General features: G+C 43.8%; 1 protein-coding gene across 1 annotated transcript; it reads right to left on the bottom strand.

Annotated features, from left to right (window-relative positions):
* Nucleotides 1-9,750: 9,750 nt before the first annotated feature.
* HLF (HLF transcription factor, PAR bZIP family member) lies at nucleotides 9,751-42,249 on the bottom strand. Its single transcript, XM_034067680.1, has 4 exons — nucleotides 42,006-42,249; nucleotides 40,430-40,765; nucleotides 15,380-15,600; nucleotides 9,751-12,349 (listed from the first exon to the last, which is right to left on the bottom strand). Exons 1-4 carry the CDS (start codon nucleotides 42,109-42,111, stop codon nucleotides 12,134-12,136), a joined length of 879 nt encoding a protein of 292 aa, XP_033923571.1. The 5' UTR covers nucleotides 42,112-42,249; the 3' UTR covers nucleotides 9,751-12,133.
* Nucleotides 42,250-57,735: the final 15,486 nt, after the last annotated feature.

Raw genomic sequence — 57,735 nt, 5'->3', positions numbered from 1 at the left:
TGGAGTAATGTGCTCCTGAGGCTCAGGGTGCTCGCTGTGGCAGATCAGGAATTGCAGTATGGGACTTTACGTGGCTTTCACAGCTGGTAACAACTCTTCCATGCTGATATGTGCCTTGCATAAATCATACAGGTGTAGCATTTGTAGAGCTGCTGCTTGGTGCGATATGTGTGTCAGGGGTTGGAATGAGCAAGTTAAACTTTTTCATAGACCTTTTCCTATAAAACCTCTTGCTTAAATGCCCCTCATGCTCAGGACCCCTACACAATTCTTTATTTAGGTGTGTGGTGTATTCAGCCCCGTGATTCCTCTGGAGGATAAGGCTGTCATGTTCGCATCATGTGCTTGACTAAGTCTTTTCTCCATGCTTTGCTATTTTTAGCTAGTCTCTGCTAATTGCTTTCACCATCAATAGGTGTCACAGGATTACAGCTAAAAATAGATAACAAAGGACTGATGGGGATGGCAAGGCTCCCTGCAGGCGCTTCCAGCCTTTTGCCTTCCCTGTAGCAGGTTGGTGGCCTGTGGCATGGACTGTTGATCATCAACAGCCAGAGGCTGCTCCCTGTCATTCTATTTGAAAGGGTTTCATTCATCATTTGTCTGCATAAATTCACTGTCACAGGCTGGAAAGGGAATGCACAGGAGACACCCAAAGTGTGCACGGGCTGTTCGGAAATGTTTGGATGCTTTGGTGTTAGAGTGGTGCTGGGGGAAGCGGTGCTGGCCAACCATGGCACAAGCAGTGGTGTAGAAGTAACACTGTGCCTTGGGCTGAATGCTCCCAGGCTGCTCACTGTCAGGTTTTGGACCTTCTTTGCAGCCTGTCTTGAAAATGCAGCACAAGGGAGTTTGATGTGAAGCACTTTCAGAGTATCCATACAAACACAGTCTGAACTAATGGAGCTGTGCCTTCTTACAGGTCCAGCCTCTGGGGAAAGTGCTGGCTTCTGTAAAAAGGAGCTGTCAGATTCCTGTTTGGGTGTGCTGATGTTCTGTTACTGAGCTGGGTGTCTGCTTTCACACTAGGCACCCTCCTCCTGTCTGTGGTGAGCCTGACCACAAGCAGTAAGGATGGCAATGCTTGTTTCCTTCAAGGAACCAGGGCACTTGCTGCTAAGGATAAGCTGGGGAACCAAAATCCTCTTGCAGAGGTCTAGCAGAGAAGGCAGCACCAGTTTTGTAACAGAAGTTACATCATTGGCTCTAATGAGGCTAGTGTGCTCTCAGAAGGATAGAGTCAGATGTCTTTGTTGCTTAGCAGCATGAGCCCTGCTGGCAGTGGATTTGGATGTCCAGATCCTTCAGGTGTCTTTGAAAGTCTCCCTTAAATTTTCATGTGGGTGGAAAGCCATTGGTAGAGACCTATTGAATCAGTGGTGTCAGCTCCAGCAGCCATCTCCTCGCTTCCTGGTGTGTTTGCTTCCAGGAGTGACACAGAGATGTGGTGAGCAGTGACCAGCCACAGAGTGTGGTTCTGTGGCATGGGCAGCTGCTGAGCGAGCCTTGTCTCCAACAGGACCTTCAGAGGGACCACAGGATGCTTGGATGCAGAGCTGTTCATTACGCAGGAGGTCAGAACACTGGAACCCAACCCATAGCACTCCTGAACTCGGGGAACCCACAGTATATCTGCATTCAAACAGCGATGGTGTAGGAGCATCATAAAGGTTTGAACATCGTTGTTGTGGAGTCTCTGCCATCTTCTCAAATTTAAACCCATGCACTCGGGAAGCTGAGGATTAGTTTAGGAAGGGAATATGGGCTTTATGTTTTTAAATACCTCTTCCTATGTGAGCATGTTCGAGTGAATGGAAATGGCTTTTTTCTTGAAGCAGATGATGGCACTGGGGGTTTAATCAACCTTCAGCTAAACCACTGAATATAAAGCTCGAGGGGCTCTGAGGTATTTTTAGCCCATCCTCTGCTTGCAGGCAGGCCCAGCTCTGTCATTCCTGACGTGCTTGTCCAACGCGCTGTGTAAAGCCTCTAACAATGGGGATTTCTCAATCCTCCCAGGCAGTTTATTTCAGTGTTCCACCCTCTGCCCCTGAGATGGTTTTCTGCTGTCCAAGCAGTGTTTTCTTCACTGTATTTCAAGCCCATTATTCCTTGTCCTGTTTGCAGCAGGCACAGAGAAGGGCCCTTACAGGCAGCTTTTATGCAGCTGGAGACTCACTTCTTGCCTTGCTCTTTTTTCTCCCCTGGATTCAGACTCAATCCCCTCAATCTTTCCTTGCAGCTACCTCATTTAACAGCACCAGCCGGCATTCCAGAGAGGCTTCAGGCACTGTTCTCCTGCTGATAATGTGACACAGGGAAGTGTGACAGTGCAAAAGGGGGGAGAGTTGGCAGCAGGAGCTGTATTCCTGGGTCCAGGAGAGGGGAACAGGGAACGTGGGGCAGGTAATCCCCCTGGAACCAGAGAGCCAAGAGGGAAAACTTCAAGGAGGAGAAATCAGCCTCTCCTGGGAGGGGAGTTCCTGAAGGACTGTGCAAGAAAGGAAATGGGAGCCAGGCCTCGGTAATGGGGACCAGCTCATCTGCACTGTGGGTGCAGGTTCCAGGGCTGAGGCAAAGCATTGGGGCTGAGCAGGTGAAGGTGTCTTCTGACTGAAAGCTGCAGAGATGGAGAAGTTAATCAGAGCCTGAAATACAGGTGAGAGGAATTAGGTCCCTGCCTCAAAGCCTTTATTAGAAACCCCCTCTGGCTGGTTTCATCAGTCCCAGGTGAAACTTGGCTGTTATTGCTGCCTAAAGGTGGGGCTGGTTCCATATCTTCCCATTAAAATTGGGGCTGCTGATGCGGTGGTGCTGTGTTTGTACCCTGATCCCGGGTCTTTGTACCCCCAGCCCTCACCATGGGCTGCAGTTCTGAGCGGTCCCTTACCCGTTGTGGTGTCATGGAGGAAGAAATGCACAAGGGAGGAGGAAAAGGAGAACTTACCAGACATCAGGAGGAAAACCCGATGGTTTTGAGCAGAGCCCAGCGCACGGCTCTTGTGTGACCCCTTGTGTCGGAGCTGCCGCAGGGAGCTGGTAAATGCTGGCATGAAACACAGCCTTGCATTCACACCCGTGGGTATCTCCCGTTTCCATCGCGCACAGTTATAGTTGAGGGATGATTACACGTTAAAAGGTGTAGCAGAAACGCACCGGTCTTAGGCATGGTGACAAGTCCTGTTTGTTACCTCTAAGAACCACTTTAAGGCTTCTTTTTGCCCTGGTCAGATTTACTGAGGACATTGCTGCTGCCTGACATGCAGTGGATACAGCTGCCTGTTAATTTCACTCCTGAATAACTGCTTTAAGGAGAGGGGAGAGTTCAACACAGACCTAAAGTAGGGGTCTTGGGCTGTGTCTCCCTATGGGAAGCTCCAGAGGGCACCAGGCACCGACTGATTAAAAACACAATTAAAAATCACTTTGATTGAACCTGTTTTGGGTTATAAGGTGGCTCAGGGACCTGCAGGTTTGTTTCAAAACAAGTGTGTACATGTGCATATATGGGCATACATGTGGATATATAAAGCTAAATATAAATATCTCTAAATATGTATCAATATACATAGGGCTACAGCTACCTACACACATTGAAAAGTTTTATCTATCACCATAATTCCTGTTAAAGACCTGAAATAGTTTATTTTATATATTTATGTATTGTATTAAAATGCTACTAACGATGTTGTATTAACAATAGCTCTGAAGTTTTATAGTAAACCATTACAATGACTGTCTCATTGTATGCATAAATATTTCCTTGTATGTGTTAATGTATATAAAAAATACAAACATCTCCAAAACCATGTTTTATATTCCTGCTGTTTTAAATTATATAAGAATATGCTAATAAAAAGCTGGTGAATACACACCCTATGTAAGCCACATGGCACAGGGCATGATCGCAGTGTGGTTGTAGTGACTTAGACTGGGCTCGGGGCTTGGCCAAGGGCACAGCCCCAGGAATTTGTACCTGTGTATTAAAGCCCATTTCATAGCACTAAAATCTAGTTCCTATATAGAAATATCAAGTAAATATATTTAAAATATGCTGTTAAATTGGCTTTCTGAAAATGTGATTATTAAAAGTACTGCTATAAATACACATATGCATGTGCACAGAGACATTGTGTTAAAACAGATACATTTTGTGCACAATAGCTAATGTATATGAAACACAGACCTTTTATAGCAATACATTTTATAATTATAGATCCATATAGACCTAGATTGTTAAATTATATGTTTTATATATAGATATAATAATATAGATGAAAAGATAATTGTATTTCTACCTGTATATACAATGTATATGTTGTATATACAAGAAGTATATGAATATATGGTGATAGAGCTATAGATATATGGACACACAGGTATGAAAGTGAGATTGCACATACATGTATTACAACAAATCTATTTTGTGCCTGATCTAGCACATATATCCTAAAACCAGGTCTTAATAGCAGTAATATCTATCTACCAACCTACCTACCTATCTATCTATCTACCTACTTATCTATCATAAAGCTATACTAATCAGAAGATTACTATAAATATATTAAGGATCATTATTAAATTCATATATATGGATACAGGGAGAGAGGGCACGTGCTACAAGCACATGTGCACAGGCACACACAGAGGCAAAGTCAAGGTGCTTGTATATTACACTAAGTGTATTTTGTGCATAATATAGAACATATATAGCAAAATAAGTGCTTTATATCAATAATATTTATGTGTGTATCTATAAAAAGCTATGAAGCCATCGGAACCAAGGAACTGCTGTTAAATGTGCTATGTGGAAGTATAATTATTGAGTTTATAGTTATCATTAGCTATGTGCCTTTACAGGTAAATGTGTACTGACACAGAAGCGAGTATATGAGTGTTTGTTAGAACAAATGCCCTTTGTGTTTCACTTAACATTTATTAAAACTCAAATCTTCATACCAGTAAAATCCAGTTTAAATCTTTTTAAATGTATACAACAAACTGAACCTAGCTTTTAAAAACTGCAGCCAATGGGGCATAAAATACAGGGGGTTCACCTTTATCAAATGCACAATTTATATGTGTGTCTGGGAGTGTGTGTGTAAAAATAGATCACTTACCTCAATACAGCTTTTTCTCATGGGTGTGTACACACAAACACATACACATGTGTGCATAGGGGAGGAGCAACTGAGCATGACTGTTACTCAAACAGGTGTTTGGGTCATAATATATACACTTCATATTCAAACTGAGCCCTCTGTCAGTGATGACTCTTTGTATGCACCTTCGTATTCAAAGAATTAAAAGCTTATTAAAATTAATTCTGTTACATACACTACATGAAGTTAAATTACTAAATTGCTATATGGATAGACAGACATAGTGTCTATATACGTGTATGGGTGCACACGTGTGTGTGTGTGTGAGCGCTTGCATGTGCATCTGTATGGTGTAACAAATATACTTTGTGCATGATGCGTAATGGCTATTAAACACAGACCTTTATAGCAGTAAAACATGCAATTATAGATACATGAATATAAACCTAGTTTATTAAAGTCTGTTAAGTATGCTGTATGACCATATATTTGTATTATTTAGAAATACATATTTATCCTAAAAACAATAAAAGCTTTTAAAATATATATTATAAAGCCATATTCAATTAGTAAATTCTGATGGTGCAAGGTGTGGTGTGTATTATAGCAAATATAGTGTATGTATAAGAAAACAGTCATAGTAATAAAGTAAATGCTGATAAATACATACTATGAAAGTGCAATTACCCAATTTAAACCAATACTCTCGACAGCTACATGGAGAGCTCAGTGTGCACCTGTGTGTCTGTGAGTTGGAACAAATACACTTGTGTCTCACTAAAGCCAGTCTTCATAGTAATAAAATCTACTATATTTATTGGTAAATATAAAGCTAACTTTTAACAATAAATGCTGCTAAATATGGTTTATGAAAATAGAACTTTATATGCTTTTCAATAGGCACATTTTATTATTTTTAATGTTGGTGCTTAAGTATGCTAAAATATATCATTTTTATATATTATATAGATGCAACTAATGAGCAGGTGCATGCACACAGGGGGGCTGAGCAAGAGAGGGACTATGTTATTTAAATGTTTTTTGTGCATAAAGATACTAGCCATTAAAACTTGGCCCTTTATATATATATTACATATATATATAAAAAACAGAGGTATGTGTCTATCACTTGTGTATATATCTATGTATATGTAGATATATACGTTTTATATATATGTTATATATGTATATGTATATATATTTTTTTATATATATGTTACAGGTTGGGCAAAAAGGAAATTCAGTGCAGCCCTGTGGAGAAGGACTTGGGGGTGTTGGTCAATGAGAAAATGAACATGAGCCAGCTGCAGTGTGCGCTTACAGCCCAGAAAGCAACTGTATCCTGGGCTGCATCAAGAGGAGCGTGACCAGCAGGTCAAAGGAGGTGATTCTGCCCCTCTACTCTGCTCTTCTGAGACCCCACTTGGAGCATTGTGTGCAGTTCTGGTGTCCTCAACATGAAAAGAACACGGAACTGTTGGAACAAGTCCAGAGGAGGCCACGAGGATGATCAGGGGACTGGAGCACCTCCTGTATGAAGACAGGCTGAGAAAGTTGGGGCTGTTCAGCCTGGAGAAGGCTGAACGGAGACCTCAGAGCAGCCTTCCAGTATCTGAAGGGGGCCTACAGGGATGCTGGGGAGAGACTCTTCATTAGGGACTGTAGTGACAGGACAAGGGGTAACGGGTTGAAACTTAAACAGCAGAGGTTTAGACTGGATCTAAGGAAGAAATTCTTTACTGTTAGGGTGGTGAGGTACTGGAATGGGTTGCCCAGGGAGGTTGTGAATGCTCCATCCCTGGCAGTGTTCAAGGCCAGGTTGGATAAAGCCTGGGGTGATATGGTTTAGTGTGAGGTGTCCCTGGCCATGGCAGGGGGATTGGAACTGGATGATCTTGAGGTCCTTTTTGACCCTAACCTATGATTCTATATATATACATACATATGCCTATCAGTTATCTATATATGTTCATATATACACATACATATATGTATCTATCACGTATATCTATATATATGTGCATATATATGTGCATATACATACATACATATGTGTCTATCATGTATGTCTATATATATGTGCATATACATACATACATATATGTGTTTATCACATATATATGTTTATATATGTATATATATACACACATATATATGTGTCTATCATGCTCTGTATCTATGCAGGTGGACGGACAGCGAGAAGAGCACACACACGTGCACAGGTACATGTGTGTATAGATGTGCGTGGTTTTTGTATGTGTCTACACACACGCCTCTGTATATATGTGTGTGCATGTACCTGTGTGTTAACAACTACATATTGAACAAAACACATAATAAATACATATATATTAAACCCAGCCTTTGTATCAGTGCCCTCTGTAACTACAGATGTGTACAGATGCATGTATAAAATTACCCATACACCTGTTTAATGACTTACAATTAATAAAGAGTGGCAGTTACACATTTTTTTCTCTCACTCACTATCTGTATTATATATAAACTCTGTACCTAAAAGCATGTAGTATATATTATCTATGTGGGCTATACAACATATTAAATATAATGGAGATGAAAATTAACGCATTATTTTGAATGCTAGAATAAAAAAATACTCATTAAGCAGCATTTTAATGAATGTATTACTGGCTGTGCGCTGTGCAGTAATACATGATCACATCCCATGATACATGAAGTGTCTAGTGTCTATCTATGTAAATGGTGTAATATAGCCTACAGTGTATCAGTTTAATAGTTATATAGTGTGATATAAGTACAACATTTTAGCACTAAATATACCACAATTAGCAATCTGTTCTCTAATCCAAGTGCACGGTTGCAGTGGTACTGGATGATGAGCCTCCATCATCAGCAGGGCTGGGTTTGGGGAACACTGCACCACATTACCTGGGGTCCAGCCCCCACAATGTGACACAGCCAGGACTGGAGGGCACAGGCATTCCCAGACCATCATTTTGGGGGAGAAAGGTTCAAAGTCAGCCTCCCAAAGCCCCGGGGGAAGCGCTGACAGAGCAGAGCACACACTGAGAGACCAAAGCACACGGTGAGAGAAGAAAAAGTTCAAAGTTTATTAAACATTAAGAATAACAGACAAAAAATAAAATAAAAACAAAGAGGATTTGGGCTGAGCAGCGCAGGCTGCATCCAGCTCATGTCACACAGCTCCGCTGAGCTCGCTGCTAAACCTGGATTGGAACAGATGCTGCCTTGTGGTGTTGCCAGAAATACGATGGTTGATCACTTGTGAGTTTTAATACATTTCGTTTTTCTCTTCACATAGAAAAAGAAGTCGAAGAACTCAAACTGAACTGCACATCTCTAGTGTGTCACATGCACAAACAGCTGTAAAGCATCAATGGGGGCATTACAAACCCACAGAGGCAAGAGAGTCAAATGCCGGGGTCCCTTGGCTCTGCTGAACCCACCTCATGTGCAGTTACAGAGCACAGCCAAGTACGGAGCCTCTGGCACCAGCCTTCCATTGGGAATTTCTTGCTTTTATGGATTCAAGTCCGAATGTTGTTCCCATGGTGCGAGGGTCAGTGCCTTGAGCACCATGTGAAAATGAAAAGGAATAATAACCCCCAGCCTCGTCTGCCATGGGCTTTCCCATAGAGAGCCCCATGGCGCTCACAAACACATCCCCAACGCCATTTGATTCTAGAGGGCATTCCTTTGTAAAAAGAAATCAATCACTTCTAAGTTCCAGCAAAAAAACAACAAAAAAGCAGCATTTTATCAATGCTTCTTTAGGGTTTAATACAAGTCAGTGAATTATTCAGACAAGCTAGTCATTAATCTGCAAATATATATATTTCTATTTTCATAAAATTACAATTTCATTTACCTACAAGCTCCTTCATGAGCAACAAAGCCACCAGAGGTGTGATGAGCCCAGCTGAGCTGTCCTTAGGAGCTGGAAATGAGCTGAACTGGCCTGGATTTACTTTGTACCAGTTACAGAGCCAATTCTGAATTTCAGCCCCCATCTTTTGCCTTGGCTTTTCCTCTCTTGTTTTAAGGGTGAACACTTTGGAGGCATTTAGCCCATCCTGCTCCCCCTCAGCCCGTTTCCAGCCCCAGCCACACATGCAGCCTCCTGTCCACCCGCACAGCAGGATGGAGCCGGGAGGCATGGCAGCAGCTTTGGGACCGCTGGACGAGGTAGCTGCTGGAAACCTCTGTGCTCCTCTGTGGCTGTGACTTAATAAATCAGTGCTCTCCATCCCATGAAAACTATCGTCATCTCCCACCCCTTCCCTGCCCAAAGGAAACACAAGAATCGGCTGTAACTGTTTTTCTAAGCTGCCTTTTACACGTTAAAGGAAGTTCTGTGCTCACACCACAGCCCACCGATGGCTCGGGCTCGGTACAGCTGATCTCATATGCACCATCGGCTGTTCTAGCGTCACCCCAACAACCATCGCTGTGAGGGTGACTCTAAGCTGTTGCCACTTGCTGTGCTGCTGCTGAAAGTGTACCCACAGCAGCAGTCGCTGAGCCCTGCCATGGTCACGCTGCTTCTAAGAAGAGACATGAAGTTTATCTCATAGAGGCTGTAGCAGACACTGGGTTGTGCCCAACACCACCAGTCTCATTTCTCTACCCCTGCATCCAGTGGCTTATAGAAAATAACTTACTGCACTTTAAACTCTGCTGCAGCACACGGAAACTCAATGTTCCATAGGCAAGTCCTGCACGTTAAGGGCTGCTGACAACTCGGGTACGTTTGAGGAAAAATACTGGAGAGATGCCATTCCTGCGAGGGTATTTTTAATGCTGAACAAAATGGGGAGTCCTTTGTATCAACCTCCTGAAGCATGAACAATGATTTAATGGAATGAACAACCTCTTTATTTGAAAATAAGGTCAAAACACTGCGAGAACTGTGAGCAAGACGTAGCACCATGTTTTCCTCACCTGTTAATAACCAGATGCAGCACATACAACTGTATACCCCAAACAGAGCTAGCTGTAAGAAACATTTCAGCTGGAAACAGATTCTAGCAGCAGCAGCAGATTAGAAACGACTGAGATTTCTTGTCTTATACATTATTTTTCTGCCTTTACAAAACATTGTCCTGTCCCATCAACAGTTGACTAAAATCCAGGTTGTGCTTTGTCCCTATTAAACCGTTCCTTTATGTGTTTTGGATGGGAAATAGTAAAGAAGTCTCTCTTCTCCAGTAATATGGAACATCCTGGAAAGCCGTATTACTGCCATCAAAATTTAATGTAAAGCACAGACCATGCCGGTGTGCCAGTGGTAGGCTTAAAATATTAAAGAATTAGTTAAGAAAAGAAAACCAACCAACAAACCCCATAGCATTTCCTTTCTGTACAATATGGAGAATATATATCTATCTTTGCTATATAGTTTTAAACATGGAATAGCTTTTTCTTCCTTTTTGCTATATATATGTCTGTCTTTCAAAATACATTGTCAGTATTTGTACTTGAAAAATACTGTACAAAACGAACATACTATAATTATTCTGTATAAACTTTATACATTTTATAATCTCTATCCTTTTGGTCTATAGTAAACACTTCGATTGATTGGATTAACCACAGTATATGACAACACCATCCCCTTCTGAAATACACCAGTGTCTCTTACATTCATTTTTCAGAAGTCCACTTTATATTAGAACAAACATGTTCAGAAGCAAATAGAGTTTAAAACAATAAAGTTCAGAACCATCAGTTCATGTCACACTCAGAACAACAATCACTAGGAAAAATGGCCTTTGCAAACCAGTGACTTCTTCTAACTGAATAAAAGTGATCCTTAAAACAGCAAGAGATAATCCACAGAAAATATATTACAAAACATGGGAAAAAAACAAATTAATCAGAGTATTTAGTTAATTTTCAGTCACAAAATGGAACTTGAAGAGATGCAAAACTAACTGAGAACAGAAAAGCCCCTCTGATTTCAACATCGGCTCTGGGTTGATACTACCGATTTTGTTCTCATTTCAACTCGTTATCCTGCTTCTCACACATGCGCTCCCTAGAGCAGGGACACAATTAGCATGCTCATGTGAAGGTGGCTTTTACCTTTAGCTTTTTGTTAAAGACATTAAAAACTCCTGTTGGGGAGGGAAACCATCCTACATCCACTGGGAACACCCGGGCAGCATGCGCGCTAGCGTACAACAGGATTATTGCTTCAGGTACAGACAGTGCAAATACACACTCTGTGGTCCATCGACAGGACTCCTACCTACCTGGGGTCTGTGGAAAGAAAAGGAACCTTAATAGCTACAGAGAAGCCATTATGGGCTCTATAATGAGTACAGCTAACTCAGTCTAACAGCACTTTAAATCTGAAGACAATTACCACCAAAACTTAAAATACAACAAAAGCAATCTATAAATTAATATTTCTGCAGTGTAGTACTAAATTATGTGTGCACTTTATTAGCATGTTAACGTTTCTGATCAGACAGACTCAAACACGAGCTCGTTACTCGCCAAAAAACTGAGATCTACTTTTTTTTTTACTTTTTTTACTTTTTTTTCCTTTTTTTTCCTCTTTTTTCTTTTTATAATTTATATTGGGATCTCTCCGAGTCCCTCGGGATGGAGCTGGTTACAATAACATAAAACCCCTACTCTGAAGCAGCACTGAAAGAAAACCCAACGTATGTAATAAAAAGCTTACTATGGCGGTCCTCAACAGTCCAGGTAAAAATGTGGCACCCTTTGAAGAGGGCTTCATACAAATGGGAAGTGCTGAGATGCACACACACACCCACATGCACACACACGCACACACACACACGGGTACAGACGTGGGAACACACGTACGCAGGTACACACATACGCGAACGAAAGAAGTAACGTTTAAGTCAGTTTTGTTTCTGCTTCTGGTAAAGTGCTGAAGACAGAAAGGTTGGTTTGGGTGTGGTGCTATCAAACAGGAAACACATCGTCCATCTAGTCAAATGCCAACCCGCAATGAAACAAGAAAGACCCCCCCCCCTTGGCCCCCTTTCAATTTACAGGGGCCCGTGTCGAGCTTCATACTTGGCAAGGACGTTCTTGCACTTGCCCAGCTCTTTCCGTAGGTCGGCCACCTCCTGGCGCAGAGCTGAGTTCTCCTTCTCCAGGAAGGAGGCGCGGATGGCGATCTGGTTCTCCTTGAGGCGGCGCGCGTCCCGCGATCGCTTCGCGGCCATGTTGTTCTTTCTGCGCCTTGCCCAGTATTTGTCATCCTGCTCATGAAGCACAGAGAGAGGCAAAGGGGGTATTAGGATTCAGTAAACCCAGCAGCCACCAGGATGTGCTCTCAGCCACAGCCTCGGCTCCGGGATGGCCTCACTTATCCTGCTCGCCCGGCTCGGATGCAGGGGACAACGGTTAGAGATGTACATGGCATAACCCATCCCGGGAGCACAGATGCTCATGCCTCATTCTGTCAAAATGCTTACACCAACCCCCCCATCCTCCTGACTGAATTCCTCCAAGGGAAAAGGAAGAGATATTCCAGCAGCACAATGCATCTCGGCTGACCTAGTTAGCGCATCCACCTTTGCGTGCCATGACTCACTGCCTACCGTTGCTGGAGCAGTGCTAATTACCTCTTGTATGTCCCTGCTCATCTCTGCCAGCCAACACCTGGTTCACTCTGTTCACTGGTATCATCCATTTCATCTTCTGTGCAGCTCTTTTTACTGTTCAAAGCTCTTTCTCTGCAAAGCCCTAGAGCATTCCTGTTTCCACCCTAGTCACGGGGAGGGGAGTCCTTGGCATTACAATGACGGCTGCTTTGGTACCATCCGCAAAGAACACAATCAGCTTTGAGCATGGAGAAATAAACTTTTGCCAGGAATAAGTCCATTAACACTGAAGTTTCATAAGCTAACACATTCCCAAAGTTTCATCCCTGAAGGCTTGCCTCTAGGAGATCACCTGACTGCAGTGGAGCATCAAAGGCTCTAGGCAACTACTGCATTTGACCGGATTTTCCACACTCTTCCAAGGAAGCAGCCTTCAGTGAAATGGCAGCTTCAGTGCTGCTTTGGAACTGAATTGAGTTCTAGAGATTTGGAACAACTCACTAAATACAGAATCTCCCATGAGAAGTGAATTCAGTCCCCTGCAGAGTAAGGGGACACATCACAAAGTGATGCAGCCATTCATGCCTCAAACTGCCTGGTCAGTAGAGCTCACACTTCTCCTCCCAGAGTTATCCCTTCATTTTCACAAGCTTCCATGTGCCTGTGTGGCTCTTGTCTCACCACACATGGAAGCACAGCACCATGTCCATGGCAAGGCACAGGAGCCAGGTCCTACATTGCACTGAACACATCCCATCACTCCTGTGTCTTTCGGCATAAACCAGGCCAAGCCTAATACTGCTGCTCTGCATCTTCTCCAGCTGCTTACGTAAAGCAAAGCAAGAGCAACACAACTGCTAGAAGTCCCCTAGAAGTTCTCTGTATCAGTTTAGCTTAACAAGGTGTGCAGCAATGGTGGAGCCAGCCTATCTCTAAATTGCTCTTCACCTGTACTTAGATAGGACCCCCAAAAATCCTCTTAAAAACAGCATGCAGCAAAAAGCTATGACCCAAATCTTACTTATAATTTCCCATCTCATTCCACTCCATAAAAATCAGCTTTAAGCAATTTATTAGTGTGCCACCTAGGCTTCATCCCTCTTTATTTTAACAAATTGCTATGGCAAATCCCTTAATCCAGGCCTGAAAGAGGTAAGGCTGGCATTTCAAAATCACATGCAACCCAGAGACGATTGACTGATCTAATCTGCTTACCCTCCCCCAGAACTCAGCAGCCGCTCCACATGCCAGGGCAGAAGCAGCACTTGGGTCAAGCACTCTGAAATGAGTCAAGGGCAACGGATGGGATTATCTCAGGGAAATGCAAGACCCTGAACTTGTAGCTCAGTTTTAGGCTAAAAACTTCTGTGTGCCACTGCAGCATGCAAGACACTGGCACTTTCCACCTCTGGCATGGGGTAGTCCAACAGCATCTTTGGTTAAGTTTTGCTTTGATGAGTAAGGATACTTAGGAGATACCACAAGATGATAAATGGCATTTACCATTACCAGCAAACCCCTGTCTCCTTAGAGCCATTTCTGTACCACACACCTCTCTTTGCCTCTTTATTCTCTGCAGTAAAATTTGCCTAGGTAAGTAATTGGCATGGTGCAGACAGACCTGTGTAAAGGAAAGCTGAAGATACCACAGACAAAGTGACAGCCACAAACCACCTGAACACTACTGGCATCGTGATTTCTGTGCTTTTAACTTGCACAACAGTATCCTTGGGGATAAAAATAGCAAACAGCATCAGCTTCTTTCCCTAATGCTATCAATCTGGTCGAGCACGTGGCATCCCAGTCTCCTCACACGCGCAGCCAGGGATTCCCACCAACTCCAACAGGCTTCAGTTGGGGGGCAGTGGCATCCAGCACTGAGTACCTCTGACAGACAAGATCCTCTTGGAAAGCGTGTGCTGGGGATAGAATTTTGCAAATATCAGCAATTTTCCCAGTTGTTGGATAAGCTGAATCTGCTGATCGATTTGTTCTGCTCTCCTCGTGCTCTCTGCTCTTCATACCTTGGAAGCAGTGAGAGGCATAGACAACGGTGCTCTTTCTTTTAAAATACTGTAGTATTATTCTTACAAATATTGTATTAAAATATACAGATCAGCAAAAGAGTTTTGATCTGTTTTCCTACAACCAAATTAGTTTCTTTCACCTAGGCTTCTGGTATATTGTTCCCACTCATTACTGGGATACAACACTATTGGTACAGAGCTAAAGCACCTCCCAGACAAGACACAATATACTTCATCCTGTTACTGTCAGGGACCTCCATGAACCCTGAAAGACACAGATTCTTCCTTGCAGAATTCACCATTTACACTGATGAGACACACTGAGGCTGGAGGAAAAGGAAACATGGTCAGGCTGTTTCATTAGTGGGAAAACGTAAGCTTGTCCAACGTAAGCGGGACAAAGTAAGCTTGTCCAAGGTCACGCAGGAAGTTTCTGGCATACAAAGGATATGAATATTGATCTCATGAATTTCTACTGTTGCATAACTAATAAGGGACATCCTCCCCTCAGCCTTATTCAGAACCGCTGGCAGTTTCATTCTACAACACAGTTTGGCAGATCTACCTTACAGGAGAAACCAGACTGATACCCCAAACCTGTACCTCAGAGAGGAACTGTTACAGAGTACAACCAACCTCGGCACCAGTTCCAATTTACCTTCAGGTCATCTGGAATGAAGACTTTACGAGCTTTCTTAATCATCGGCTGTGGTTTCAGCTCCTCTTCAGAGAACTTGCGCTTACGAGGGTCAAACATCTCCTGGCCAGGAATACTGGAAAGAGCAAGATCTGCAGGATCAGGTTCGTAGCCAACAGGAACTTGGATAGTCTCAGGATCAATGGGACTTGGTGTGTTTCGGTTTGCTGGCAAGATCTGACCTATAGAAAGAAAGGATAAAGCCAGATATGTTAGCAGAAAATAGGTAAATAACATCACCGGACATGGATTTTAGAAGATCTCACAATACTTTACACAGATTAATTCTTCAAGCTTTCCTGTGGATTTGGTATCTACTCTTGCTAAATATCAGACTGCCCATTCTGCATATTCAGATTCAGACATGCTCATGCCGTTATGTTCAGAATTGGTTCCCATTTCCGGCTGCTAATCATCCTGGATGCCCACATAAGATCAGTGAATCCAACACTGATTGCACTAGACACTGCTTCAGCTCATGCCTCTTCACTAAGATCACATCCTCGGGAACAAATCCTAAGTACTGCCACTTAGCTCCGATTTATTCACCACACGGTAATGCCTCCCAGTTTTCTCATACACAGATTTATTCATAGATACCTTTGGGGGTACATTCAGTTTACAATGATGTACAGTACTTGCAACAGGACAATACCTCATGAAAATGTACTGTCAAGCTGTGCTGAAGCACTCCTCTAAGGAGATTTGAAATCCTACCTGTGATATTCTAAATGACAATGAAGAAAACTTGAACATGAAAGGCCACAATGACTTCTTAAAGATGCTCTGCCACAATGAATACTGATTCATGCCATACTGCTCTTTTATGGTGTATAAAATCTAATAAAAAGGAGCCTATCCCCAGAAAAGAATGATATCCCCCTCTCAGTTTTCCTTTTCTAAACCTACATATTGCCTTCAGGATCCTCCAGCACCAATTCAGGCACCATTCCCACTAAAAACCCAATTTAAAATCCCAGCCAAGTGTTCCCAAAATAGGACCCTGAAGGCAGCTGCCTAAACAGGACTATCCCTGGGGGCAGAATCTTCAGAAGTTCTCACATGCCTCAGAAGCACAAGCCCCACAGGCTTCAGAGGGCTGACCTGTGACTGAAGCCCATTATTCTTTATCATTTTGGCTATTAGCTAATTCACTTTGCCTTTAGGATACAGGGGCTGTCAGAACAAGGACACAAACATCCTGTGACTGTGTAATATTTCCTTATTTGAGCCCATACCTGTGCTATTTAGGGTGTAAAATGCTCAACGTTGCTAATTCCGAGCCAAGGCCAGCGTTAACAATGCATGATTTAAATCTAGGTGATCGCAGCACTGCACAGAAAATGCACTGCGCAAAACAGGGCTTGCTAAGGGACAGCTCAGCCTTTGTAACTCCTGCTCTAAGGCAGCGCTGATAACATCAGCTGCCAGGAAAGGCTAGCGAGGGCCTGGGAGGAGAGGAAAGGAGGATCAGAGTCATTAATGCACCTCCATGGCTGTAGCAAAGGGGTTTCACTAGCGGGCGCTCCGTGTTTAAATCACCGCAGCAGAGCCGGGGGAAGCCCTGGCCAGGAGCTGCCCTAACGCCGGCCCGACCGGCTCGGAGCACCGCGGCACGGCCGCAGCCCTGCTCCAAAGGGATGGCTGATCCCATTGCGGATACACGGGCTGGCAGAAACAGGCTTATTTAAAGGCTTAAACGCAGGAAAGCTTCCTTTGATGTGAGTATGCTGGTACCAGAACAGCCTGATGTATTTTTTTATGCAAAGGTATAGACACATACACCACAAACCTTGCAAGTTCTGTCAAAGATGTAAGACAAAAGCAAGACATTGGCTCTAAATACTTCTGTATTATTTCTGGTGAGCATACAGGGTGTTTCTAAAAGTCAAGTGGATTGTGAAATCTGTCTCAGCTTTCTAATTGCCCTAAACAATAGAACCTGTATTTAAATATTGCCGAAGCTCTAGGTACACAGTATCAGTTTACATATTGTCATTAATCTATAATGTGCTGTTATTACACAACCACATGAGCTTTGTAATCATTGGCCTCAAGAAATTTTACAGTATCTGTCTGAAAACAGGCAAAAATGCTCTTTTTAATCATGGGAAATCAAGGGTTTGCCCCAATGCAGTAACAAAGTAAAAGGAAGAGGGACACATCTCCCAAGGTGATCTAGGAGAAGAACCTATAGCAATCAACATCCTGTCTCATTCCCTGTGTGCACACATTTCACTTCCCTGGGTCTTAGAAGCTCTCACTACTAAAGACCTGATTGCTTCAGCAAACATAAGACATCCCAGGTGCCGGTGTGAAGCTCAGTCAAGGTGAATGCTATTCACCACTGCAAAGCCTGAACACATCATGCACGCAGCTAAACGTTATCACCTGGAGCCCAAAAGATACTGCCCTGTCAGGCATCCCTCACTTTCAGGGTACCCTCGCCTCCATCAGCCAATGCAGGCTGACTGCGTCCTGTCACACTCCTGCAGATGAGCAGGAGCTCCACTGAGAGCAGTTACTCAGGGTGTCTAAAACCCCAGGCAGAAAAACCAGAATTGCCTTGTCCAGTGTTCTACATGAGGCAACTCCTGGCACTTGCTATCCTTTTATTTATTCTACCAAGTTTTGCCAATAACACACGCCAGGAACCTGTCTTCATTAGTTTACTGGCTAATGGCCATTACATCTATGTGGTGCTGGAACTCGCTGTAACCCAAGACAGCGTGGGCTGCGCTGGATTTGGCACCGCTGTTACTGCAGGAGAACAGGACATGGCCTCATGTTACATTGCTCCCCAAGCTCCTTTCCCTCTGTGTGCATGGCACTTCAGCCGTGCATCCTTCTGCCAAATTTGTTCTGGGTGTTATTTTTATGCACTAAATTCCTTGCAATCAGAGGTAGGTCAAATAAGCACAAGCAATCTGAACGTCATGTGCCCAGCAGCCGACTAATCCTCACATCAGCAAGCTCCACAGCTGTCACAACATCCAGAGACAGAGCTGGTCAGAGGCTGCGACACGCAAGGAATCAGCCAAGGAGGAAGCCCCCAGCACCAGGCACCAAGGCCAGTGAAGGTAAAGCACCTCACTGCTCAGCATGGGGAGCCAGATGCCTTTCCTCCCAGTCTCTGTATTATTTAACCACTCTGCCAAATCTTCACAGTGAAGTGGCTGGACTGTTTCATGTGCTGAGCTTTGTTCTCAATGGGGGCTGAGGATTGCCAAGTGTTTTGGAAAGAACTTAGCCCCTCTATTTCAGTTGCTGAAGTGAGAGCTTTTGAGCATGAAGCTCTTCTGGAAATCCAGCTGCAGGACTCCACGGTGGTGGTGGTGGATGCAAGCTGGGAACAATGGTTAATGGAAACTTCTCCTCATACCACCCTAGTGATGCGTCTCAACCGTGGCCTGGAGACACCACAACTATGTCAACACTGGCCTTTTGTCTGGAGACCTTCCCGCTTCTAGAGCTCCACTCAAGCAACACTGAGTGTGCCAGAACAGACACAGCTCCCGGTGTCTCCTGGCAAAGGGATCACCAGGTTTTGGCAGCCCCAGTTGCTATGGCTGCCCCCACATCTTCCCTTGCTCACACTCTTGGTGTTGCTCTGGCAGATACTAGCAATAGCAGAAAATTTTCCAGAGAGAAGGACTTGAAAGCAGGTTGGCTGTTCCAGCCCTTCCAGTCCTCCTCCCAGCAGAGATGCCAGCGAGGAAACCCAACGTAATGGCAATGTTTTCACTGTGCTTCCTTGTTCAAAGAGAAATGAACTGAGGCCATTCACTCGTGTTATCTAGGTCAGCGAACGGCTGCTGAAAGAAAAAGAACAGCAGCTTTTAATTGCTTGCAATAATTAAAATTCACCATTCAAAAATACAATCGCGTTCTTACACACCGACAAAACCAAAACGCTGACCTGGTGTCGTGGGGAGCTCAGTCACTGTATCCTGACTCCTCATTTCCCCCTTTGGAAACATCCCACCTTCCAGCTGTGCCCAGGAGAGTTAAGACGGAAATAACCTCTTCAACTGCAACCGCTGCTTGACAGACTTATCTGTACTGCAAGAGATCCCTGCTAAATTATGTGGAACTCAATTTTGCATGAGTCAACTCCCATGAAAATGAGCCTCATTTTCACAAGATCTCCCTTCTCACACAGCCCTTCCACACTTTTCATCAGCTCAGCAGCTGGCTGGAGAACAGCAACGGGAAAGAGAAAAGGAGTGGAAATGTTCTAATCAAAATATTTTCCCCTATTTTTTACGCATGCATTGGAGGGAAAGAAAAGAGGAGCTTCTTATTCAATTTATTAGCAGCCCAGGGATAAAATATGTGTTTGCTAATCATTTTTCTTTATATAAACTAAAGGCACTTTGGGAATGTCAGTCAGACTCTACAGCGCGGCGGTTAAATTGACAGCTAATCCTCACCCAGAGCTGCTCCAGAGAACACCACGGCTCTGCCGATATGTTTTCCAAACTGTCTATCTGCTTGGTGCCTGGCCAGCTATTTGGAATAGTTCTCTTACTCCAAATCACAGCCTGTCCCAGACTAATCTGTCATCTGCTTCTGTGTTAACTCCTTCAGCCTCTAGAAGGCACCTCACTGCAGAACACAGGGCAAAAATCTCCACCTGCAGTAAAGCAGAAGGAGTATTCTGGAAGTCAAGATTTACCTAAGGACAGTATCTTTCAGGTTATAATTCCCCACTTACAATATTATAAGCAATGTTTTATCTTCCTTTCCAATTTCCCTACTATTAGGATTTTAGTGTCTCACAGAAACCAGAACATTTACACAGATAGTAAGACCATAATCCATACAGGCACTAAAGGGAATGACAAGCTGCACCGCATTGACCTTCCAGCCCTCCCACTGGAAGAACAAACCAAACCACTCTGCCTGGGGGTGCAGAAGACACTTCACCTCTGGGTGTATTTATGTAAGCAGTTATTATAAGAGCTTTATTTTCTTCTGAACCAGCGATTCGTGTATTTTGACCAGTGCTCCAACCTGGCACAGACATTCCTCTGTTGCTTATCTTACACAAACTTGATTTTGCTGAACACGGGGTGACTGCAAACACTTCCTGCAGAAAGAAGGATCTTAATCCAACACAACCACAACATACTCGCTGCTCTTAGCACACACTAACCGACTGGCACATTGAAGTGCTTTTAGAATGGGTACTTTTTACAGATATTAGCACTGTTTACAAACCTTGTGCATTTAATGATGAACGAATTGTCATTTCCCCTCTCCACACTGTGTGCCTCCTGCTCTGGGCCCCTACAGTATTATTGCAGGCAGGACTGGTAGTCTTATTAAGATTGCCTGACACTTCCCATTAGAGGATGCCGTCTTCAGTTCCTTAAGACTTCAGCCAGATCTCAACCACTCTGTTTGGATTTAAGTGTGCCAATTCTGTTTCTGCCAAAATGGTTCTCCAGTTTCCCGAAAAAGGTTTAGCAAAAATACTTCGTTTTGAACCTGTTACAAATTGCTGGCAAACATTTCAAAGAACCGTGCTAGTGGCCTGTGCACTGGAAGCGAGAGCAGCTCCTGCTCAAGGCTATTTCCCTTTTGTTGGCTGCCTTGAAATCTACTGCCTGCATGCTAAGGCTGGTGAGAAAGCAGCAGTTTCCCTAAGTGATTAGGACCCAAAGCTGAGAAGGGGGTAAGGAGGTGAGGATGCGGTAGATTGGTGGCCAAAGACAGTGGGAGAGCCTGGAAGAGGAAGGCTGCTTCAGCAAAGGCTGGGATGACTGTGTTCAAGAGAAGAGCATCACTGGAGGGAACAGGGCAGAGGAGTACCTGTGCTGATGGTACAAACACAGCTCCAGATGCCTGAGTCCCACAGATCCTCTGATCAGCAAACAGTGCACTGGCAAAGTGCCCTGTCCCCCTTCAACTCCTAAGAGTGAGAATACTCCACTCAATCTGAGCGGCAGGACACTGAGGGTGTTGTCAGGCCCATTCCTATGCATTTCCAATGTTTTCACTGTTGCAGTGGCCCATGAGAAAATCCAGGTTGTCTTTTCAATTGGTTTTTAAAATCAAGTTTTACGCAGCACAGTCATGGTTGCAACAATCTTTAAAGTTTGGATCACATTATTTTTTCCAGGCTCTTTCCTTCATTTAGGAGTTACTCGTTTGACCCATTTGGTTTATCCAAATGGATCCATACCTTACTTGCCACAAATTATTCCAGCCTCATTCAGACACAAACAGCAGCTTCAGAGGAGTTTCCTCTAGCAGTGACTACTACATCTGCATGCTCCACAGAAACAGCTCTTCCCCACAAGCCCCAACCTAGGCTCCTCTCAGAAAGGGAAGCAAGCACACAGTGTGACAAGCTCACATCATCAAGTGACTTGCTCAGAATTCTGCTGAAGCTCTGTGGCAAAACCAGCCTCTGTAGATAAAATCCTTCTGTCCTTCCTGCCAGATTTCCCCTTCTCCTCCTGCCGTTCCCCACATCCTCTCACATCTGCAGTAAATGAGGTCAAGATCCAAGATCCGACAGACAACCGTTTCCTTCCTCATACAGCCCTGAATCAACTCAGAGCTGGTCTGACCTCTGCATTCAAAAGGGAAAAGGGGAAAAAGAGGATATAATGTAATTAAAACCTGCAAGATCCAAGCAAACAAGGGGAGGGGAGTTCTATCTGAAGCTGCACACGTGGCCTTCAGTTGAGTGCAGGCTTTTGAGGGCTTGATTTGCAACTCCTGCATGTGGTTAAATAATGTGCATGCAATATGCTATGACTGCTCTGCTGGTAATAAAAGCAATAAATAAGCAAGTTTGAGGCACCACCAGGTAAAATTTTCCACTATATCCACTGTGTTTAAGACTTTTCTGTAAGGTCAGCATTCTGCAAACCTTGCCCTGTGTGAAGGCAGCTCAATGAGGCCCCATTTCTGAAAGCTATCAGGAAATCCAACTTCCATTCCCTTCCAAACCAGCCCCTGCAAGATGCCTGAAAGTAGTTGCCCCTGTTCTGAACGTTTCCCTTGCAGAAGTGCTGTACACAGAAACAGAGGGGTTGATCCTGCTCCCAGGATACTGCACAGGGATTTTCACATCCTTGAAAAGCATGAAATCCACAGCCCTTTTAAATGCCTGATTTTCTTGTAGGATGCTGCTTTTCTCCCAAAGATAGGCAAAGTTGGCATTCAGTGGGGACAGAAAAGCTGTAAGAAAGAACATTCAGACAGGTATTTAATTTTGATTTACATTTGGCTTAGAAGCACGTTTCACTTCAAGATGCTGCTATTCTCTGGTGCATTGGAGCTTCGTGACATCCTTTGGCATACCTGTGTATATTTTTGTTAATTGGCAATTCACGTATATTACAGTTGTTCAAAAAGTACAATTCTTCTTTCTTTTGTTAAAGGGAAGGTTCCAGAGAAGCATCAGAATTTTTAACCTGTTCTGAAGGAGACAAGATCCATTTTACTTTCCTTGGACAATTATGTACCCAGCTTTCATAAACCAGTCTCAAACAGTAGATTTTAGATAGAGACTCTGCTTTAGATAACAGGCTCATATGACATCCATAAATGTACCCTCACGTGGAATCCCACTCAAAACAAAGACAACGCTTGTTCTCAAGATGGGTTCATGCTACAGCCAATGTGCTCTGCAAGGCTCCAGCCCAAGTAAGCTCGTCTCACATTGTTCTGTTTATTCGGGTAATGAACACCCAGGACAGCACACTCTCAGTGAGTAAACAGGTCTTGCAGAAAGCCATCATGTAATCCTGAAAGCATATGCCACCCGTGACTCATGTATCTCTTACCCAGTTCTGGTACCCAAGCCCTTCTTGCTTGGGTGTGTTATCAAAACATAGCCAAGCAAGATTTCAAATGGCATGGAAAAGCCACGTGAAACAGGTACATTTCCTCTAACTCCCAATTGGTAGCTAATGGCAAGGCTGAGAGACAGACAACAGATGCTATCAGCTGCTGTCTGAATATATCCCTTAAGAAAAAGGGGTCACTGGGCAGAGATACAGGAACTTGCAAATCTCTTCTCTTTCGATCTGTTCTGCACACACAGACCTGAACTGTGTGCTGCAGTTTGTGTTCTTGCTTTCTTACATTTTTTTGCTCACTAAAGCAAAGGACACTCCTTTTGTGACAAAACTACAGCAATGCTTTATAGAGGGAGACCTGCAGGAAGGTGAAGGTAAACCATGTCACCAGAAAAAGCAACACACACCGAAATCTTTATGTTTCTATCTTATAAAAACGGTAGCAGTGAAAGAGAGTGGTGATGGGACCTTTCCTGAAGAAATCCTGGAATCCTAATATTCTTTTTCCTTCTTGGGACCTCCTCTGCAAACCATCCATAGCCCAGAACTGTGATTCCGAGCACACTGCATGACCCTGTGCAGATTCTGCACTATGTACCAGATGAAATAGAAATGCCACAAGACACCAAAGTCAAACCTCCTTCCGTCTCCTGAGCAGTGCATTTACTGTGCTGCCTTCAGAAGGCATCTCAGCAAAACGGATCAGGGAAACTTGACTGCTATTTGAGGCTGCTCTTCCTTTCAAGCTCTTTCCCCCAGTTCACAAGTAACAGAGATTTTACTTCAGTTATCACACTCATTTTGGCTCTCCACTGCCAATCAATCATAAAAATATGACCAATAAACCAAGTCGATACATATTAAAAAATCAATATATTCAAAATAAAAATAGATATGAGTGTAACCTTGAGGCCAACACGAACTGGCAAATCAATTCACTGCATATGGGAGCTTTTAAATACACACATCATCTGCATTTTATAAATATGCACTGAGGACCCTGTTCACTGAGAATTATCATTAAGAAGAGTGCAAGCCAACAGCAGCCTTACTGACAGTAACCATATGTTTAATACAGGATTTCTCTTCCAGTAACCATAGCTGCAAATTTCAAAATGAGTTGACAATCCAGACACACCAAATAACTTTCCAACAAAGTTTGGCACTTAAATGTTTCTTTAACAGAGACCCTTCTACTCCCTTCAATACAGTACATTTCGCAGTAGTCTCTGACTGTCCTGAACAAAGCCCTCTGCAGCAGCTCCTGGTACGGCAGTCAGACAACCAGCTCAATGCCACTCTGATGTAAATCAATGTGTTTTCCTACTTTACATATCACTGGTATGGAACACCGCTATTTTGGGTTTATTTGGGAGGGGGCAAAGTGCCAATGTCATAGAATCATAGAACAGTTAGGGTTGGAAAGCACCTTAAGCTCACAATTCCTTATGAACTAGTTCCAACCCCCCTGCCATGGGCAGGGACACCTCACACTAAACCATATCACCCAAGGCTTCATCCACTGCCAGAGATGGAGCATTCACAACCTCCCTGGGCAACCCATTCCAGTACCTCACCACCCTAACAGTAAAGAATTTCTACCTTATATCCAGTCTAAACCTCTGCTGTTTAAGTTTCAACCCGTTACCTCTTGTCCTATCACTACAGTCCCTAATGAAGAGTCCCTACATCAGATGTGATGAAGCATTCTGATAATGAAGATGTATGTCTCTACCTCTGACACCTGCAGTCTCTACAATACTTAACTGAACATAACACTGCTTTACTAAAAGCTTATTCCCACAGAAGTAGATTAAGTGTTCTGGTTTCCTTTTTACAATGGTGGTCATCCCATTCTCCATACAGGGTATCTGTCAGACAGCATAGGCCCTATAGGCATTTTGTTGTCCAAGGCTTTTGAGAGGATTTGGGAGGGAGGACAGGACATGACATGACACAGTCCTTGGTGTTATTGCCCTCTTATTCACCTTGTCACCTGCAGGCAAAAACACTGCAGGCCTCATTGCTCCTGTAGAACCCCCACTGTGTGCCCCTGCTGAATACAGGATCAGGTCTTCGGGAGGTGGCCATGCAGAAAAAGGTGTATCTGTGCCCAAATGGAAGGAGAAACACCAGAGTTGGAAAGCAGTGCAAGCTGAGGGCAGCAACAATTCATAGGCTTGGAAAATTATGTGGGCTTTACCTTTTACACTCCTGTTAACTCTGATTTTCATGAAGTAGGTGGTGTTGCTACAGCAACTGTCGTATCACATCATTTCTGCTGTCTCTGTCACAGAGATCATCTTATTTTATCTTAAACTCAGATATGCAGTTTTTCTTCTTCTGTTCTAAAGCCCTCTATATTTTGGACATAAAAATGACACAAAATAGAGCAAAACTGTAGCAGAACATGTTTATTAGTTCTCCCATTACAAATGCAGGAGGAATAAAGGAAATGGTATTGACCAGATCTGTGGGGCTCCAGTGTCAGAAATAAATTAAGAGCTAGTTTCCTGATTAAGATGCTTTGTGCCACCTTTAATGTGTTCTGCACTTCACCAGAAGTAACTCATCTATTCACAGGTGAAACCAATCTTTGCTTCCTCATGCCCAGGCCACTTATGTGCATACCTTCCACCCAATTCACACCCAGTTTAGATGCTGTTGCCCATCCACCACAAACAACATGCTGTTCAACCCGTGCACCTCACCCCATCAACCTGCAGCCTGGAAGAAGCATCTACTGAAGTCTCAACCCATCTTTACCTGTTTCAAGGCTCGCTCTAGCTGCTATGGATGGGGAGGCCACCCAGCTTTGCAGATTCCTTGCTCAGTTAACCTGAGAACTTGCTCTACCTCCTTTGGCTCCATCTTGATGCCTGGATAAGGTCCTTGAGGACTCAATGCACAAGCAAAACTCAATAAAATACTGATGACAGAAAGGCTCTATTAAATTTTGGTTATTAACAGGCATTCCAACTCGTGCACACACAGATCTTCCTTTATAAAAGCAAACAAACCAATGTGGAACAGTAGTAAATATTCAGTTACACCTTCAGGCTACTCATGAAACAAAAGAAAGCCTTATCTATAGTCAAAGGATATTGCAGAGACAACTCAGCTGCTAGCACAGCTCAGACCACCACGTCATGCTCTGCAACAGCCTCAACCTAAGCTGGTGAGTATCTGTACCTACTTCTTCATAAGCATTCCCAGTCACTTTCAAAACAATCAATGCAGGCACCAAATTACACTTCACTTCTGCCAAGCCAGGTCCTGGGCTGATGGAAACCTGCCTGTGTGGATCTAACCTGTGGGCAAGACCTTGTGTTCCTGGTTAAAGGCTATGTACACAATTGAGATACCAAATGGCCTTTCAGCCCTTTTCAATTACTTTGCAAGTTCCATTCAGTGTCCCAGTACTTGACAGTTACTTTTTAGCTGAGTTTCCTAGAGAAATGAGGTTTGTGCAATCGTGCTGTGCACATGCCTGTCTGCCTCCTCCCAACAGCTTCTGAAACTGCTGGCCCATTTCAAACCACTTTGGCAGAGAGGTATGCACATGTATTACTAACAAGCTTTGTGAAAGCCACGTAAATGAAAGGAGCTGGTAACTCCCTGGTGGAAGGAAGGCTGCAAGAGCCTCCTCACCCATCACAGGACCCACAGAGGCTCTGCTGCTCATGGAACAGATTCCTTGGGCAGGTAGTGGGAAGGAGAAAAGTATTCACCATGTTACTATTTGTTAGAGCAGTCAGGAAAGTCATTTAATGCTCTTGTTCTCTACTGGAACTGAGAATGTCTTTGCACGTTATCTCACCCACCCATTTACTATTTCCAGTAATCACAAGCAAAATCATTTGTTTGACAACTGCACTGTCACTTTGCCATCTCTGCAAATTCCACACAGACACATCTGGTATTGATAGCCATGAAAGCAGTCATGCACATGTCCTGTCTTAAAAATCAATGCAGAAGGCAGTCAGATGTGGACAACCCAGCTGTCTGCTATCAGCTGAGCGTTTATTTATTCTTATAATATGTAGAGGAAATCAGAGCTCTACTTGAAAGCGCTTTTTCATGTCCTCCACAGCACTTGTTACACAAGCAATTGAAGTCTTCCAAGCAAGACACAGTAGGAGTGTTTAGGAATCAACAAATTTGCTCTGGCAGCAATGAAACGTTCATTACTGGAGTGGGGAGGGGGCTCATTGGAGGGGGGAATTTATTTCTTTAAGATATTGTTAAAATGCAAGACCAAAAGCTAGGTGAGGGGCATGAGACAGGGCTTAGAGCCAAGGATCAGTGCTCTATGTTTCTGCTGGAAATGGCATGTCTCTGCCCACTTGAGGGATGCAAATACTGATCTATGTGTAAGATCAGAGGTCCCTTCTAACACTCTTCTGCTTACTCTCACTGCTGTCATTCCACTGTTATGAACATCTGCAGTTACTGAAGCCTGGGGAAGAATGGGTTAAACTTAGCAAAGAAAAAAACAGAGAAACACCTTTCCTCTTTCTGCTTAACTGGATAATTGGGTAGCAGAAACCTGCTTGATGAGTTTCAGCAGCTCCTAGAGATCAGGCAAGGCTGTTTCTGAGAGCAGCTGAAGCTGCCAACTATACAAACATCTTTAAGTCAACCAACAGGGTACCCCTCGCTAAGGTTGTGGTTTTGACAACTAAACTTCTAGAAGGCAACGAGGCAGTTTGTATAGTGAAGATCCATCCAAACCCAGTAACAGCAGTGAACGGAGTTATTTTAGGCAGAGTATTTTATGGCTGCTATACACATAAAACTGTCTTATGGTCAGAATAAACATGATTTAAAAACATGTTTAAGTGAATGAAGAAAGACTAAATAATTCTCACTTCAATGGAGAGAGTGTAACAGTGAGATTCAAATGAATAAATAACAGGTCCTGTCCTAGTAATTCAAGGGGCTAAGAAAATTCTAGTCCTTAAGGTCCAAGTGACAAATCAAACGGCTTCACTGGATCCGTATAATCCTCTAAGCTTATTACTTGATACCATTTACCTATAATGCAAATATTTTACTCAAGTAATTAGTGATTCTGAGTCCAGTTAGCTAAAAAGAAATACAGAGGGTTGATGAACTTCACATAAGGATTATCTTGTCCTATAGATGTCTGAAAGCACAAGAGTTTAATTAAAAAACCCAAACTAGTAAAATCTTGCTGTAAGTTCAACCCAGTCACAACTGTATGATCAGCAAAGCAGCACCTATAGCCATGAGTATAAAACACTGCAGATTTACTTAGCACTGTCCATATTATTATCTTAATTTCTATCCATTCCCCTTGATGATTCCCAGCTACACAGCAAGTGATAAATGGACATTTATACACATCGAGATTTAACGCTAAGAACCAAGTTCTCCCTTCCTGAAGCACTCAGCCAACACCAGCCGAGGCTCTCACCACGGGGCTCTTTCTCTCAGGTTCTGTTCTCTCTGAGGACTGAAGAAAGACCAAGAGAAGGCAACTCTAAACCCTAAAGAACAACGTACAGACCTGGGGAAAAGTCTGCAGCTTTTGCCAGCATTTATCTGCTCAGACACAGCTCCAAGTGTCTGATAAAGTTACTGTGAAAACACAATTCCAAGCTCGGTACCGTCCATATAAAACAAACCAACCAACCACCCTCACTCCTATTTCAAGACAGATGCCCCTTTATAAAGTAACAGGCACCGCTCCTGAACACTACTGCTTGTTTCGTACCCCCTCCCCAAGTGTTATGTCTTTCTGTACTATTTTTTCACACACGGGTGCCCTCAGAGATGTTTGGGTTTCGAACCAGAGCCAACTTTCCAAAACACGCTGTATTTTGAAAAGCCCGTTTTCATTTCACAGAGAAATAAATGAGTTTGCATCATAAACCCTTTATGCCCCCGAACCCAAAGCCTCCCATACAGTTAAAAATCAAATCCAGCTTTATTTTCCTGCATGAGTCAGGCTGCATGCAAACAGCTTCAGAGGAAGGCAAGGCTTGGGGTGGAGAATAGAACAGAAGAAATCCAGAGAGGGATACTTGTTCTCCGAACAGCACACTCCTATTTTCCCAAGGCATTTGCTAATATTTTGGAACTAGAGGAAAGCCACCCCCTTCCCCCAAAAGAAGTTTTAAATATGATAAAGACACACAAGGACACACTTTATTATTTTAACAATTATTGCTATTTTCAGAGCTCCAGCACAGCTACTTCCTTCCATAATTGGCCTTCAATCAAACCCTAGTGAAGCTTTTGATCTTGGAAAGAGTAACAACACAGCTCTGTTATCAGCACATAGGGGGCAAAGAGTAGGACATCCACAATTTTTCAATAGAAGAAAGTTAATTGCTTTGACTTATATTTATCAAAGGTCACGGCTAGAAGTGCTGTGTGCACATACGTAACGGTGCACAATGAGAAATCTTGTGCAGACTGGCCAGAGTAAATGTTGGGATTATACTATCTGTGTGCATTAACCAAAAAAAGAGAGCAGAAGAAAAAAAGCAGCAAAACAATGCTAGATTACTATCCAAATATACCCCAGTGGATGTCCTGCCAAACAGCAAATATGTGGCTGTAAGCTCCAAACTGAAATAAAAGCTTGGCCAGAAGCCCAGAGCTTCACTGTATTTTGCTCAGCTAGCCATAATCTGGCAGAACAGAGTGAACACATTCTCAGCCACGTGATAGAGAAGCCCGTCGGGCCAAGCTGATTTCCTTGTGTTGGTTAAATGTGATCTTCAGACTGTGCACATCAGCGGCTTTGGGAAAACGTGAGAAAGTGGGAAACAAGCAGCCAGGGGCTAGAAACTGAAGGGCAGCAAAACAAGAAATCACTTAAGGAGTTTACTTAAATGCTAGTGCTGCCAGTGCTGTATTTTAACTTGGTGTTAACCGGGCTCGTAGGGCTTAGCACATGCAGTGAGGGTGCTGAGCATCAGATATTCACCTGGATTTTGATAGGAGATGAGGATGCAGACCCTGAGAGGACCTGCCTTGGAAAAGGCACTATAAAATCTTCATCATATAGGATTGTGAAAGCTTCCCATCACTAGCTCAAAAATACAAAACATTATGACTTTAAATTCCATACTTAGGAGAACCAGAGGTACTTCAGCCTCTAGGGATATGGCCCAGTACAGGAAAGGTAGGAATCTGATGGTGCTATATAACCCCTATGGTTCAGATTTTGCTGACGCTACTTAAATGGCCCCCATATAGTAGTGCCAAACACAGTAGTGTTGATGAAGTGAGACAGAATTTGGCTGAAGGGTTCAAGCCAAAAACCATGGAGAATATAATGGGATAAAAGCTACCCTGATGGTAAGGTATTATATTTTGATAGCAGTGATAATAATGTTTTTAAACAACCGACTTAAGAAGAGACAAACAGCATCCTCAGCCAGTGTCACAGGTGCACATGATGCGTGAGAGCACGTTGCACGTGGAAGCAGAAACTAAAGCCTCCAAACGCAAGACCTCAGAAGTACATCCCTGCTATAGATAAGAGCTACTCAGCTGAAACAGTCATGAGGATGCTGAAGAAAAGTGAGATTTATTTACTTTCCAACAGAAATAAATTGATAACCCAGACATGTGCAGCAGCTGGTGAAATCAGACACACTCGAGTTGATAATTACACCTCCAGTTCTTCTATTTGGCTAAAGATTTATTCGCACGTGTTCAGAATAGCTTCCAGACAGAGACTACCACGATTTTCAATGATGACTTCGACCACACCACACCAAGAAAACTGAGCAGATACAAGAGAGTTTGGATAAGTGCTCCTTAAACCTGGCAATGAGTCCAGTCCAGCAGAAAGATGAGGCTTTCTGAGAGCAGCCATGTGATTACGGATGCACAAACAGGAGGTCCCTAAGTCTAGGCAATGCCCTGAGATTTGAAGTGCTGAGACACAAACAGCTCAGGTGTTTCAAGCAGACACCCAGACCACAGCTGTCCAACATTTATAACTGAAAGCCTGTGGATTAAACTCAAAGCATAGATATACAGGTTAATTTGAAACATGCTGCACTCCTAATTCTTTCATTGCAGTACACAGCAGTGATGCAGATCAAACTCCTGCTCCATTTTACTTGGTTTGTGTTGCTCTCAAACAATGGCTCAATTACCATTCCCTACTAGGAAAACCTACAGCTGATGAGCAAACCACATTGTTTTTGCTTATGTGAATTAGAGTAAGACACTGTAAGAACATACAGCTAAGGAACATGGCACTCTCTTGATACCCAACTTATTTAACCTTATCTGCTATTTATGCTCTTCCCAGAGAAATAATTTTCACTACAGGCAGAAGAATCAATTCCTTGTTTTTCAGCTGATACAGAGGGCAGGTCACTGGACAGTTGGAGACCATACTACGGTCATGTAGTATGACTAACTGCTTAGGTTAGTGACTAACCTAACCCTGTGACTAACCTGCTTAGGTATCTGTGATCCCCAGAGAAGTCTGGGAATCAAAAGAGGGAATTAACCAATGGTGCCCTAAGGTATTCATAGTTTCATGCCAACTCTGCACACTCTTTATTAGTCCTCAGAGCAGTGATCACCCAGCTCAACAGGGCTCCAATTCTGGCCACCTTTCTGCAGCTGACAAGTTGCAGTTACTCATTACTGCACCCCATGCTTTGCAGTAAGCAAAGAGAATCAGGCTACTCCATGGGGCTAGCCTGGCATATAAAATGGATCCACCAAATTAAATTATCTCAGGATGTATGTACCACCAACTGAACAAACACATACTGCTGTGAAAATTTTACTTTGACATCGATATGCTCCTGCAGTGTACTTCAAACAACAGTGAGCTCAGCACTTGCAGTTAGTTCAGATCTGTATCTGATTTTTTACTCTTCCAAAGTCAATGTCTTAGTTTAAAAAAGCAGAGGAAATAAATCAAAAATTGCAACATTTCCCAGTAGACTTTCTCCAATTTAATCCTGAGAAAGTAGGAAGAAACTTGAGTGTCTTCATATATCAGTTCCTTATTTTGTTTCTTAAAAGACACTTCATATAGTGTACACCACTGCCAGATCAAATGGGCTTTCAGGCATCAGGTAAACCTCACCTTATCACAAAGTATTCCAATGTCTTGATGCTGTGCTGGAAACAGAACATAGGAAGGTAGAGAGGTTCTGATAGATTTGTATTATGTATTTATGTTGAGGGGTAGAGGGAATGGGACGCGAAGGGAGCAGGGGAGTCCACCCAGCAGCACTGCATTATACTGTGAGCATGTTGTGTCATTACAGCTTTATCCCGACACACCCGTATTTTACAGCACACAATGTACTGTACAATTCACAATGCCAAGAAACTCAACATATCTAATCTGGCAGAAAAACAAAGTCATATCAGGTTAATCCAATTCTTAAATTGCACAACTTTGAAAAGCCAATAGGAAAACAAATCTTCCCCCTACTTGTGCTCCCCCTTGTCCTCCTCCCAACACGCATACCCTGCCACGACCTACTTTTCCTCTTTGAGCCCTCAACATTTTTAGCCCATTCTTGCTCTCCCCTGCTTCCCATTCACTTCTAACCCACCTCCACCCCACACCGCAGGGGCAGAACGGAAATTTGCACTGATTAGAGCAAGCCATGAAAGGCAGCTTTGAGCACAGAGCCCCGGCCGAAACGGGCTGTGAAGGATGAATGGCAAGACGCATACACAAGGTCACTTGGACATCTGCCCACCTGTGATACTGCAATGACTGTGATAACAGCCCTCAAATTTGAAGCTGGCTGACTACAAGGGAGCCTCAAACTTGCTGAAAAAGAGGAGACCCATAGAGCAAGGTTGTGTAAAAGTTCAGAAAACTTTTAGGTAAAAGAACTGTGCTTGACTTTGGAGAGGATCAAGAGTGCTCCATTGCCTGGGCTGAGTGTTTTCAAGAGCATGCCCTACAAATCTCATAGCTGGTTTTCGAGCTTTATAAATGAAACCCTGGAGTCTCACATAATCACAGGACCCCAGGAGCTGAGAGCACTTCAAAGGAAGAATGGTGGAAAAAAGTCTGTGACATCCCCCCCAACACACACTAAACCAATTAAACCTAGTTTCTTTCATATACATTTCTCAAAGTGAATTGACATCTCATGGTGTCTAAATGGGTGTCAGCTTTCCCAAAAGCTTTTCACACAGATCAGGCATTTTAAAGGTCTTATGTAAATTTTCTCATGTAGAAAATGCACATTTACATTACAGCTCTCCCTGCTCTGTAACAGATTCCCACCCTATCCACTCATCTACTTTCATGAATTTTTAGGAATGTGATTATTCTTTCAGGATCACAACTTCCTTGACACAGTTGGTTAACATCAGCCAAATACACTCAAAAATCAGGATCAAGAGGCCGCGCATACCTAGCATGGCTGGATCCAGTTTGCTTTCATAGCAAATCAGGCAAAAAAAATACCCCAATGCTCACCTACTACAGCAAGGGACAGAGCTGCAAGAGTTACATACACAGCACGGCCAAATGCCCCGCGCTGCAACAAGGGGCCGCAGCTGTGGGGATTACAGACGTCAGTAACATCTATATTTCCACTCTGCAGCACAAAGAAAGAGGGAACAGTGGTATGTCTGATTGCTGCAGGGGCCTTCAAAATAAGTCGGTTTAACCCTCTTTGTTTTGATGAGGAACAGGATTTGGGTTTGAGCGCTTAGTTCCTACTTACGAAGCATTAGAATGTGAGCATACAGCTGGTTTTTAAGCAGACTTCTTGATGGAACACGACTCATTTCAAATGCTGAAACGGTGAGTTTGTGAAAAGGACTAAATTGTTTTAAGTCACCTCCTCCATTTCAATGCAGCCCTCTCGCTTCGAGCCTGTGCTTTGTATCTTGCAGCCTTGAGTAATGCACTCTTCTACGAGAAGGTTTAGTGCTGTAATTTCAGTATTCTCGCTGTGCTAAAAATATTGATTGCTCCATCAAGCAGAGTGCTGCAGGAGTATTTTGTGTTCACAAGTTTCACATTAGTTTTCCTTCGGTTTTTCAAAATGCAATCTACAGTTTTCTTCCTCACCTCCTTAGAATCTCAAGTTATAAGCAGTTACTGGTAGGCCTGCATTTAATTTCTGGTTCGAGTGCTGTATCGTGATTGCCGAGTTATCAGGTCGCCTCAAATAAAGCAATGTCCACACACAAGAATTAAGTTAGTGGGGAGCTTTGCAAGACTTTAAAATTTAGGATGCAGTCATTGCCACACTAATGGACCTTGCTATGGATGGAGAACCCCGTTCATTAATTTGTTTATTAAATTGAGGACTACCAACCAGTTCTGTAGTGAATTACTTAATCTTTGACCTATTGTCCACAGCCATGTTCCAGAACACAGAATTTATAGCAAGCTGAGCTCCCTAAGGCTAATTGGAAAAGAATGCTTTTTCTTGTTTTAAGCCGTTCTCCATCCTCAACAAATCTGCCAAACTAAGTATTTTTGCCTCTCTGCTTACACACCTACATATCTAAGGATGGTATTTTGTCACAGATGAGTTACCGCTGTAGTTCATTCTAGCTTCTACTTGTAGTAAATCCATGCGAATACATCAATCTGTGGTTGCTGTCAAGTTTTGGTTCAGTGATAATCTCAATTTCTATTCCAGTAACAAGGACCTCAGCTCTCTAGGACCCTAATACAACTGGAATTTTTTATTTCCTCCTACAAACGGCCATACACCAAAACACAAGCAAAGAGCTTCAAGATGCTCAATGCCTGTTTTCATTAAATGGCAAATAACATGAACAAGAGAATAATACCAGTAAGATGAAGAGCTAAAGTCATTTCCCCTCAAAGTTGAGTGGAGAACCCTGCAGCAAAAGCACACCACATCAGAGAAGCTAAGCAATGGCGCTGGATAGTGTGCAATGAAAATCTGGGCCAAATTTAGCCCTGGCAGGATTTAGCTCAGAAAATGGGACTGGGCAGCCTACCCGTACAACAGTTTCAAGCGTGGCAGGACTGCGAGAGGTTGAACAATAACTTGTATTTGTTTAAAAGTTGATGGATAGCACCTCAGTTATGCAAAGCTGAAGTGCTATGAAAAGCCCTAGGAGAAAAGAGAAAGAAAAAAGACAAAAAATAAACACTGTTGCAACACGTGCTGCCGTACCTACCTGTGTTAGCTCTTCTCATGTGAGCTCTTAAGCTCTCAGGACCAAATTCAGCTTTGTGAGAAACAGACAGCTTCTCCAATGCCATTTGTTCATACATACATATATATATAAAAAAAAAGTGATAAAAGCTACAAAATGTTTGTCACGTATTTGTTTTGACACTGCCGAGAATTTTATATTCATTTTCTATACTAGCTCATCATGTATAACTTACTCCATTTAATGGAGTAGAGTTGAGGTTTAAGTAAATGGGTTTCTTTTTCAGAGCTTTCATTATCTACTTAATGCAGAAGAGCTCAAACCACAGGGTTTTTTGTATATAACTTTGTTGAAACAGCTTTTCTGATCATCACAATCTTCTGCGGGATTCAGACAAAATAGTGAAAAAAAAACGTTTTATTCGTTATGAAAGTAAGACTTCAAAAAAAGAAACTTGAGATCATGTTTGTGCAATATAAATACTAAATAGCTTCACAGTGTACTGCCAGTCAACTGAGCTTCTGATTTCATAACGCTCTCAAGTCCTCTTTACCAATGATGACTACGTCTTTCCATCCTGAGCAAACTCCACTGGCACTCCAAGAGCTGTAACCCCCCCTTGAAAAAGGAAATCCAGAAAGATGAATGACAAGAGAGTGAATGGTGACATTTTACTGCTCCACCTAAGAGTTGACAGAAAGCAGCCAACAAGCTGCTCACCTGCTGAGCAATACTGAAATAAGTAAGACCACATGAGGAGTAAAGTACCCATTGCCAAGATTAATTGGGCAGAATCTTGCCACTGCTAACTCCCACAATTGCTAATCCTCCACCGTATAAACATGTAGAGATTGAACAATTTAATGTGCTTCCTAGGAGCTTCATCTAATCAGATAATGCCAGTGTCTTCACTGTATATATCTCCTGATGACGTCTTCTCTCTTAACTACAACATATTGTTTTATCAAAGACCTCAGGGCATACTTGCTTCTTAAAAAAAACATAATAAATCAGATTACTGCACTAGAGCATCATTCAATCAAACACTCTCCAATACACTTTGAGATAGGAAGCAAAGCTCTGAGAAAAAACACTGCACTCTCTAGGTAAGTACAACAAGTTTGGCACTCAAACATCCTTGAAATGTCTTTCTAAGGTGACAAAACCCCTACTTGTTCCCTCTGTATATTCACTTCCTAACATTGGATAGCCCTTACTTGCCTAAGTAGCTCTGTCTGTGGGGAAAGCACCATTCCCCATGAGAACTGAAGGTATATTTTGAAAGCACAGCAGAAAACGCAAGATGTTTCATGCTATTTACTGTTTGAACTAACTTCAAGCGTTTTCACACAGTCAAGCAATTCTTTAACCAATAATCAACATTTAACAGTGAATATTAAAATTAGATCTCTTGAAGGAGACATAGTGTTCTTGCTTCTAGCATTAACTTGCTTGTGCATTCAGCACTTTTTTCCCCGTTGTCATGTGACGGGCTATTTTTAATATTTGCCTGAATATATTTCGCATCTTCCTTTGATCCAGAAAGCAGCTTTGTGAGGTTTGTCTGCGTACTGCACTTCCCTTGCCATGGCAGTCCAGAGCGAAGCGTTTCCATTTCACTGTGATTCGGCATCGGCTGGTAATGGCAGGAGCACACAGCCCTGCACGCGTGCCTGCAGCTCTCACAACAGCCATGCTGAGCAGGCTGCACAGGGGACTGCCACGTGCCTACAGCACATGGTCATGCAGGCAACAGCCACCCAGAGCCTCACGTGAGAGTCAATGTGAAGAGCAGCTCCCTGTACCAGCCTGCCTGATGGTTTAGCTGGTCATTCCCAGGTTGTCACATGGGAGACCAAAGGTCAGGAAATTCCCAGCTCCTCTTGGCCCTGGAGGTAGAGTCCTTCGACTCTATGACCGGGGGCTCACACTGTGGTTCATGCAACACCTAGCAACTACTTGTAAACAATGATGAAAGCATAGGAGAGGATTCCATAGAACCTGGCTGCTGGGAATGCTGCCCTTCACACTACAAAGGCTGTGCTGGAGGAGGAGAGGGAGGAGGAGGGAGGTCACGTTAAGAAACACAAGGGAAGGAAGACTGCAATAAAGGGAGTGTTGCACACACACCCTTTTGTGGGCTGCCCCCTTCACCAAGTCATCCCCAGCACACAGCTGAGAGATCTCAACTGACTGACCAGCATCCAACACAGAAGTTTTAAACGTGTCTACACATCACGCAGCGGTCTGCAAGGCTAAAATATATCAAAATACTATTTACTAACAAAGTCGGAACTGTAAAAAAGAAATACATGAGATTGGAACCTTGCAACACCCATTATGCCATGTCCCTCCTCTGCAAAAGTGGCAAAAAATCAGATTTGCTACAAGTACATCCGCTGAAGAGAAATTTATGGAAAAGCAGATGTGTGCTTTATTTTTTGCTATAATGATAAACCAGTGAACCTACCCATTTTTCCATTGACTAGTCCGTCCAAGCCGGAAAAACAGAATTAAGTTAAATTTATAACAAACCTTTTTGTTGACAGGTTTTGGGGTTTGGGTTTTTTTTTACTTTTAAGGAAAAAAAAAAGCAGCAGTGAGGATTTTTCTAATGTTATGTTTACAGCGAGGGTCAGCTCAGCTTTGCTGAGCCTGATGACACTTCTTAGTGAAAACCAATGCAGATTTCCCAGAGAAAACACATATTTGGTCAATGCCATTAGCTTCTAAAGACAGATAAGGCTTGTATTTCAACACACATACACTTAAATCTTCTAATGCCGCTCTTCCATACACCATCTATGTCTGAGATACGCCACGTACACACAAGAGTCACATTTGGTGTTCCATGTGCGTGTGTGCATCCTCCCCCGTACACAGTACATGCAGGTACAGGAGTTTTGACCCACTGCACGTGATACACTGACGCTAAGTACTGCAGAGCCAGCTGAAGTAAGCACATAAGCAGCACAGGATTTGACCCTTCCTTCAGCCAGAGTCCACACACTCAAACAGGCTTCCATTGTAAGACAAAATTCAGAGGATACAACGATTAAATGTTTTTAGGAGAATTACTATCACCTAAGAAAATAAAAAGTAAAAAAAATCTCGGTTTTCCTACAAATAGGACAATCACATGAAATTAATTTTTATTGAAATATTATACTTTATACTATTTGTTCTTGGGTTTTATTACAGTAATACAAATCACAACAGGTATACTGGAACAGTAGCTCACACCAGTTAAAAATAAGAACAAATCTTCACGTGACAGTTTAAAAATAAAGTATTTTTAAAGTCTTAAGATATATTAACCAAAGGGCTCCATTATAATGATTTTAACATCTACCTGCAGACTAACTTTCATATTGCAAAGCAGCACATTGGCACTTTCACAACCACCTTAAATACTCATTTTGACTTTTGACTTTAACTTTTGACCTTTAAAATATATACTTTCTTATATTAAAACTTGCTCAACTCTAAGATTCTCTTCAAAACAGATTGCCAAAGAAAGATTTTTATACAACAGCACAAAGACTTCAACAACCTGATGAAAAACCAGGGTCCTGTTAATTTCCCCCGCGGTGGGTACTACGGCTTAGTACTTACTACAGGGGAAATATTTAAGAAATGGAATGAGCTCCCTTTAAAAAACACGTTTAACAAAAATTTTTTATCATTCTTCAGGCAAGATGGCATGGGGAAAATAGACCTGAAAATTACAAGGTTTTATCTTGCCCTAAGAGACAGAACTGCTTTTACAAGAGGGAAAAAGTGCCCAGTTTCATGGGTCCAGTTGTAACCCTGAGCTGGAAACAGCTCAGGAAAAACTCCAAACAAAAAAGTAAAAATCAATGAGTTGAAAAGTCACAGAGACAGCTGATTACAAACAAATTCTGACAGGTGATCATTAAAAGCCCCGCTTATAACCAGGCTCCTCTGGAATAAAATAGAATGAGGACAGATTATCTGCTAGATAATGTGTGTGCGCATGCAACAGAAAACGGTGTAGCATATATGTGCTAAAGTGGCTCAGGAAAAACAAGGAGTTTTTTTACATCCTGCTCTTGCCAAATACATTTTAACTTTGGAAACCCATATAAGTTATTAGTCAACTGTGGAATGCCTCAACACAAAACAAAGTCAAATCCACATGAAGTAAAAGTAAGTAAACGAAATCCATGACTAAACACACACTTCTGACTCGGGGCCAAGGAGCCTGTTGCCAGGTTTGGGGTGTTTTGGGGGGTGCTTTATTTCTTTTGAATGAGAAAAGAGTATTACAGGCTTGTAAGACTTCTCTATTTCATCCTGCCCCACAACTTTTGTCCTTCTATTTATTTATTTTGCCTCCTTATCAACTGATTCTGACAATGACTTCGCACGCTGAGCATGGCAAATGATCAAGCAGAAGGGAGAGGAGTGGTTTCCTGCTGCCAAGAGCACACTTTGCTCTCGCAAATCTTATGTGAGCAGAAGAGCACAATAATAAGTCACCCTTGGTCTTTAAAAGAAAAAAAAAGAAAGGCAAAGCTCCATGTTTTCCAAACTTCAATGTTGACACTACTCCACTGACCATGATCTCAGCCATGCTGGTGTCAAGCCAGAGCAGTTATTCTGGATTCATACTAGTGGAAGCAATGTCTTTAAAGTTTTAACTTCAAAATAATCGCCCACTCCTATGTTCTCACGTCGAATATTGGCCAAAGGAATATTCTCCTTCTTAGTCTTTCGCCCTGTTCATTTAACACCATGGCATCTCTGCATTACTATTCCATCTGTGGTCTTTTCACATGCGAATAGCTAGGCTACCAATGAAGAAAAGATAGGCGAGTTTCCTTGGAATTCTCACAGCTTCCTTACATAATCTAAACAAAAATCCCTATGGAGCAATTTAGCAATAACTACAGCTATTAATTTTTATTCTTTGGAGTGCAAGTGACTTGAACCACATTGGCTCTAAGCTGCCTGTCAACCATACAGGGAGAAGTAATGATTTACACAGGGGAGGAGGACTCATGCCAAAATCCACTGGAAGTTCTTAGGGCTGATTTACCTGGTCTGACCGGGCTCTGCATGCAGTTCTGCGACACCATGCCTGGATGGACTGAAGTTGAAGCCCTGTTGCTGAGGTCCATGACTGAAGGTGATGCTGAGGTAGCTTGCTGCAGACCTGACTGGTGCGGGCTATGCTCATGCTGGTTTGGGCTGGGTGGAATGCCATTTTCCGAGAGGAATTCTTCCAGGTCCATGTATTCCAACTGGAAAGTGTCTCCATCATATGGCAGTGTCTTGTCCCATAATGTTGGACCCAAGAAAGCTGACTGAGGGACTGTGGTACTGGTGCTGTCATCATCTAACTTCTTCTCCTTATCTTTTTCTTTACCAAATGCTTAAACAAAACATACAATAAAGATGTAAGAGCTCAGTAATTAGAACATTAGCTACCACTATTTCCATTATTTCTGCTGCACTCAGTTGTAAGAAATAAATTCTCCCTTCATGAAAATAACCCATTCGATTCACTCTATGTGGTAGAGAACTGAAGGCTCATGCCAGCTAAGCACCTCCGCTGGATCCAACTGCAAGGTTTTTCCTCTATTTTTAGTTAACAGTTCCACTGCATACATGTTTGACTGTCAGCTTCAATCGCTCAGTCTTAAATGTGATTATTTAAGCAAAACAAACTGGAAACTATGGCTGTATCGTGTTGAAAAGGAGGTCTTAATCCAAAATCCCAGCAATTTATTATCCTGTCATACTTCTGAATTAAGGTCCCAGTCTTGCTATTCCTTATGTGAGGAAAGCAGTCCCCAAATCCAGTACTTCTTAACATTACTTAGCACAGCAGTGCAGTCTGACAGAACATGTATTTTGACGTGCAGAAAAGTTAACAAAAAATTCAAAAGTAGAAGTGAGGAAAACAGTTAAAATGATGTTTCCTGCTCATTCCTACACCATCCAGAGGTCTCAGTACACACTTTTGAAGTGAAACACCTACTTTTGCTGCAAGATTTGCAAGATTACGAACCAGTAAAGCATCCTGTCAGCTACCTTCATAACGCGTTCTTTTTAACCGCATGCAATAACCCCGTTAAAATCCCGAGAACCGCTCTGCAGTGGGATTGGGAAAGCCGGTAATACAAACTGCCTTGGCTCCGGGAGACCTCTCACAGGTTTCCAGTTTTAACGTTTGATTCATCAGAAACACTGATCAATCCGCGCACCGCCTTAGCTTTCCCAGAGAGTTGTTAACTTCCCACTGCCCGGACACCTTCCATCGCACGGAAGGCTTCGGACCAGCGGGCACGACCGGACAGCTGCCGGCCGTAGGGGCGCCGAGGAGGGAACCCGGCTCCGGGTGCGGGGTCCCCGTCGCCCCATTTTGCCCAGCACCAAGGCAAAGCGCTCCCTTTCATTCGCTTTTCCGAGCGGCCGGAGCCGTCCCCGCGGCGACAACGGGAAACCCGACCGAGATCCCCCGTGAGCCCATTGCCTCGGGAAGCGGGGTCGGAGGGAAGGGAAAAGGGAAAAGGTATCGGGCTGGGGCCGCCATTTCGGGGGCCGGGCTGTGAGGGTGCCGCTGACACCGCCTGCCCCGGGGCGAGCGAGGGATCCCGGGGAAGCCTCACCGTCTTCATGGGCGAGCGGCAGCTTGAGCGGGTTTTCCAGCAGCGACTTCAGCACACCGTAGGTGGGCGGCAGGAACGGGGGGTTCAGCGGGAGCGGCCGCGACATGGTGAGCGCTGCGCCGGGGCAGCCGCGCTGGCAACGGCTCCTTCTCCTCGCCTCTCGCTAACGCAGCGCGGTGCAACGGGCGCCCGAGCAGCGGAGCGGGAGGGGCCGCTCGGCCGCGCACCTCCGACACCGCCGCCCCCGCCGCCCGCTCTGCACCGCGCGCACCGGCCGCGCGCCCATGTGCAGGCGCTACCGGCGCTGACGTCACGCGCGGCGCGGCACCGCCATTGGCGGCGGGGGGGAGCGGCGGGGAGGCCACGCCCCCGAGCACCGCCGAGCCCCGCCCCGCTGGCCCCGCCGCACGGGCAATGGAGGGGAGCGAGGCCTGGTGTGCTCCGACCGGCGGGGACCCGTGTCCCCGGTAACCGGGAGCAGTGTCAGTGATACCGGCTGTTGGCTTCGCTCGGTCCGTTCCCGGTAACCGGGAGCAGTGTCAGGGATCCCGGCTGTTGGCTTCGCTCGGTCCGTCCGGTCTGCGGGACCCGGGTCGGCCTCATCGCAGCGCGGAGGGTTCATCCGTTCCTGAGGAAACCGGTTACCGGGCCTGTGAGCGTGCCCTGTGGGAGCCACAGTGACCTTCCGCACGCCTCAGTCCCCAGAGCAGATCGCTTCTGTCACAGGTTACCGAGGCAAACCGGGTGAGACCACAGTTGCTCCGCACACGGTCCCACTGTCTCATAGCAAACTGTGTAGGAAGGAGTCTCCCTCTCCTCCAAGGTCCTCGCTGCGAGCTGGGCTGGCTCCATCCCCTGAGTCTTTAAGCCACCCACCCTGTCAGGAGCGGAGCCCTGGTCATGGGCTGCTCAAGATCCGCCACCCATCAGTACCTGCAGGTGTTTGTATCTCCCATCTTTCTCAGCTCTGCTTTTTGGGTAGCGTTCTGCAAAGCTTCACTGCCCATATTTAGTTGTTAAGCTTTCTTCAAAAGTCATTTCTTTACCATTAGCAAATATAAATAAATACTTACTGTAAGGAAATAAAGGCAAATTAACTGCATAAACATTTAGCAGGAGTGCCCAGTATGTAGAAATAAAAGCAGCCTGAGGAGCAGAAGTCTGCCTTGGAATGCACTGCTCTCCCCTTACATACCTGTCTATAATTATGTGCACTGAATAGGGTCTAGCCAAACAATCCAACTAAACCAAGTAACTTATCAAAGTCCAAAGTACATTCAGATCAATAAAACTGTTCTGGTACAACCGAAATCTGAGGACAGGCAGCTGGAATTGCCAGGCCCTGAGAACCAGAGATAGTGCAGTACAGACATGGTGATGGACAACTGAGCAGCGCCTGTGGGAGGACCTCCAAGGCCACAGTCGGTGGCTGCAGAGGCTGTGAGCAGGAATGTCACAGTAGCAGCATGGTAGTTTTAAAATCACCTAACCAGAAACAAGCAGTGGGTTATTAAATGATTGTACACATACCAATGTTGCCTCAGACGGCCAAATTGCTAGTTACTGGAAACCTTTAATTGCAGGGGTGCACAGTGAGTGACACAAAGATTAGGCCAACTGGCAATCCATATGCAGATGTGGTACAGAATGTTTTTTCTATGCAGTATGAAGGGGAAAAAAATCCAAACAATACATGTAAGAGATTAGGTAAGCAACAATGGAGAGTAAATAATAGAAAATGTTTACACTACTCTTGTGAGACCTCACCTGCAGTCCCGTGTTCAGCTCTGGGGCACCCAACACAAGAGAGATGTAGAGCTGTTGGAACAAGCCCAGAGGAGGCCATGGAGATATGCTGAGGGCTGGAACACTGGAACACCTCTGCTATGGAGACAGGCTGAGAGAGCTGGGCTGGTTCAGCCTGGAAAAGAGAAGGCTCTGGAAGACCTTCAAGCAGCTCCCAGTGCCTAAAGGGGCTACAAGAAACCTGGAGAGGGGCTTTGGACAAGGAAGAAGTTTTTCTCTGTGAGGGTGCTGAGGTCCAGAGGAGCTGTGTCTGCCCCATTCCTGGCATTCCCATTCCAGGTTGGATGGGGCTTGGAGCAAGCTGCTCTAGTGGAAAGTGTCCCTGCCTGTGGCAGGGGGTTGGAACTGGATGAGCTTTAAGGCCCTTTCCAACTCAAAGCAGTCTGTGATTCTATGATTCTATTATTCTATGATATGTAAAAGCCATGGGGATATTGGGAAACACCAATAACAAACATAGTTAGGGATGTGATGAGAGCTCAGCCTGAGTATAACTACTTATTATTTTATGGTTATTGACCACTACAGTCAAAATGCACTTGACAGCTGCATTTTCAGCTCAACAGAATGACAGTAAAACTGCACTGTGTCACCACTTGACATTGAGTAGGCTAAATTATGTGTAGCTCTGTGCAAGCATGGAGCACAGTGAAGCAGCCACTGAAGCCTGAATACAGTTACAGACCCTGCCCTCCCAACACACAGAAGCTTGCAATTTTCTGGGCGAGAACATTGGAACAACCCTTCCGGATATCAGACCAGCCAGAAACACTAAGCAATGTACCTGAGCAGGGTGCTGGAGCTGTTGTTGTCAGTCTCACACTACAACTGGAGCAGTAATTTAAGCCCAGCCTTGCCACACAGGCAGGTCTCATACCAAGTTGCCTGAACTGCCAGGCTGTCAGGACACTGTGTTCTTTCTGAACACGTGTGTCACATGTACCTATGAGTTACCCAAATACGCTGGCTACGCCTCTCCAAAGGTGGTCCCCCAATTAAAAAGACAAATCTCAGCCAGTGTTTTAATGTTTCTGTTTTTATCACAGAAATATTATCAGTTATATGCCCAAAGAGCCTGTTGGGTTCTTTTCAAACTAAGGCCATTTAGGTTAATGTTCTGTTACCAAGAACACCTTTTTTTTTAAATGTAATTCTTTATCAAATACAGCTCTCTACAGGTACCTGAAAGGAGGTTGTAATGTGAGGGGGTGAGTCTCTTCTCCCAAGTAACAAGCAATAGGACAAGAGGAAATGGCCTCAAGCTGTGCCAGGGGAGGCTTAGATAGGGTATTAGGAACAATTCCTTCCCCAAAGGGTGTTGGAGCAGGCTGCCCAGGACAGGGCTGGAGTCACCGCCCCTGCAGGTGTTCACACACCGTGTAGAGGAAGCCTTCAGTGCCATGGGTTAGTGGTGGCCTTGGCAGTGCTGGGATAAAGGTCAGACTTGGAGATCTTAAAAGGTCTTTTCCACCCTGATTCTATGATTTGAAAAGACAATCTGAACAGCCGTTACACGTTAACGGGTTCCTTCCACCACAAGGACAAGCAGACCGGGTCAGACACCGGTCACAGCACAAGCCTGTGGCCGCGCACACCTGGGGACACCCGGTTACCGCAGCCCTGCCGCTGACTGGAGCGCTCGGACACCGACCGACACCCGCACAGCTCCGGTCCCGGTGACCACCGCGGTCCATCCCTCCCTGCTCCCCCCCCCTCACAGCCGGGCCCCGGGGCGGGTGTAACGGCAGGGATGAGGCGGACACCACCGGGCACCGCTGTCACGCGGAGGCGCGCGAGGGCCGTCACGTGAGCGCGCGGGCTGACCTACTTCGGGCCAATGGCAGAGCCGGGAGGCCCCGCGGTGACGGCCCCGTACCGGCCGCGCCGCCGGCCCCTTGTCCCGGCTTCACCCCGACCGCCGGGCCTGGCTTGGCCGTGACCCCTGCAGGTCCCGAGCGGTGCGGGCCGCGGAGCTCCCCCGTACCCTGTCAAACCCCGGCTCTCCAGCGGGACGGGGGTGGCTGCCGATGGGATCGCAGCTCACGTTGGGTATCTCTTAGCAGAGCATCCACCCGATGGTCCTGTGCTGCAGTCTACCCTTGTCCAGGCTTTTAAAACTGAATAAGTACATTCCCCCCCCGAAGTTATTTTAAACATGTTTTACAATAAAGGTTCACTCGTTTAAAGAGTTCACAACAACTATGGCATGTCCATGGTTTTGCTGCAGCTCCCATTCTCTTGCACTGGCAATTGAGAGTTCTGCTCCGAAATACCTTTTGTAAACAAGGTATTTGAAACAAGATTGCAGCTTTTCTTCCCTGTGCAGAAAGCTTGAGTGAAAGTTTTCTTCAAGGATCCATTTAACCGGTATCCTCCAGAGGACTTACCTGTATTTCCTCCATAAACATGAATAAAAGCAGGCCAGGAAGGCTGTGCAGTAGTCATGGCTCAGCATAAATATCAATACTGATAGATGGAAAGATACCTGCTCTGGTGCTGTAAAACAGGTATATCATAGTCACCTTATAATCTGCAGCTTATGTGTATTTAAATATAGATTGGTCTGAAGAATCCAGTCCCTTTTCCTGATCATGTCATTTGCCTCTGGGTTGAAAAGGAGCCAGCACTGTATATGCAGTTTGAGAAATCCCTCAAACTTGAGCAAAGCTTCCCCCGATCAGGTATTCACATGGATACAGCTGGACTGCCAATGCCAGTTCCTCAGTTAAGTGCTTTCTTTTAAGTATGTTCTGTCTGAAGAAAGGAACTGCAGAAGTAGGGGGACAAAAACAAGGAACAAGGTGAAGAGGATAAATAATGCAGGAGAACAAGCTTTTGGGTCAAGGCACAGGACCCATGGGAAAAACAAATGGTTTACAGGACCTTAAATACCTCCTGGTTTACTGACAGATCCTCATCTCAGCCCTATGGGAGACAAAAGATGAAAGGATTGAGTGAGATGCACAGAAAAAAACAGATGAGAGGATTTGAAGAGGCTCAAGATTCAGCCTTTGTTTTAGTTCAGATTTGTCCTGAAGCAGAGAAACGTTCCCAGATCAGCCTCAGACAGCGGGACATTTCCAGCTGCAGTATGTGACGCATAACTCAGAGGTACATAAAAGCCACACGAGTAGGATCAGATACCCACACCCTAACTGGAGCTGGAAAACAGCACTTTTTGAAGAGAAGGTCGAGGAGCCCCACGAGCAAAGCCTGTCCCCTGCTTCCCTCCCCATCGTGGAGGTGCTGGAATTAGCCCTTGCTCAGCTTTCCAAGTGAAAGCCGCTACCAGCAATGCTGGATTACTGAAAAATTGATGTTTATTGCCCACATGGTGTGCAGCTGAGCGAGCTGCTGCGGCTCCTCGCAAGGAGGAAAATGCTTGTTGAATGAACCATCATCTGCCCCCGCCTTCTCTTATTATTATTTTATTTATTTTGTTAAGGTTTAATTGAATGTGGGCGAGACAGGTTTGGAACTGCTTTTGGGTAATGGCAGAGGAACTTCTTTTAAGTAATCTGGTGTGGTTCCAAAAGGCATTCCAGTTCTCAGAAAAATAGGTATTACCAGTCATTGCTTATATGCTGTGAGTTGAAAGATTAATAATCTTCTCTGCCAAAGTTTACAGTCAGCCTTCACCATGACAGTAGATCAAATACATGTACTTGCCTGGGCAGCTGACCTGGTTTGAACTCAGCAAGTGTTACTCTCTCTGATGACTGCATTTTGGGAACTAATGCTCTGCTATGCTTTTTAAAGCAACCTTAACCTTGTAAAGCATTAACCAGCCTCTCAAGCCCGTTTCAAGCACCCAGTGCCCTTGGTGCCTCAGCAAATTATTTCAACCCAGTAGGTGTGAGCATCCAGATGACAGAACTGGATTGAAACAAGTGATAAGGGAGTAGCTGGCCTGTTCTGCAGTCAGACCTTTCCCTGAATAAGGACAACTCCCAGCTGGTGCCAATGGGAAACAACTTGATCCCTTCCATTTATTCCTCTGCACTCCATTCCTCTTTCTGTCTCACTTTTGGCTTGCACGCTGCAGAAAGACAGTTGGAAATAGCTGTTCTTACATGCTCAGGCTGTTTGATTTTGGAAGCTGGCACTGGTTTTACTGGAGATAGAAGAGCACCCACGAGCACAGAATAAAACAGCCCATCCACAAGCAGAGATGTAACAGAAGGGTAGAGTGAAAGGTGCAGGAGCTGAGCATCTCCTCCTTAATCAGAGTTTCTATTGAAGTCAATGACCCAGATTTCTCTGACTTCAAATGGCTGTTTTCAGAAAGCTTGCCAGAGGCATGGAGCTGGGGAAGGTCAGGAAGAATTTAGCCTGAAGTATTCTGCATGCATAGGCTTATCAGATCTGGATCTGTGCAACTTGCAGCTGAAAACCCATGTTCTTCAGTGAGGTCTATGAAAGTCAGTGACTTTACTGGTACCCTGGGCTTCATGCTTGCAAGGCTGCACTAACTTTGGGATTTCTTTCTGTCCTGGATTTCTGGATCAGTTCTGTGCCATCCATCTTGCTCCCAGGTTTCCCTCTTAAAAATAAATGTAAAGAAAGAAAGCAGAAAACCCAAACTGGAGTTTAATCCTGGGGTTTTTATATTATTAAGAACCCAGAAGTGTGGTAAACCTCTCTTGTCTTTGGCAAGAAAGCCTGACCTTCTGCAAAAGATTGGGAAAATTCCTACAGACAAAACCCAGGCTTCTAAATATAAAGGTACTAGAATCATGCCATGTATCTTTATGAAAGAATCACTGTAACAGCACAGATTTTAAAGGAGCAGCAAATGGGGCAGAAACACACATTATTAATCTGCATGCAGTTTATTCTCTAGGTTTTGATTCATTACATCTTGCAGATGAGACTGACTTGGTTTTATGGATTTTTCTTCCCCCTCTTTCTTCAATGTACTCCCCCTTTCAGTTATATGCAGCAGCAGAGCAGGTTCCTGATATGGATGCCAGCCTGCAGCACCCTTCCTTAGCCCAGCCAGGGGGATTATGCTAAATTATCCTTTGTCTTATGGCCCATTTTATTCTGTTTAAATCAGAAATACCACTTGGAAACTAGTTGCTGTCTCAGTATCAGAATATGCACATTGAATATGTTCAATATCAGCATGACAGCTTCCTGGGTTTTTGGAAAACTACTTATGCAAATACCATAATGCAACACACAGTAACAATGAACACTGTCTTAAGAAGCAAATGTACCCCAGATTCTGTGTATGTATCTCCTTATTTTAGCTGATACAGGAAAGTCTGATTAGATCACTAAAGATTACAATTTAAAAGGGCTTGGAAAATATAGAGTATTAGTAAGGTGGATTTTTAAATGTACGTCCAGCCACGGATTCAGCTTTACTGATACAGAGCATCCCAAAGCTGGATTTCTGCGTTTATCAAAAGGAGGTATTTTCCCATAATCGTACGTTGGCTTTGTCTTAGCAGTGTGCAGAGCTGCTGCGTGCTGTGACGCAGGATGGAGCAGCTGCACACTGGGGATTGTGCTCCAAGGGAGAGAAATGGATTCGGAGCATTCAGACCATGAGTTACCTCTCCTTCCCGCTGGAGTCAGCAGCTCTGCAGCAGTCCTGCTGCCTGTTTCATCCTCTGAAAGACTCAACTAATTGCTAACATCTCCTGCAAAGACAAATGCGTACATATGAGACATACACTGAAAGAGATGTACAATGTTTGCCATTTCAAACTGTTCAGCTTTGTAAAGTTGTTGTTGTGCACTGAAGTGAAATGTTTAAGTTAGTTGAGATGCGCACAATAGCTGGCAGCTGTATCGTAATAACCCTTCAATATACATGCAGGCACAAGGAAGCATAGACACTGCTATTGTTGCTTTATTCTGCCTTTGACTTTTTTGTGTCATGTATTCTTTTAAAGTGATCTGCTCTGAGCTGCAGTAATGTGGGTGCATAATTGCCTGTATTTGGACTAAAGATATTCTTGTCTCTGTGTTTTCCTGGCCAGGCATTTGGACTATAAGCTATATTGTACACATCAGGCAGACATCTATTCAGAAAACATCCGACATAACTAGTTTAATATTAAACCAGCTTTGTATTATTTCTATTTCCATTAATTTTTAAAGCCTTTCAACAAAAATCTTTAATTCCCTTGCAGAGTAAATTGGTTTTGAAAGCTCACAATTAGCATTTCCATAGGCAGGTTTTGTTGTTTCTTATTCTTGGGTTTTTTTAAAACACCAAAGGGCATAAACATACTTACAGTTTTCTATAGCCATATGACAGCATTTATGCAAGGAAATAAAGATGTCCTTCTCTTGCATTTTCCCTTAAACAGCTTTGACCTGGAGACTGCATTATGTTGATTGGCATGAGGATGAAGGCTGTGATCTTATTTTTACTGTTTGTTATAGCAGTTTCAAACTTATCAAAGGAAGAAATAGAGGCTTTTCAAATGGCTGCTTGCCAACATCACTAATCAGAATTTTAATGAGGTTTTTCGAGGCCTAAATTAGGTCTAATTAACAATATATAAAGCAAATGTATAATGCCACAGAAGGGATATAACTGCATATAGAATGTTGCAATCTCTATACAAAAAGACATGTTGAACAGAATACACATTCTTGTGCTGGTTTAAATATATGCAGCTGCTTTTTCTGTAGCTGTTATGCCTTAATTAACAAATTGCCTTTGGAAAACATGGTCCTAGATTTTTATAACATGTTTGGCATCCCTGAAGGGGAATAGTGCAGGTGCTTATGGCTGAACCCCCTCTGTACTGGTCCTGTTTGCTCTGACACAGACTCCAAAAACCCCAGGTTGTGTTGATGACATGAGCTGTGCCCTATTACTTCCCCCAAGTGCTCCATTTGCCATCATCACATCTCTGGATGGACCATGTGTTCCTATTGTTTGTGGGCAGGATAACTAGCCTGCAGCTTCCATTTCATCACAAAAGGCATGGTTATATTTAGTCTACACACTGTTTTTCCTCCAAGCATTTAAGACCGAAAATGATTAACAACTACAAAACGTCATCCTCAAAACACAGTGTTGGTTCTTCCCCTGAAGTATATTCTGTGCAAAGAAGGATAAGCCAAAGGGACTTTTCTGCCCCTGCAAGATTTTGTTATTTATGGTACCATAGTTCAGTTTTCTCCTTGTCTGGTTTATCTCTTACATATGAAATACTTCAAAAAAGGAAAGCATCTTTAATCAGGGTTGCTCAGATGCAGCTTAATGCAATTGAACACCTCAGAACATGGAATTGCAGCTTCTGCCCAAACAAACCATTTTATTCACATACTGAGACCAATAACCAGGACATCTTGCAAAGCTTATTTGCAAATTTCAGGCCTAGTAACCATATCTCCTTTCTTTATCCCAGCTAAAGCAATCTCTCTTCTGAGATCCATTTAGCCCAAGAAACAAAACATAAATAACAACAGTAACAACAAGGGGTAAAAACCCCACAAAAGCACACCAGAACATGATGAGCATGAAACTCAAACCAAACACTCCCCATTGCACAAACTCCAGGTCATTATTTCTAGTAGTAATAAGTTGGAGTGTTCTGAACACTTGTGCAGGACTTTTAAATGTTGCTTTAAACCAGGTTTATCTGGAAAGCTGTAATGGGTTTATGTTAACTGCTAGAACCTGTAGTTAATGCAACAGTCCTCACCTGATCAGTAGCTTTGAACTAACATCAGCCATATTCTAAGTGAGCTTAAATAGCCACTTCACATGTGTGTTTCTTGAAGTGTGTAAATAAATATATTCACAGCAACATTAAAGAAAGAGCCAAACCACAGGGCAGAGGAAGCCAGAATAATTTTGCATCTGTTACAACACTCAGGATAATGTTTTGGTTGATTTATAGTGGAAATATTTGTTTTTCAGCTGAAACTTTGGTAACTCAGAACAGATGTTCACTGTGATGCTGGAATACTGTCTACCCATGCTTCTTTCTTAAGTGCTGTTAGACATTTAATCTAGGAAAAAATTAATAAACTGTGAAATTACTGTTCTTACAGAAGTTCCACAATAATGGGATTCCAGTTCGGTTATCTTCCCATTTTATCAGAATCTCAAGACATACAGTGACACATGGAGAAAAAAACTACCAAAGCAGCTAGATTTCATCTGGTTTGTGACCTTGGACAGAGGAGAAGTGCTTGCCTATCACTGTTTTCTTTATCCAAAGCCTTGTAGCATTGAACCAACTCAGCTCTCTGACTTATTTCCACCTTCACTGAGCTAGGGAATATTTAAACAAGGGGAGCAAAGAAGGTTCTGGTACTAAAAGAGTTATTAATATCTCCTAAAAACCACTAAGAATTCAGTATATTGTTTTTTGAAAGTCCTATTTGTATCACTTAAGGACCTGACTATAGAGCAGCCATGAGACCAGTTCTCCCTTCCCCACGATTTACTCATGTCCTACAACATTCAGCCAGAAGAGCAGAGGGAGAGCATTTCCATGCTCTTTAGGGGAGTGTCATGTTCTGAAACCCATAGACATCTCATTCGCTTCAGGAGCACCAAGCTCCAAAGCTCAGAAGTGAACAGCTCTGTCAGTTCAGAGAGGCTGCCTTTTTTCCTAGAGAGACAAGTTACAGTCTCCTCTCCCCGTGCAAACATCCAAAGCTATTTGCTGATGTGAATTCCATATTGCCAGTGGGGCTCTGCCTCATATCTTTTACCTTATGAAATCTGTTGTTTCTTCTAGGAACTTTCAGATACTCCAGTGCAATGTTCTTGTTTCCCAGGAAAAATCCACATAAGCTGAAATGCAGCTATTTAATGGTTATCCCATTTGCAGCTACCTTTCTTTCCAGGTGGCATCAGTATATTCCTAATGACTGATAACACTGACATCATCAGAGAGGAGCCAGTGGCTTGTCTCTGTGTGAAGCAAGTATTTTGAATTACAATTACTGCATTAAGCATCTTGAAGAGGTTTCCTCACTGATTCATAGTAATGCATGATAACCTGCTCAGCCTGGGGAGAGCTGCCTGCTGCCAGAGGCACAATGCCAAGCTCAGCACTCTGCTAGTGGCAGCATAGTGATCATTCCTGAGTGCCATCAGCTGAAGAAAGGCAAGGCAGAGTGTGTGAAACACTGCTTCCCTTTGAGCCTCAGGTGTTCTGCACCAGTATATCATCTTGAGAGATGCATTGTTAATGCTGGAAGAAGCAGAACCTCCGTACAAGTTTGTTGGACAAATACAGTACAAATGCAGATTTTACTAGAATATATTCTTTGTGAGCAGGATAGTATTTATAGTGGTGACATGAGTCACCTTAGATACCATGGATACAGCATTTCATCCGCTAACTCCCTTAAGTACCATCAGCTTTTCACAGTGTTTTGCACTTGCACTTGTACAACAGGGTGATTGTTTTGCTCCTCAGGGTGCTCCTTCCTCTCTGTCCTGGCAAGAACTGGACCCAGTGGACACTGAAATGCTTCTATGGCCAAGAAGCTTCCACATAACAGAAACAAAACTTCAACCACTGTAGACTTTTAGACAGGATTTTGGGAACATTTCTCTGATGCTTTGCTCAGACACCCATTATTTTACCTTGGCTGTTATCTAACTGACTTATGAACTGTTAGATTATGCAAAGTCTTCCTTGGAAAAGCAATCCCTTCTGCAAGCAGGGACATATTGTCTCATTTGAATTCCCTTGAGCAGTAAGCAATAGACCAAGGCACCCCTGAGATACTGGAGTGCTGGGCTCCCACCACTCTCTGCATCCTGCACATGGGTCCAAGGAATGTATTCACTCTGTGTCTGTTTATAATCCCTTATATCTGGGCTTTGAGCTATAGGGAACCTCCAGTCTGAGGCCCCAGCTGGGTGGGAATAGCCGTGCAACAACACCGAAAGGCACAGAGCTGCATCTGATGTTTGTCATACGTGCGGTCCTGGAGTTTCCATCACTGGAACTGCTCTTCTGTGTGTTATCAGATGGAAAAGTTCAGAAGTGTTATTTTAACACTGTTTGAAGATTACATTTTTCTTCTAACTTAAACCTTTACCCTAGATCTGCAGCCTTCACTTATCCAGACAGTACAGGGGTTAAAGCACCAGGCTGGAGACCAGCACTCATCTCTCCAGCCTCTGCCACCACTTGCTGCATGACCTTGGATAAGTCACTCAGTTTCCATCAGTGTTGTCTCATTGTTTGTCCTTGTTGACTGTAGGAGTAGGTAGGAGGATCCTAAGGGAGTAACATCTGTATCCCAGATGAGTATTTGCAGGAGTTAGCTGTGTGATTTCACATATAAATAAGGTAATGAGGTCTGTTCTGACACTGACAGATTGCAAGCCTCTTGTACACGACAGCCAGTTACTTTACAGTAATAAGTCCTGGAGCAGCACATTGTACTTCTCAACCTCACAGTAATATCCTCTTGTTGCTCTCTCAAGCCCTGTTAATGAGATGCTCAGAGGCTGGGAGAAGGCATCTGCTTAGTAACAGAGTTGGCAAGTTTGTGCACTTTGCTAGCACAGACAAACAGTCTAATAATGGTTCACCATAAGAAACCTGAACTGCTTAAATCCCAATTAGGGTGTGATCCTGCTGGGTGCTGAACGGTTGTTGAGAGCTGAACCATCCTCAGCCTGATAAAGGCACTTGGCATGCTGCAGGTCCGGTCTGGGTCAGACAGGGCACCTCTGCAAGATGCTGTCCTGCACGAAGACTGTGATTACTCTGGATTACTGCTAGGCAAAACTAGTTTACTTATGAGTTGCACTGAGGTTCTTTGGAAGCCAGTCAAAGGCTTTATTATGCTAACATTAGTAGCTCATGAGTAATCTCTGCTAGAACAATTCACTCTCACCAGGCTGTTGGAATTTGTCAGGTGCTGTACCTAAGCCACATGGACTGGTTTCTAAAATCACAGAAATCTGTGCAAACAGCCTATTTCTGGCATAAGGGTCAGAAAAGGGCCCGTCTTGGTCCATGAAAATGTCTTCTCTGGAGAGGTGATGCTGGCTCTATTATAAGTATAGGATTTGCTGTTATGTGAAGGTGTTTGTGTATTGTAACAAAAATATGTATGAGGGAGAGGATTTACACATTGCAGTTACAGACACAAGATGTGCTTTTGGTTCATGTAGAGAATACACATTTCAGCTCTCGGAGGCACCCTTATGATAAGGCATCAGCACAGACAGTGCTATTGAGACTTTGCAAATCAACTGAGAAAAAAACTGATTTAAAGCTTTCCAGTTCTATAACAGATAACAGGAGATGGGATTTCTTGTCAATAGTTACCAGAGTTCCCCATAACATTAAAAAAAATCAGCCCGATTTAGCTGTTTTTGCAGGTGCTTCAGGGGAGTAACTGCTGTTCCTTCACAGAGGAGGTTGCATACTGAGAACCAAGTGCCCTGACAGCCCTTTCCTGGCCATCCCTGCTCATGGATTGAGTGGTGACCAAGGAAACCAGGAGCTATTCCGAGCTGGTGCCTCCCCAGAGTTACTATCCTTCCATTCAGACATGGGGTATTCTTCCCCTCCAGTACCTGCCATTCCTGATTGAAAATGAAGATGTCAGACAGGTTGTCTGTAGCAGAAGTTTGCTCTGCTAGAGCCCTGTGTGAAAGCAACCCACATTTCCCTTTTCCTTGGGTTTAGGTACTGGTTTACAGCTGTTCATGTATTCATGACCAGAAGAACAGCCTGGCACCAGGCAGACCCATCACAATACTGCCACTGGGTTTCCAAGAGATAGTATTTCACCCTAGCATCCTTACCAGATTAAGTTAGATTTCATGACTTCTCCTTGTGCCTCAGTGTTTGGACAATAAGGGCAATGTTTGCTTGCCTTGAGAGCTACAGAGGAACTACAGCATTCCCATGAGCACCAGCCTTGTTCTGAAGACAGGCGAGGCTTCCCTGGAAGTGTGGTACCATTTCAAGTGGGGACTCCAGGGAGAAGTCTGCTGGCAGCCTTTTCATCTTCCCTGCACCCTGGCTCATGAATAAACATAGGGAAAGAGAGAGCTAGATGAAAAGCAGCTAGGACCCTTGGTGCTGCAGAGCTGTGGAACTTCCCAGGCATTAGCTGTAATTGGCTCCTCTCTTTCTGGGCTACCCAGTGTTTTAGCTGGAGTCTCAGTGTCTCCCCAAAGGGAGGCAGAGCAGCCCATTGCACCATGTGCTGAAGCAGTGCCTGCTGCTTTTAGGTCACTTCAAGAGCAAATCAGAGGGAACAGGAAGCCTCTGCTCCCTCTCCTGCCTCGACTCCAGACATCAGCCTGCTTGTGATCTGGCTTCAAGAGGCTTGAATCTATTTGAATCCCACTGTTGTCTGTAATTCTAACATGTCCCCCACTTCAAAACTGTGTCACCGGCACAGGGCTGCCACAGCTGAGGTTCTAAACCAGAATCTGCATCCAGATGTGCAATAGTCTGAAACATCCTGGCAGGTTAACTTGCAAGAAAATCTCTTGTGAGGCAGTAGTCACTACTAGCAATTACCAGGCTTTTATCTGTAGCTGTCAATGCACTGTGAAAAGTGGCTGTTATTCCCATTTTATAGCAGAAACAGCTGTTCTAGGGGTGTCTGAATACATTTAATACAGAAATTGCATGTCTAAAAGGTGTTCTAGAAAATCCCATCATCATCACATGACTGATTTTCTTCAGTGCACCCAGGAATTCAGCAGATCTGCTGCTTGCACTGCGCTTCTCCTCTTATTTGCTTTAAAGCAATAGGTTTTGGATTGTAGTTTTCGTTTTACCCCGTTCTGGGGCAGAGGAGAAGCTGAAATGTCCTCCCCTGATGTTCCTGTTGAGGCAGACTTTGAGGTAGGGATTTATTTGAAACTCTGTGAGGTTTAACTTGGTTTTGTGATCAAGAGGTGCTGAAGTCACACTCATGAAATCCAATTAGGCTCCAGCCCTGGCAGGGACACATGACACAGGGCACGTACATCCATCTGACTCCCTGCCCTTCCCTGCTCTTAAAGCCTTCAGTCTCTACGCCAGAGCCCTGCTTCTTATCTCAGGTATTTGGGATTACTGCGGACTCGATTCACCTGCTTGGGAGCTGTCAGAGCTGCAGGATTTCCCTTGGAAACATGGCAGATGGCAGGGAAAAGGCAGCTGAGACTCACTTCTCTCTAGGGAAGTGATAAGAACCAGGCAGAGCAAGAGGAGACTCTACAGGGTTACTGGAGTACCAGAGTCTATATTACACGCTACTTCAGCATCTAAAATCTGAATGGGTTAAGCACATATGTAGAGAGTTTAGGCTCAAGTGTCTCAACTACATTCCCAAAGATGGGAAATGAATGAGATTAATTGCATTTATACATTTCCCCTAATAACAAAATGATTCTTTTTGGTTGCATCTTGCAAATAGCCACATAACAAGACAGTCACAGTTCAGCACTGTGGCCATCCTATTTCCTGTTCCTCTGCATCTTCATTACTTACAACACTTTTGCATTTAATTTGAGGGAATAATATGATCTGAGCATGACAGGCAGCTTTCTTAATGGGCTTCTCTGCTCCTGCTCCTGCCATAACATCAATTATGTACAGTTATCTTTGACTCGGAACGTGTAACCCCCATGGTGACTAATTACAGTATCTAACATTAGGATCCCAAGTGGCAGAGACTGGAGATTAAAAAACACAGTTCAGGCTGCTACTTGGGGGCTGACAGCTTCACCATCCCTGGAGAGCTCAGTGCTCTTGGGTTTCTCAGGCCATTGGGGTTGGAAAGGAAGAGTGATGCATTACCAGCCTTTGGAGTAAAAATGAAAAGATTAGAAGGAAGTCCAAAGCTTTGCCCTTCCTAAGATCCTTTCTCTTCCCAAATCACTGTTATTGTTATATATTCATTTTAGACCACAAACATATTTTAATTTATTTTTCCATCTTAGTGCTATGTTTTAATGAGT

Source organism: Melopsittacus undulatus, chromosome 11, assembly GCF_012275295.1.
Source record: "Melopsittacus undulatus isolate bMelUnd1 chromosome 11, bMelUnd1.mat.Z, whole genome shotgun sequence".
NCBI lineage: Eukaryota > Metazoa > Chordata > Aves > Psittaciformes > Psittaculidae > Melopsittacus > Melopsittacus undulatus.
The sequence above is the reverse complement of the archived record's forward strand: the minus strand, read 5'-3'. Positions and strand labels throughout refer to the sequence as shown.

Bases quoted from the DNA above. Each gene is read 5' to 3' on its own strand.
- HLF (XM_034067680.1), bottom strand. From the start codon at position 42,111: ATGTCGCGGCCGCTCCCGCTGAACCCCCCGTTCCTGCCGCCCACCTAC. The intron at 40,766-42,005 runs GTGAGGCTTCCC...GTTTTGTTTAAG, and splicing joins GCCGCTCGCCCATGAAGACG to CATTTGGTAAAGAAAAAGAT. The intron at 15,601-40,429 runs GTAAATCAGCCC...TTCTTTCTATAG, and splicing joins GCAGAGCCCGGTCAGACCAG to GTCAGATCTTGCCAGCAAAC.